Below are 60948 nucleotides of genomic sequence, written 5' to 3' on the forward strand. Positions count from 1 at the left end.
ATGAGTTCAGAAGGTGTTCTTCCAGTAGGGTATAGTTTGTGTAACTATATGTTCCACTGTCCTAAATGGAATAATGTTTCTGGAATTTTTGTTGACAATGTCCACTGTAATAATGTCACAATCCAACAAAATTGCTGTCAATCAATAAGAAATGGTTTGAATTTTGGAACAACATGTATTTTATGTGTGGAAGTGGAGCTTATATCTCTCTTCCACATAATTGGTTGGAATCCTGTTATTTGGGTTATGTCTTCCCTGCTATGAGGCACACGCAAACCTTATCTTACTAACCTGAACCCACATATAAATGGGATATCTCAGAAGGAAGTTGTTTTGCAGCAATCCTATTCCCAACGTATGGTGTTGCAAGATCTATAAGGGAAATTAAAAATGTTGCTGCAGCTCTAGAAAGAGTAAGCAATGACACTGCTGGTGTCTTACAGAAAGTAACAGCAGAAATGGTTGCAATGTGTAAAATGATTCTCCAAAATCAAATGGCATTAGAGCTTCTCTTAGCCGTTAAGGGGGGAACATGCTCAGTTATAGGCAAAGAGTGTTGTACCTACATACCTGATGAGTCTGAAGACATATCTGATTTGGCTGATCATATTCGTAAAGAAGCAGCCAAGATACATCAATCCGATCAGTGGGATTTCTTTGAATGGATCAAATCAGCCCTAGGGAGCTGGGTTTACTTGATGTTACAAGTTATAATGTTTGTTCTGGTGTGCCTTATTGTAGTTTACATCTTAATTACTTATATAAGGGCCATCATCAATAGAGCTGTTCAAACTCCTGTGAGTATCCCTACCCATAAGGACAATCCACCTGATTATGACATAGCTGTATAAGTACTCCTGTATGTTTTTATAACTCCGGGTTGATTAATTCTTATATTCGACGTTGGTACTGCAAGTTTTTCTACCTCTGAATTTTCAGATGTAATGATTTAAAATGTTGTATTTAAAATCAAAGTGGGGACTGTTGGATTAGGGTCTAAATTGCTATTTGAATTGTTTTTTTTTAAATTTAACTTTCTTTATGCTTGCTAATATGTTTGTAGAATTACCTGTTTGTCTGTACATTTTTAGTAGATTTTTAAGTTTCTTTGTCTGCAGGCCTGAGATGTCATGGCAGCGTAAATCAAGACTATTCTTGTTGTTCACAGACTGTCCTTATGAGAGAAGACTCCCTCATCTAACCAGCTTAAACTAGTTTGCAGTATAAAGAGAGAGCACAAGGACAGGTTCTTTGTTACTCGCTGTTCCTGACTGCTACTTACTGTTACTTCCTTTTTATCTGCATTACTTGCCTGCTTTTACTTCGTGTTACTTGCTGTTTCAAGCTGACACTACTTGACCTGTACTTTGATGAACATCTAATAAGACAGCTGTAACCATAAGATCTGCACCTCATTCTTGACTTCTGAAGAACCTTCTGGACAATATCATCTCCAGATCCAACAGCAGGTCAAGTGAATAGACAAAGATCTGGCAAATGGAGTACAATGTGTGAAAATGTGTAATTGTCCATTTTGGCAGAAAGAATAAAAAGGAAAGCTATTATCTGAATGAGTTGCAAAGGGATCTGGATATCCAAATGCATGATTCACTAAAGGCTGATGGGCAAATGCAGCAAATAATTAAGAAAGCTGACATAATATTAGTATTTATTGCTATGGGAAATGAATACAAAAATAGAGACGTTATACTTCAATTACATATGGCATTGGTGAGGCCAGATCTGGAGTACTGTGTACAGTACTGGCCTCCTCATTTAAAGAAGCGTGTAAATGTATTGCAGGCAGTTCAGAAAAGGATGACCTGGCACAAGATGCTGCAGATGCTGGGATCTGGAGCACAAACAAACTGCTGGAGGAACTCAGCGGGTCAAGCAGTATCTGTGGAGGCAAAGGATTAGCCAACATTTCAGGTCAAGACCCTGCATTAGGATTGAGACTGTAGGGGGTGAACAGCCAGTATAAAGTGAGAGAGCTGGAAGAGGCAAGGACATGCAGATGATAGGTGGAATCAGGTAGGATGGAAGATGGTGGGCAGATAGACCCAGATGGGGCAGGGAAGGGGGGAGGTAGAGACAGAGGCGGGAAGGTAATAAGTGGAACCAGATAAGGAAGGGATGATGGGCAGACGGAGCCTCGTGATTTACTGGACCAATACCTGGAAAGGGATAGGGTGTCAAATGAACACAGATTAGGTTTATATCCGTTGGCGTTTAGAAGAGTGAATGAACACTTAATTGAAATATATAAGGTCTTAAGGGTCTTGACAAGGTGGGAGTAAAGAACGTGTCCACCCCGCCGCCGCTCAGTGGGAAAATGTAGAACTAGGGGTCACTGTCACTGTTTTTAAAAGAGGGGTTGCTCAATTAACAGAATGAGATGACGGCATAGTTTTTTTTCCTCTGAGAATCTTCATGGCTGAGGAAAAGTACCTTCCAAACGATGAGCGAGTTTACACAGGTGGGTCGCAGTGTGGAATTAGGGATACAATCTGATCAGTCATGATCTTATTTCACGACGGAGCTGACTTGAGGGAATGAGGAGCCTACTCCTGTTCCAAGTTTGTGTAGTCAAAGAGGCTGGCAACTCAGCCTTGATGTGACAGGATTGCCGTGCGTGGTGATATCTGGAACTCCCACTTCCAAGTGACATTAAAGTGACTTACACTTTGGCCCAACCTAATAGCGAGTGAAACTGACGCTGTTGAAATCCCTTATATAAACGATTATCCATAATTTGAATCAGGTTTCGGAGGAAGTGAAAACAAAAACCTTTAAGTTACTTCTAAAAATAAAACGATTGATTCGAGTCAGAAACAAAGAACAAAGGTGTATCAACAGCGCTGTTTCATCTGAAGTGAAAACAGAAACTGCTGGGAACACTCACAGGTCAGACACAGAGGGAAGGTTTGTGTCGGAGAACCCGCGCATCTCTGGTCTCCATTTCTCGTTCCATCTGTCATCCTGTCACCTTGGGACTAAAACTACTCCAACCAATCAGAGCCGCAGCTGATGTGCCGCTACATCGAACGGTCCAATCAATGGAAAGGACATCATTCTCTCCGGTCAGAACCGTGTCAAATAAAGTTAAGGGAATCGGAGAAATACCATCATCGCTCAGCAATATCTTACATCCCTGACAGATATTAATAACGAGAAGGACATCGATTAAGAAAGACAACCCGTGGAATTCCCAGGAAAGGTAACTGTTTCCATTGCATCAAAAATTAGAGATGAGACGCCTCTCTTGTGGTGGCCAGAGGGGCAGTCTAAAGTTGCTGCTAATCTCATGAAGCACGAAAGGATGTTAGACATGGCACACGGCATCAAGGAGTCCCGGTTTTGTTTCCAGTTGCCCGTAACGTCCTCTTACATCATCGGAGCCAGATGAGGGCGTCATTGGGTGACAGTTCATTAATGCACCGTGTTTCTCGGTCCAGGCGGCAGAGGCTCTCCCCGCATTGTGTTTAACGTGATGAAAGGCCGGAACATTATATTCTCCATTTATACTTTACTTTTAAATGAGCTGGAGCAAAAAGTTTTTTTTGCTTTTTGTTAGCGAGTTGTTGTTAAATGGACTAACTCCGTTTTCTGCAATTTTCTTTAGCCCATCTGAAAGTATAAACATGTATCCATATCTTAGGTAGTCCCTCTGGATCAAGGATGACTTACGTGGATCCGAAGATAGTTGATGAGACAAATGTGGGATCAGCAGACAATACCACAGGTTGGCAGGAGGCAGCTGAGCGAGCGGGTGGGTAGGTTGCGATGAGGAATATACGTGCTGCTCTATAAGATGGGGTCTGTGTGCAACAATGGCTCAACGGACAGGAGTCTCAATACCATCCCACATCTTCCTTCACCATCAAGATTTTAAAATGCCATTTTGGAACCTTTCCATTCATTCATATTGTTTGGAACCCTGGCATTTTGTTTGCTGATCCCAGTTTCAGGGTGTTCTAATGCTTCCTTTCCAGAATAAATTGCAACATTACCCACCTTTGCTCCTTTAAAACTGCTAAACATGTTGTACTGCACTTGGTCTCAACAGCATCAGCACTTGCATGGGCTTCCCCTCCCTCCTAGACTAAACTCTGCTTTCAGTCACTCCTGTTCGCACAAACATATATATTAGTTCCCTGTTTTCTCTAACAAATTCAATGTAAGATTCCGGTCTCTCTCTTTAAATCTTTCCCTGGCTTTTTCCCAATACACCACATTGTCCTCCTTGGCCTTTGCAACATCTTGAAAACCATTCCCTCCCACCACCCCGGCACACACACGTATATTGTGTCCCACCATTGATTGAAGTACCTTCAATATCTAGGCCCCATCTTCTGCAATACCCTCCTTTTAACTTTGTCTGTCTAAAAGTCTTTGGAGGAACATCTTGTTAATTGGTTTTTTGGTTCACTCCAATAAGGTCTCCTTTCCTGGCCCAAGATTGACTTTCTTCCACCTTGATACCATCAATTGTAGTATCGAAAAGTAAGCTGTTGTTTGCAGTACAGTTTAAGGTGGAGTGGACTTCAAAGAGGTGGTAAATGCCAGTGAATAGCAAAAAGGTGATCTGGGTTGGTGTCAAAAGGAGCAAATTAATAAAATCTGAAATTACCAGTAGAGTGGGGATGGAGGGACTGAAAGTTGGAAATGAGAGGTGCAAGACTGGAATTGTTGATTTCAGAATTGAGCAAACAAGGCTGAAATGTGCTCAGACAGAAGATGAGGTGCTGTGCCTCGAGTGCATATTAAGCTTTGCTGGAACAATGTAGGAAGTTCAGTAGTCTTATCACAGTGGGATAGAAGCTGTCCTTAAGCCTGGTGGTATGTGCCCTCAGGCTCCTGTATCTTCTACCTGATGGAAGAGGAGAGAAGAGAGAATGACCGAGGTGGGTGGGGTCTTTGATTATGCTGGCTGCTACACCAAGGCAGCGAGAGGTAAAGACAGAGTCCAAGGAGGGGAGGCTGGTTTTTGTGATGCGCTGGGCTGTGTCCACAGCTCTCTGCAGTTTCTTGCAGTCCTGGGCAGAGCAGTCTGAGGTCAGAGTAGTCTGAGGTCGGAGTAGGAGAAATGAGGAATTAAAGTTACAGGTAACTGGAAGCTCAGAGTCACTCTTGGATAATAAATTGGCAGCTAATGAGGACTGGGCATATAATATATTGGAAGTACAAGCAAATTGCTGGTTCACCTGGAAAGAAAGTTTGGGACTCTGGACAGATGGAAGAGGGGGACCTGGAAGGCAAGTTTTAAATCTGTGGTTCCATGAAAAGAGTAGGGTAATGGATTTTGGTGGAGATGGGACAGTGAGCCATAGTATCCCAGAGGGAACAGATCCTTCTTAATGTTGAAAGGGGAGGAGAAGGTATATCTGGTAGTAGTATCACGTTGGAGACTTCATAAATGGTTGTTTGAATGTGGAAGTTGATGGGGTGGAAGGAGACGGTAAAGGAAATCTTACCATATTCTGGATCAGAGGACAGAAAAAGAGGAAGCAGAAACACAGGAAATGGAACAGACATGGTTGAGAACCCATCAACTATTGTGCAGAGGAAACCATTGTTGAGGATAAAGAACCTATCAGAAGCACTGGTGAAAAAGATGCCACTGTCAGAGCAGATACAAGATGGAGATGGAGGAACGGGGAGAATGGAATATCCTTGCAGGAAGCAGGATGAGAGGAAACATAGCAAGGGAAGGAGGCCTTGTACTCGATACTGGTTGTTATCATATTCCCATGAAATGAAAATCAAGCAGTTAGCAAAGGGAAGAGTATGTTGCATTTGGTGCTGACGATGTGGTTTGCTCTACAATGGAGAAATGCAGATTGGATGACTACTTTACTGAACACTCATATTCAATCTGTGAGCACGACCACAAACTTCTAACTCTTGTCACTTCAGTTCCCAATTCTACTCCCGCTGCAACCTCTGTTTCCGGCCTCATATACTGTTCCAACTGAGAACACAAAAAGACAAGAAATAGGAGGATTAGGTCCTTTGGACGCACATGTCAGCTGCCATGCTGATCTTCTAACTCCGTAAAACTTTCTTCCACTAACCTCATATCCCTTGATTCCTAAAATATCTCAAAATCTATTGATCTCTATCTTAATAGGTAGAGATAATAATCTCGCTCCAACTAATAATAGGGGCAAGTCTCTGTGCGTGTGCTTGTGAGCTTCACCTTCAAGAGTCTAAATGAGGCACATTTGCACATTGTTACCAGTTGATCAGCTTATTAACAGCAACAAATAAAGGGAAGGTAGGTACATGCAGAGCAGCCATTGTGATAGTGAGCCAGTGTTAGAATGTAGTATTGAGGCTTTGGCTCAAGTGGCTTCGGTGAAAAGAGGTGAAGGTAAGTCTCTGCTCAGTTCCTTTCTTTCTTGCTTTGGTGTTTCCTTTAGTGCCAGGCCAGAGTAGTGAGAATGGCTCCAGGGTCAGTGGTGTGTTCAGATATTGAAATGTGGGAGTTCTGGGAGACATCCAGCCTCCCTGATAACTACACCTGCATGAGGTGCATCCAGCTGCAGCTCCTTACAGACCGTGTTAGGGAACTGGAGCTGCAGCTGGATGACCTTTGGCTCCTATGGGAGAATGAGGAGTACATAGACAAGAGCTATAGGGAGGCATTCACTCCGAAGCTGCCGGAGGCAGATAGCTGGGTGACTGTCAGGAGAAGGACGGAGAATAGGCAGGTAGCCCTATGGCTGTTCCCCTCAATAACAGGTATACTGCTTTGGATACTGTTGGGGGGACGACCTCCCGGGGAAAGCCACAGTAACTGGGTCTCTGGCACTGAGCCTGGTCATGTAGTGCAGAAGGGAAGGTGGGAGAAGGGGAGAGTGGTAGTGATAGGGGATTCCATAGTAAGGGAGGGCAGACAGGAGATTCTGCGGATGTGAAAGAAACTCCCGGATAGTACGTTGCCTACCAGATGCCAGGGTCAGGGATGTCTCGGATTGGGTCCACAGCATTCTAAAGGGGGAGGGTGAACAGCCAGAGGTCATGGTATATATTGGTACCAATGACATAGGTAGGAAAAGAGATGAGGTCCTAAAGAGGGAATAAAGGGAGCTAGGTAGGAAGCTGAAAAGCAGGACCTCAAGGGTAGTAATCTCTGGATTGCTGCCTGTGCCACATGCCAGTGAGGGTAAGACTAGGATGATTTGGCAGATGAATGCATGGCTGAGGAGTTGGTGCAGGGGGCAGGGTTTCAGATTTGTTGATCATTGGGGTTTCTTCTGGGGAAGGTATGACCAGTACAAAAGGGACAGGTTACAGCTGAACTGGAGGAGGGACCAATATTCTTGCAGGCAGGTTTGCTAGAACTGTTGGGGAGAGTTTAAACTAGTTTGACAGGGGGATGGGAACCAGAGTGATAGATTAGAGGTTGGTGCATTTAGTGTACAAGTAGATGCAGAGTGTAGGAAGACTGAGGAAGGATAGACAGTTGAAAGGGCAAAATTGCAGTCAGTTGGATGGGCTGAAGGGTGTCTACTTTAATGCGAAAAGTATCAGGAACAATGGCGATGAACTTAGAGCATGGGTAAGTACGTGGAACTATGATGTGGTGGCCATTACAGAGACTTGGCTGTCACAAGGACAGGAATGGCTGCTGGAGATTCTGGGATTTAGATGTTTCAAATGGGACCGGGACAGAGGTAAAAGGTGGGGGGGTGGCTTTGCTGATCAGGGACAGTGTCACAGCTGTAGGAAGGGAGGATGTCCTGGAGGGATCATTCACTGAATCAGTGTGGGTGGAAGTCAGAAACAGGAGGGGAGTGATCACTCTATTGGGAGTATTCTACAGACCCCCCAATAGCAGCAGAGACACAGAGGAGCAGATCAGGAGGCAGATTTTGGAGAGGTGTGAAAATAACAGGGTTGTTGTCACGGGTGATTTCTATTTCCCTAATATTGGATTCAGAATCGGCTTGCCCATAGAAGACAGAGGGTGGTGGTAGATGGAGCGTATTCCACCTGGAGGTCGGTGACCAGTGGTGTTCCACAGGGATCTGTTCTGGGACCCCTGCTCTTTGTGATATTTATAAATGACTTGGATGAGGATGTGGAAGTGAGAGTTAGTAAGTTTGCTGATGATACAAAAGGTTGGTGGTGTTGTGGATAGTGTAGAAGGTTGCTGTAGATTACAACAGGACATTGATAGAATGCAGAGCTGGTCTGAGAAGTGGCAGATGGTGTTCAACCCGGAAAAGTGTGAAGTGATACACTCCGGGAAATCAAATTTGAAGGCAGAATACAAGGTTAATGACAGGACTCTTAGCATTGTGGAGGGACAGAGGGATCTTGGGGTCCATGTCCATAGATCCCTCAAGGTTGCCATGCAGGTCAATAGGGTTGTTAAGAAGGCATATCATGTGTTGGCCTTCATTAGTCAGGGTATTGAGTTCAAGAGCTGTGAGGTGATGTTGCAGCTCTATAGAACTCTGGTTAGACCACACTTGGAGTATCGTGTTCAGTTCTAGTTGCCTCATTATAGGAAGGACATGGAAGCTTTAGAGAGGGTGCAGAGGAGATTTACCAGGATGTTGCCTGGATTGGAGAGCATGTTTTATGAGGATAGGTTGAGTGAGCTAGGGCTTTTCTCTTTGAAGACAAGGAGGATGAGAGGTCACTTGATAGAGGTTACAAGATGGTAAGAAGCATAGATCGAGTGGACAGTCAGAGACTTTTTCCCAGGGTGAAAATTGCTAACACAAGGGGGCATAATTGTAAGGTGATTAGAGGAAGATATAAGGGGGATGTCAGAGGTAAGTGGTTTTTTTACACAGAGAGTGGTGGGTGCGTGGAATGCACTACTGGCAGAGGTTGTGGAGGCAGATACGTTAGGGACATTTAAGAGACTCTTAGCCACATGAATGATCGAGAAATGTAGGGCTATGTAGGAGGGAAGGGTTAGATAGATCTTAGAGCAGGATAAAATGTCGGCACAACATTGTGGGCCAAAGGGCCTGTACTGTTCTATGTTAAATATACATAGTTACTGAGTATGTGAGCAGAGAATTCTAGAGATTCACTACTCTTTGGATGATGAAATTTCTTCTCATCTCATCTGACCAGAAAGTTAATTGGACTGCCCACATACATATTGCGGACCAAGAGCAAGTACTCTGTGTTGAATAACTCACCATTTAATTCCCCATAAAGCCTCTCCATTGTTGGGTTTGTGTACAATGGAATAGTGTCCCCATGCCTGGATGAGTACAGCTCCAAAAACACCCAAAGCTTGAAAAAATCCAGGATATAAAACCCATTTGACTAACCTTGACTTTCCCAAAGATCACAGGTGAAAGAATAGAGCAGTTTAACAAGTTCACAAAGAACTAGCAATATAATTGTGCCGAATGATGATAGGTCTGGTAGTAGGCAGTGAAGAGAACACAAGGACCGTGGGGTATAAGGTAGACTAAGTGAGTTGACAAAAAGTTGGCAGGTGGAGTGCAATGTGGAAAAATATAAGGTTATCAACTTTGGAAGAAAGGATGAAAAATAAAATTATACTTACTGCCAAATATCGTGGTACACAGGGATTGGAGGGGTCCTAGTACATGAAATACAAAAGGTTAGCAAGCAGGTGCAACAAGTAGTTAGGAAGGTTAATGGAATGTGGGCCTTTATTGTAAGGACTATGGAGTACAAAAATAAAGAAGCTTTGATGCAACTTTACAAGGTACTTGTGAGAATGCACCCAAGGTACTTTTGATTACTTTTGATCCACATTGTTAAGGTGTAATTCCATTGGAGGCAGTGCAGAGAAGATTCCTGTAACTTAATTCTGGATGAAGGGGTTGGTGTACAAGAAAAGGTTGAGAAAGTTTGGCCTATACTCTTTGAAGTACAGAAGAATGAGAGGTGATTTAATTGAAACACGCAAGATTCAGAGGGGGATTGACAGTGGTTGCTGAGAGGATTTATCCTCTAGGGGGAGCCTAATTTCAGAATAAGTTACCCATTTCAGACAGAGGAGGAGGAATTTCTTCTCTGAGTCACAAATCATTGGAAATCTGTACCCCAGACAGCTGTAGAAGTGGAGTTGCTGAATATTTAAATAACAGGGAAGTCGAGGAGTATGGGTAGAGAGCAGGAAAGTGGTGTTGAATCAGCCATGACCTTATTGAATGGTGGAGCAGTCTCAAGGGGCTGACTGGTCTATTCCTGCATCTGCCTTTATGTAAATGTGACTAGCCCTGCATCAGATGTGATAATTCCCTCAAGCTGGATCAGTCATTCAAACAGTAATCCGCAAGGTATCTCAGTATCATCTGTGGACAACAATAGTCCTTTTGGTCTTCTGCTCAAGCTATCACATGAAGGATCCATCTCAAAGAGCTCTTGGTTAGCTGCCTGGTTTTTATCCTTCATGCCAAGTACCCTATAACAAGAGGTCAAAAATCCCCTCTGTACATCATCACCCTAAACCAATTGCAAATGAATAAGTACCCCCAACTAATTCCTCCTTGACTGAGTAGAGTAGGAGTAAGTCTTCCTTATCACTGGCTCTACTCTGGTGGTCTTGGTGTGTTCTGTTAAACAACACTTTCTGCTAAGCCACTGTAATGGCACCAACTTAAATAATTTGACTGTTTTACCTGAAGGAGGCACTTATAACAGAGTTTCCCTTTCCCTTATCTGTATACCAGTCATCATGGTGTATTTATTTATTTCTCGAGAAAATGTAGCACCAAGACCGGAAGCTGCGCCTTTTGGAAGCTGCGCCTTTTGGAAGCTGCTTCAACATCCTTGTTTACTCTTTATGATTTTCTCCTTATCTCAATACCCTGACCACTACTATTATATAGTTAATATTTACCTCAACCTTTCAAAGTCTACTTATACCAACTAATCCACAAACCAATTTTCAACCTGTTAATGATGATATACCCAAAATTCTGCACCATTTACCACAGTGGAGGCAGTCCAGTGAAGGTTCACTGGGTTGATTTGTGGAATGAAGTGGTTGACATATGAAGGTTGAGGCTTGTACTCATTGGAATTTAGAAGAATAAGAGATGATTGTATTGAAACATTTCTGAGGAGAATTGACAGGGTAGATGCTGAGAAGATATTTCCCCTAGCGGGGGTATCTAGAACTAAGAAGCATAGTTATGGAAGAGGTCCCCCATTTGAGATGGCAATGAGGGCAAATTTCTTCTGGGAGGTTTGTGAATCTTTGGGATTCTCTATCTCAGACAGCTGTGGATGTGGAGATTGGCAGACATTAGCACTACAAGGGAGTCGAGGGGTATGGGGGAGAGTAGGAAAGTGATGGATGATCCAATTTTGCTCTCAATGTTATCTTATTGACTGGCTGAGCAGGTTTGAGGAACAAATTGGCCTATTCTTGCTCCAGTTTCTTGTTAAACATTCATTTCCTCCACCATTCGCGTTCCAGGCTTCCAGTGTCTACCACCTACATGATTCACAGTAACAAGTCCCAAGGCTACAATCCATGCCACCTAGTAGGTAAAGGCAACAGCAGCATGGGAAGACTGCCATCTGCAGTTTACAATTCACATGTCATCCTGACTTAAAAATATATCACAACTTACTCTATTCCAGCTGAAGGTATGCAATAGTGCCAACCAGCTTACTGGACCTTAGTCACAATTAAACATGACAATGGTGCCTGGGCTGTGGTTGCTTGGAATGTAGTAATTATAAATACAATAGAGCTGAGACTATAGTGGCAGACAAAATGAGTGCTGCTTTGACATTAGAGAAATGCTGAGAGGGATACACCAAAGGAGAGTTTTGAGGTCAAATTCAAATAGCTGATAGAATCCCAAACAGAGAGGGCATTGATCTAGTGGCTTGTCCGCTGTTCCCATAGTGGCTTCAGCAATCCCCTGAGAGCCCACAAAACCAAAGGGGAAGTAAATCATCTTCGAACCCAATGGATTGCCTAAGAAGAAGATAAAGACCTTTTAAGGTGGCTTTGGGAAGCAGGCATCCAGTCTAAGTATGAACAGTGAAAAGAAATAAAAATGTGGCTCAAGTGATATCCTGTTTTTGCCATAAATTTGTGCATTGTCTCTAGACCAATGCATTTGTGAATTTTATTTTTTTATTACATTTGTTTAGTGCAAATTTTGTGATTTTCATATGACCCAAGCTGCAAGAAATTTGGTTACGGGAACAAATTTCTATAGGAAGATACCAATTAACAGAAAATGTGTCTTGATGGATGTACAACAAATGTAGCATTTTTATATTCTTGCTTTTTTTTTCTATTCTTGAGCACATCATACATGAACTAAAGCTGGTATGTTGTAACTATCTGCATCAAAAAATTATTTTTGTTCGTTTGTTACAGAAGTAAAAATGCAGCAGAACCCTGAAGACTCAGTCAGCAGTTCAGTGGCAACCTCACTAAAGAACTGCGGAATCGGAGCAACCTCTAGTTGCCTTGCTACAGTTCTGACATTCCCAATCCACAAGACAATTTTTCGGCAGCAAATTCATGGTTTCATCATCCGAAAAGCCTTTGCTCAACTCTGTCAGGAAGGTCTCCTCAGGTTTTACAGAGGAATTCTCCCTCCACTCCTAGCTAAAACAATCCAAGGCACATTATTGTTTGGCACCTATGATAGCATCATTGGGATCATGATGCCTAAGAATATAAATTTGTACCATCGCTCCATTGCAGGATCATTATCTGGAGCTATGGAAGCCTTAGTGTTGACCCCATTTGAACGTGTCCAAAATATCCTTCAAGACCACAGGAAAGATGCAAAACTTCCCAGTATCCAAAGTATCCTAAAGCTGTTCAATTCCTATAGATTTAAGGATAAGTTACAACTTGGGTACTACCAAGGCTTCATCCCCATTTTATTGAGGAATGGAATAGGCAGTGCACTTTATTTCTCTTTCAAAGACCCAATTAAGAATGTACTCTTGGATAAAGACATTCCCAATGGGATTTCTGCATTTGTTTCTGGGAGCCTCAATGGAATGATAGTGTGTTTCATTTTATATCCGCTCAGTGCAGTGATTGCAAACATGCAGTCTCAGATTGGAGATGAGAAGATAAACCTTTGGAAGTTCATCAAAAACTTCTGGGCATCTCGTGCCCAAAGTTTCTCCTATGTTTACAGGGGCAGTTCCCTGATTATGCTGAGGTCCTGCATAACATGGGGGTTAACCACTGTTATTCATGATCTTTTAAAGGCAATGCAGAGTCCTAAAAAGTAGTGAATTGTATACTCACATTTGCAGATGATACCAAGTTAGGAGGCACAGAAGCACGACTAAATGAAAATAGGAAATTACAATCATCATACAAGTGATGACAAAACTACATGAACAAAAAAATGGTTCTCTTTTACCTGTAATATAAAACTGTAAAACAGGTTAACAGCAGCACCAGAATAACAAGTACCTGAAAACGTGCACACTGAGATACCAGTTGACGTTAGGAAATATTTCATCCAAAATTTTAATAGACAAAAAAATATGGCCTGTGTGTCTGCGATTTCCTGATGCATGTAGGAAGATGCCCCTTTGCATTTTCTACATAGAGTCAACTCCATTGGGCTTAACAGCTCTCCTGTAGTTACCAGTACTCCTGTATGTAAAACTATCTCCTGTCCGGTCACAATGTTAATATCTGGTATTAATTTCACTTTCTCTTGCTGCATAACTGTGCAAATTAACAATGTGCAAACTGTTGCAATTAACTGTAAGAGCTGTATGTTTAAGCTACAGGTACTACAGTTCTACTATTTCTCTTCTTTAGGTAGTCCTTTGAGATCATGAATGACTTGCATTCACCCCTGGTTTGTGGGTCCTAGGGTGACCAATTTGGGAACTGCAGACTCATCCACAATGGAACTGGAATTGTCTGACAGGGTGAACGGGTGGGTAGTTTATGGTGCTCTCCTTCTGCCGTTTACACAGGGCTTGTGTGTGCTCCCAAGGCATGAACTTAAGGTTCCCAGTACTATCCAGAATGCTCCTCCTCTACGGTATATGATCATAGGCCAAGGAGCTCCAAGTGTTAGTGGAAATGTTAGATTATTTCAAGGAGACTTTAAGCACTTTCTTGAATCTTTTCCTTTGTCTACCCAGTAATCTCTTCATGTGACAGAACTCAGAATAGAGTGAGGAAACTGGGGTCAGCCATTGAATGTGGCCTACCCAACCTTGCTGACCAAGTGTAATGAGGTCCTCAACACTGGGGAACTGGTATGGGAGAGAACATGGATGTTGTTCCACTTATTCTTCAAGTTGGAGGGTTTTGCAGAAAGCTTTGATAGCATCTTTCCAGTACCTTGGAGGTTCCTGTTGTAGGCAGATCAAGTCTCAGAAGCGTAGAAGGGAGGGATTACTGCTGCCTGACATACCATGACTTTTGTGCCAGATCTGAGGCCTTGTCTTCAGATATCCTTTTCCTCCATTGACTAATGGCTGTGCTGGCATATTGAAGGCAATAATGAATTTCATCACTGATGTTTGCCTTCAGAGAGGTAGCTGTCAACTTTTTCCAGAGTATTGCTGAGAATCCTTATTGTTGGAGAGCGATGTTGTACAGATTGGTAGATGATCAAAATATTTACAAAATTTACATCAAATTAAAATATTGCCATCCTTGTCCAGGATGCACTTCAGCCCCTGCAGCTTGAATATTGAGGTTTGCGTGACCTTGGTTCTGGAGTGTAGAGGCTGTAAGTTGACTGGTTTCCCATTTGCTCTGAACATCAGCTCCACTCCTGCCTTGTTGAAGGCAAGGAGCAGAATTATGGTGAGAAAGATTGAAAGAAGGGTCAGGGTAGTGATGCGGCTTTGTTTGCCATAGTCTTCACTGAGATTAGCTCTGTGTAAACCTGTTGGTTAGGAATATAATTTGCAAGCCATCATGAAACAAATGTAAGATGGAGATGAATTTCTCTGGGCAGCCAGATGTGAGGATAGTATTGCATAATCTGTCCCTGTTGGTGGAGTCAAAGGTTTTTAGGAGGTTGTAAAAGACCAGACACAGTGGTGTATACTGCTCCCTACATTTCTCTTGGAATCATTGCATGGTGAACATCATCTCCACTGTGCTTCTATATGGGTGGAATCCACAATGCTACTTTGGGAGCAGGTTGTTAGCTAATAGGAGGAGGTGGCTGAGGAGGATTTTGGCTTCAACTTTCCCGTGGCCAAAAACAGGGAGACGCCTCTGTAGTTCAAACTGGTCTCCTCTCTTGAAGGTGGTCACAATTATACCATCTCTGAGGTCCCTAGATATCCTCCTCTTCCCAGATGTGGACAATGAGATCACTACTGTTTTATTACTGTTAAGTTTTAAAACTTCATCGGAATATCAATTACTCCAGAGACCCAGTTGCTTTCTAATACACGCCATTTGGTAACAACATCAAAACCAAGATGGGCCTACCTCTCCAATTCTCACTTCCAATAAAAACAAAAGAAGAAATGGACTTGTAAACAAGCGAACACAAGAGGAGAGACAGAAGGTTACACACCTTGACTGGGTTGCAAAAGCTGCCATTCGAGTTAAACATCTACAAATAAATGGCACAGTATGTTTATGCTATGGTAAGGAAAATAGTAATAAAGCTTTTAGGCTGTTACCCCACTTAGCACTACCTCGCAGAGTGCTGATTTGTAATAGAAATGTTAGTTCTCCAGACCAAACACTCAGCAGTGTAAGGTCTGAGCTGAGTTACTAGTCACGGAGAAGCCAGCTTCTTCCCAATTCCTGTAGCCAAGGTTTATGGCTTACTTAGTTAACCTTCCATTCACTGTAGATCTCCCTCAAGATATTGATGGTGCATATTAAAGGACTCAAGGGATAGTGAGTTACTGCAGGATGATGGTACTGAGGTAAAAGATCAGCCATGATCTCATTGAATGGTGGAGTGGATACGAACTGTTTCTTTATCTTACACAGCTCAGCATGGTGGCAGTGTTGAAATCAAAAGCAACCAGTAACTTCTCATATTTCCTTACTCAGGGTCTCAGAATACCCCCCCCCCCCCCACCCCCCATCTGTCACATTCCCACAATTATCTCCCTACAACTTGTTCTCTCTTGCATACTCTTCTGATTCTCCTGCCACCCACCTAGATGAAGGAGAATTACAGCAGCCAGTGAACCTACATTCACATCTTTGGGATGTGGGAGGAAGCCAGAGTACCCACAGGGAAACCCATTCAGTCCATTGGAGAATGGGCAAGCTCCTCACTGACACCACCTGAAATTAGGATCAAACCCAGGGCACCAACACTGCGCAGCAAGCAGCAGCACTAAATGTCGTGTGATTGCATTGCAGTTGGTGAGGCTTCTTCATGTTGGAGGGGCTCATTCTTTAGCATTTGTCTGTCCTATGTCTGCAACAATTTCATGGAGTGCTACAGACTGACAGACCTGTACACCATCACAAGCAGCACAACCTAGTGTAAATTATGTGAATGCATTATTACCATTTTCCACATCACAGCATAGGCACACTGGATCAGCTACTTGTAGATCCTTAAAGCTAATGGCAGGTTTTATCTCTATGCAACCCAATCAGGGTAGAGTCTGATCTCCACATAAAAGGGCTTCTGCACGGCCGCTGCCAGTTTTATACCGGACCAGAAAGTGTGGATGACCCCTTCCAATGATACCCTACAGAATCGATATTGCAAGACTTTTAAGAAATCATATAGTTGCTTGGATTTTACCTTGTGTTTGAACTTTGGCAATATCATCGTGAGCATGCTGTTAACAATCCAGCCAATGGAACTTGGGGCAAAAAGAAAAATCGCACCACGTTCACTTTACTTCATCAGCCTGGAATTTTCTCACCATAGTAAAGCAAATACTTAGGTGCCTTTTGCAAGATCAGACATGAAGATCAGCAGGAGGAAAGAAGCAGTCTTATCACTTCCTGTGGTTCTGTTGATTTGTGCCTGAGTATCTACTTAATTGGGTCCACCCATACAATATTGGCATTATAAGTTAGGAGAAACTGAAATAAACGAAAAATATCAGTAGCTTCAAGGAAAATACTTTAAAGTGCCTTTTCTAATGCATGTGTAACTTCTCTGAATGTCTAACTGAATAAATATTTCACCTATTGCTCTGTTATACTTCAGTGTTGTGACTCCCTTCTACCTACAGTCGAAATGCACATAAACACAAGCACAATGCCAGCTTGGTTAATGTGACATGCTACCAAGGTCCCTCAAAGAAAAACAGCTTTTAAATAAAAACAAATTCTGAAAAATACTCTGCAGATCATATCAGTATTGCCCTGTGAAGTACAGATACCCAGGTCTTTAGCCTGTGATTTCAGCCGGCAAGCCATGTTCAGAATGATCTGGCCCAATAATAAAAACAAGGGTGGGTACAACTCAGTGAAAAGACACAACCAGGTAGAAATGGCCTCCTTCTGCATTATTGTTCTATCAACAACTGAAAACATTGCAACAGTTTAGGAAAAAAAGCCCTTAAGTTCAGAAAATCTGAAATAATTGGCCTCCCATCAATCCACGTTAGTAACTAACCCTCTTACTGGCTACAACTTTTCCACTCAATAACATCTCAATTTTAAAACTTTGTCCTTTTGGTTCTGTATCGGAATTGCAAAGGAAAAGGTGGCAACAAAGAACAACACGTACAGCATTAGTGGTGGAAAAGGTAAAGCATCAGGGGCAGGATATAGCCCTACAGACTGCAATATAGAAGTGTACAGGAAATGTCCTACAAATCTTCCCTGCTAAAGAATAGAGTTCATTAGACCCAGTGTGTAAAAGTTTCATAAAGTTGATAATCTATGTTAAAGCAGGCCCAAAGTAAAGGCATGTCTAATCTCTGCAAGTCTATATTAGTTGTGGTGCAGTTGATAACACTCTTGCCTCAGAATCTAGAGAGCACAGAAATCAAGGGTGATGCTCTAATGGAGCACTGAGCAAATGCTACAATGAAGGTGTAATCTTTCAGATGAGGTGTTAAAACATCATAGACATCTCTTAAGTGGACGCAAATTAGCAGTGCTACAGGATCAGAAGGATTGCTCTTGCAAAGAGACAGCACATTAATATTGCAGGTCAACGATCTGAAACATCAACTTTAGTTTTCCCCTTCTATAGATGCTGCCTAAGCTGCTGAGCATTTCTAGCATTTTGTTTAAGATTTTTAACATCTACAGTATATATACTTTTTTCTTGTGAATAGTCTCCTCTCAAGTTACTGTTCAGTAACCTCTACTGCAAGAAACTGTTTTAATAGGATTGGTTCAATTGTAGAACCACCATAATAACCTTGCTGACAGTCCTTGTCAAAGTACACAAGATAAACACTTAGCAGTGGAAATTGTCTAAGGGATCATAGTCAACAAGCAATTAACACCTTTCAAAAGGGAACAGATGAAAACAGTTTTCATCTGTTCCCTTTTGAAAGATCTTCAACACTTGATGTCAAACCTGTCCTCAATCAGGAAACAATTCCAAAATTAGTCACTAGACAACATTGAGAAAATGGATTTATGCAAATTTTCACTCCTAATCTGAGGGATGCGAGGACAATTCTAACTTTTCTAAACTTGTTGTTGATCAAGATCTTTTAACTCAGTATATACTACAAATTGAACACAGACTTTTTTATTCAAAGTGGATTGTTTTAGCTCTTATTTCTCCCACCTCAGTGACTTTTACTAATGTAATTAGAGTTGGAGCTCGCACCAAGTTTCCATCCAGGCCTGCACCACTTATTGTTAAATAAGGAAATTGCAGATAGTATTAGATTAAAGTAAGCAGTTTAAAATATTGCCAAGTTTAGTAATAAACCAAAGGATTAGGAGAGTATTAGGAAGCAGCAATGGATGACAAATTAGTGATAAGGAGAAGATACATCATGTAAAGAAAGAATTGCAAAAACTACAACTATGTAAGAAAAGTGACAAGAGAATATATTATGGAGAATAAAATCTTTGACATATTGATTATTTAGTAGGTGTCTTTGAAATAACCCAAATGTGGCAGAAACATATGGTAACTATGAGTCTAGTAAGTCATGAATTTAAAGTAATTATATTACTAAAGATAAAGTATTAGAGTAATTAAGCAGATTAAAAGCCAACAAATCCCTTGATAACCTGCATCCAAATACTGTTAAAATATGACTGCAGGGAAAGTGGGTTCACACATGATTTTCTAAAAAAGTCCCAAATTATGGAACAGTCCTATCAGATTGGAAGATAGCAAATGTAACACTACTATTCAAAGAGGGAGAGAATAAATAGGAAACCATGGACCAGTTACCATGGGCCAGAGGCATCTCAGGGGTCAGTACTGGTCCCTCAAGTATTCACAATTTACATTAAAAGGTGTATAATATCAAAGTTTGCTGATGATATGCTCGGTAGGAAAGGGCAGAGGGCACCAAGTGATAAGAGACTAAAAGTGTGTTAGGCAGGTAAGGGACAGAGTAATAACGTGGGAAAATACAAGGTTAACCATTTTGGTTAGAACAATACAAGAATATTCTTCTTGAACCCTGAAAACTAGCAAATGGTATTGGGAGAAGTGATAAGCAAAAAAAAAATCTGCAGAGGCACCCCTCTCCCACTCTACAACTGAATACATGCTTATTTCTCACTTTTCCAGTTCTGATGAAAGATCACAAACCTGAAATGCTTCTCTCTCCACATATGCTGCCTGACCTTCTGACCAGCCTAATCATGTGTGTTTTTACTTCAGGTGTATGGTGAAATATTGGGAAGCTGATTCCCAGGCACAAAAATAAACAATAAATTAATAAGGCAAATAGTCATGTTGGCCTTGACTCAAGAGGGATTGGAGAATGAAAGTAAGGAAATCAATCTTGCTGGAATTGAAAGAGGCCTTAGTTATATTACTTGTGGAATATGGTGTGCCGTTTTGATCTCCAAATCCAAGAATATACTTGCTTTGATGTTGGTGCAGCACAATTTCGTTAAACTTTTTTCTTCAGACGCATGGGTTGTCCCATCAGGGGATACTGAGCAAGATTGGCTGATATTCATTAGAGCTTCAAAAAGAAAACCAAAGGTGATTTCATTGAAGGATTCAATATTCCAAAACAGATTGACAATGTAGATGCTAAAAGGATGTTTCCTGAGGCTGGAGATACAGAACTTGGAGCAGCATCTCACAAGGACTGTAAACCCTTGGAATTCCCTAACTCGGGTTATTTTTTAGGCTGAGCAAATGAATCAAAGGATTTGGGAATCAGGCATGAAAATCGATGCGAGATACATATCGATCTTGCTGGTGTCAAGGCAGGCTGAAGTTTAATAAATTCAAGAAAGGGTCTAAGAGAATTATTGACTATCATGTGATATCCATAATAGTTCCTCCTCTATCATTTATGAGATTAAAAATGTTGCAAATTCTGACACTGATCATTTGATGATTGCTACTAGAAACAATAAACCTGTCTTTTACAGAAGTCAGATCCTCAGTCAATTTTAAACAGCAAATGTTAGTGCAATAAAAAGCAAGTTTAAGTTTTGTTTTCAATGAATTTTTAATAAATAAGATGATATCCACACTGAATAATTTTGAGCAAATGCTTGTGCAAAAGCCAGTGAGAATACATGTGTTGGATTCATTTCCAAATTTAATATCCATGTTAACACAAATGAGATGGAAGCATTTTTATGATCTGGAAAATTTTCTGTAGGTTAGGAGGTAGACATTCATGATCTGTAATAAAATTCATTTGGCCTCAACAACCCTGGGTTAACTGATTAGACTATATTTTATTTAGTCTACTATATTTTATTTAGGATTAATCCTTAGAGTCCTACCAGAAAATGGGAGATAATGGACCACAGTATGATTGAACCCTGGTGGGTCAACTCCACCAACAATGCTCACATAAAGCCAGGTCATTGGATAAGGTACCTGCAGACCAAAGGTGCTCATTCAATTGTAATACAGCATGAGGGTATTTTAAAGAATGGAAGATAAAAACCGGCAACAAAAAAGACAGAATAAATAAATAAAAATATAAACTGCTTTTACAATCAAAAATAATTTACTTTCAAACATATTTTCAAAAGAAGTTTTACTATTGGGAAAAAATTCAGTCAATGGCACTCCAAAGCTGGTGTATAGACTGCCTTGTACAAATGGGCTCAGAGGAAAAGCTCACCGCCTTATGCTTTAAACTTAATCACAATGTTTAATTCAACACACATGATCCATACAATTCAGCCCAGATATCCCCAAATATATGAAGTTGTGTGTCTTTTTTTAAAAATATATAAAAGGATTTGTTTGTAGACCTGGACATTCTTCGACCTGATTGAGAGAATGGCTCCCAAAATAACTCTTGGTCTTCTTGGAAAAGGTGACTTGGAAACAGTCTTTTTCTTCTTTGCTTAATTGTGCACATTGAAAAGCAACATTAGAGCACAATTACGGTTTGTACAGTAGCATGCACTTCTCAAGCATTAAACTGACCCGTCACTAAGCATTGTGAAATTCACCAGCTTGTTTGCAATTCACATATTTTCATCTTTACCAAGGAGAGGCAATAATGAAAGAAGAAACAAAATTGCATATTTACCACACCTACCTGTAGGTACAATGAAAAACTGAATTATGGATTCGGAAGTGCAGGCTCAAAATGAGGTCCCCTCCAACAGGTGCATACAAGACAATCTGCAATATTATGGGTGAAAAGCTGCCTGCATGGATGACAATACTGATAAAAAAGGAGCATGAAGATGATGGCCAGGCTGTAGGAAATGATTAGTTGGACCACTAGCAACGGGGAGCAGAAGTACTCATACACTTCGGTCTTGTAAAAATACCATAAAACTAGGAGCACCGCATTTTCCATAAACCGCAGAGTATAATAGATAGATAGCCTGACCCAGTTCTGTTTCTTGCTGATTAAGTCACGACTGCTGAGCAATAGTTGGACCGCTGACCAACAGAACACATTAATTCCGGCATAGAGCATGGAAACAAGTAACAGTGTTACAGTTGTGCCAAACCGTTTGTAGTTCTTTTCAATGTTTTCAGGGAAGGGTGAGTGGCCACACCAGAATTCCACCCAAGGAAGAAAGAAGAGGACTAGGAAATCAAAAGAGAGCACTGCAAAGACCCACTCCTTCAAAGCAGTGCTGAAAAGCACCAACACTGTGATTCTTGTAGCAATTTCCAAGGTGCGCCAGAGGATGATGCAAATATAAGCAATTGGTCTGAGCTGGATCTTGTAGTCATCATACTTGATCTGAATGGCGAGGATGTTACACACCAGGGCTCCATAAGTGATTGACATCAATGACAACACCATCAGAGCAGCTGAACAAAACACAAAAATTAGTGGAAACACAAATGTACAACTTGGTTTAACAATGAAAGATCCCTACTAGCTCATCAGATTTTGTCCACCAGGAAGGTCCCAAATTCTTTGTTCTGTTAGGTTATCCAATTTCAGTTGCCAAGAATTTGACTGAGAAGTTTGTCTCAAATTCCAACTGCACCCCAACCCCTTCCCCAAATAAAATATGCACTTCCACTCCTGATTCTATAGTTCAACACCTATTGAAAAAATGCAATTTGCAGAGATTGCCTTGGGAGTGAATGACTGGGGTCAGATTCAGCTCTGATGCAACCCATACTTCAACAGCCTTACAATCTCACTCTCCAAACTCACACATGAAGGCCAGGCAGCCAGGCTAAGCACTAGTGGACACCATGGAAGGCAACTTAAGTTTGGGATCATCACCATGGGAACAACAGTGAAGAAGGTAAAATACAGCAAACATGAGACAAAATAAAACAAAATAAGCACAATGTATGGATGTTGCTGTGCTGTCTGCTACAGAACAGTAGAAGATGATTAAAAGCATAATTCATTGTTGTGCAGAGTCCTGGTATGGGAAGGCACTGAAGAGAGGTGTTCTAGTTCCCAACAGCGAGGCTATCTAAACCACACAAATATTACTTTGGTTCAATAAGGTACTTCTATGGTTAGGAATACCATCTTTTGGTAGCTTTTCCTTCTCTGGTATTATCTTGCAGACCACCTAATGGCCTGAAGACTTTAACATCATAATTGGTGCCAATAGGTGACTAGTCACATTGTTATCTAGATCAGGTTTCCTCAATTGCAAACTGCATTTTGCAAGGGGCCTAGTATTGACTTCAGAAACAAATGAGCTGACAATTAGAAACACTGACTGCCACTTTATATGGGTTGGAAACAGCAATTTGGTGCAAATCAGTTAGGAAATTGTACGGGTATGTGTGAAGACACTGAGCAACAAGGAAATAGGACTTGGCAAAATTGTCCACTTTCTGCTGAGCAGAATGCTAACATGCCATGTTTAATTCATATACTATGACACCTACTCATGTGACAAGCTACTGAAAAGCTGTTTTGTAGCTGTGCTCTGGAATGACCACTAGGAGGAAATGCAACATTTATAATAAAGTGAGTATGTGGCGACTCACCGTTTAGTCGGGCGAACCGGCTCGGCAGTCGGGTCGCGCGGCGTCGGAGTGACGAGGCCCAAGATGGCGGCGGGCCTCGTCTTTCCCGAGCGACGGGGAGAACCCGCGCGCGGGAAAGTCTTGATGACGTAGTACTTGCGTCATTGCTGGTTGCTTTGGGCGGGAACAGTCTCCCTTAAAGGGCCCGCACAAGGCGGGAAAATAAACCACTTCTTGTTCGACAATCCTCCAACTAGCGTCTTGTTTTATTTCGCGGTAGCAACTGCTACATTGGTGACCCTGACGGTCCAAACGGATTTTGGACCCGCGCAATGGCCGACAGCACAGCAGCCAACGCAGTGGCCCTCAAGCTGCCCACCTTTTGGTCACTTCGGCCCAGCATCTGGTTTGACCAGGCCGAAGTGCAATTCCACCTTCAGCAGATCACCTCCGACTCCACGAAGTACTACCATGTGGTTAGCTCTCTGGACCCAGAGACAGCTGCCCAGGTTGGAGACTTCATCCAGTCGCCTCCGGAGGAAGATAAGTACCCGGCTTTCAAAGACCTTTTGATTCGGACCTTCGGCCTCTCCCGTTGTGAGCGCGCTGCCCGCCTGCTTCATCTGGACGGCCTGGGGGACAGATCCCCATCTGCCCTAATGAATGAGATGCTGGCATTGGCCGAGGGACACAAGCCATGCCTGATGTTCGAACAGGCCTTCCTCGAACAGCTCCCCGATGACATCCACTTGTTGTTAGCTGACGCCGACTTCAGCAACCCCCGTGAAGTGGCTGCCCGGGCAGATGTCCTGTGGAGGGCCAAGCGCGAGAGCGGTTCGTCCGTCTGTCAAATTACCAGGCCGCGAGCCCAACGCCCGCCTCGCCCGGCCCCAGCAACTGAGCAACCACACCCCAGGAACACAGACGACAACACGGGTGACCAGCTGTGCTTCTACCATCAGAGGTGGGGTGCAGAGGCCTGTCGATGCCGCCCACCCTGCAAGTTTCAGGGAAACGCCAGGGCCAGCCGCCGCTGATGGCTACGACAGCTGGCCGCCGACAGAGCCTCCTCTTCGTTCAGGACAAGAAATCTGGACGGCGTTTCCTCGTTGATACTGGAGCGGAGGTCAGTATTTTGCCCCCGACCGGCCGCGACACTCGTAACAGGCCACCCGGTCCTCTACTCAATGCCGCCAACGGTACAACGATACGGTCTTTTGGCACCCATACACTTCAATTACAATTCGGCGGCAGTCGTTTTACCTGGACCTTTACCCTTGCCACCGTCGCCCGACCACTCCTAGGAGCTGATTTCCTTCGGGCCCACAACCTGTTAGTCGACCTGCGAGGGAAGCAGTTAGTCCACTCTGGCACCTTCCAGACCTATCCCCTGGGAGAAATCAGCACATCAGCCCCGCGCCTGGACTCCATTTCCCTTCCTGGCGACGATTTTGCCAAGCTCCTAGCCGAATTCCCATCAATTTTGGCACCTTCGTTTACGAATTCTAGGCCCAAACACGGGGTACGACACCACATCATTACCACAGGGCCACCCCTTCATGCCCGAGCATGACGATTACCTCCAGACAAGCTCCGCCTGACAAAGGAAGAGTTCCGTCACATGGAGGAGCTGGGGATTGTTCGCAGGTCAGACAGCTCCTGGGCCTCCCCCCTACACATGGTCCCCAAAGCCACCGGAGGGTGGAGGCCCTGCAGCGACTACCTGCAGCAGGCTGAATGACGCTACCACCCCAGACCGCTATCCCATCCCTCACATCCAGGACTTCGCAGCGAACTTACACGGGGCCTGAATCTTTTCCAAAGTGGACCTCGTTCGGGGATACCACCAAATCCCAGTCCATCTGGATGACGTCCCCAAGACTGCGATTATCACCCCATTGGGCCTGTTTGAATTCCTTCGGATGCCGTTCGGCCTTAAGAACGCCGTGCAGACCTTCCAGCGGCTGATGGACGCAGTAGGCCGAGACCTGGACTTGGTGTTCATTTACTTAGATGACATACTAATCGCCAGCCGTAACCGCCAGGAACACCTTTCCCACCTCCGCCAGCTGTATTCCCGCCTCCGCGATTTCGGCCTCACAATCAACCCGTCCAAGTGCCAATTCGGACTTGACTCTATCGATTTCCTCGGCCACAAAATCACCAGCGACGGGGCAACACCCCTACCCGCCAAGGTGGACGCTATCCGCCATTTTGCCCGCCCCGACACAGTCAAAGGCCTACAGGAATTCCTTGGGATGGTCAACTTTTACCATCGGTTCATCCCTGCAGCAGCCCGTATCATGCGCCCTCTGTTCTCGCTGCTGGCTGGTAAGGGCAAGGACATCACCTGGACTGAAGAGGCTGCGGCTGCTTTCGTTAAGGCCAAAGACGCCCTGGCAGACACCACGATGCTTGTGCACCCTAGGACTGACGTCCCAACTGCCCTCACGGTGGACGCGTCCAACACTGCGGTGGGTGGGGTACTGGAACAGCTACTCGAAGGCCGCTGGCAACCCTTGGCATTTTTCAGCAAGCACCTTAGACCACCCGAACTGAAGTACAGCGCTTTTGATCGGGAACTTCTAGCACTGTATCTGGCAGTCCGGCATTTCCGATACATTCTAGAAGGCAGGCCTTTCACCACTTTCACCGATCATAAGCCTCTGTCCTTTGCCTTCTCCAAAGTCTCCGATCCCTGGTCAGCTCGTCAGCAGAGACATTTATCCTACATTTCCAAATTCACAACTGACATCCAACATGTCTCCGGAAAGGATAATGTCGTTGCTGATGCACTTTCCAGACCAACCATCCACAACCTATCCTTGGGTGTCGACTACGCGGCCCTAGCTGACGCACAGCAAGCCGACGACGAACTGCCCAGCTACAGAACCGCAGTCTCGGGCCTGCAGCTCCGAGATTTCTTGGTTGGTCCAGGTCAGCGGACCCTACTTTGCGACGTTGCGACTGGTCAGCCCCGCCCTATAGTCCCTGCAGCCTGGCGGAGACACGTTTTTGACTCGGTACATGGGTTGGCGCACCCGTCCATCAGATCTACTGTCCGACTGGTCGCCCGCAAGTTTGTCTGGCATGGCCTGCGCAAACAGGTCAGTGAGTGGGCCAGGACTTGTCCGCACTGCCAGACGTCAAAAATCCAGCGACACACCAAGGTCCCACCACAGCAGTTCGAGCCTACCCGTAGGAGGTTCGACCACATACACGTCGACCTCGTGGGCCCTCTGCCGGTTTCAAGAGGAGCCCGGTACCTCCTTACCATTGTGGACCGGTTCACGAGGTGGCCTGAGGCAAACCCCCTGACTGACATCACAACTGATTCCTGCGCCCGGGCGCTGCTCACAACTTGGGTCTCACGTTTTGGCGTTCCGGCCCACATCACTTCAGACAGAGGCACCCAATTCACTTCCAGTCTCTGGGCTGCATTAGCGAACCTGCTAGGGACGCAGCTGCACACCACCACGGCCTACCATCCTCAATCAAACGGGTTGGTGGAACGTTTTCACCGCCATCTGAAATCAGCCTTGATGGCCCGCCTGAAGGGTCCTAACTGGGTTGACGAGCTGCCTTGGGTCCTGCTCGGCATACGCACTGCCCCCAAAGAAGACCTCTGCGCTTCGTCAGCTGAGCTTATGTACGGGGCGCCCCTAGTTGTCCCCGGGGATTTCATACCTGCCCTTCGGGACCAAGGGGAACAACCCCCAGCAGTCCTACAAAGACTGCGCGAGAAGCTTGGCAACTTGGCCCCGATTCCCACCTCACGGCACGGTCAAGCCCCATCCTGCCAGCCCAAGGAACTACGGGACTGTAAGTTTGTTTTCGTTCGCAGGGGCACACCTCGGGCGCCATTGCAACGACCATGAGGGACTGTTCCGAGTCATACGGAATAATGGATCCACCTTTATTTTGGACATTGGAGGCAGGGAACAGGTTTTCACGGCGGACCGCCTCAAACTGGCCCACTTGGATCTGCAACAACCTGTCAAGGTTGCAACGCAGAGGCCGGCCCCCTAAGCGGCAGCTGGCACAGCCCACGGACCTTGGGGACTGTATCGCCGGTTCTGGGGGGGGGGTTTGTGTGGCGACTCACCGTTTAGTCGGGCGAACCGGCCCTGCAGTCGGGTCGCGCGGTGTCGGAGCGATGAGACCCAAGATGGCAGCGGGCCTCGTCTTTCCCGAGCAACGGGGAGAACCCGCGCGCGGGAAAGTCTTGATGACGTAGTACTTACGTCATTGCCGGTTGCTTTGGGCGGGAACAGTCTCCCTTAAAGGGCCCGCGCAAGGTGGGAAAATAAACCACTTCTTGTTTGACAATCCTCCGACTAGCGTCCTGTTTTATTTCGCGGTAGCAACCGCTACAAGTAAAAGTATAGAAAAAAAGCTGATTTGAGACCCCGAGATTTCTCTAAAACTCATGTAAAATATACCCTCCTTTAGCTCAATGATTTAATTTCCTTAGGGCAATCTCTGCAATATAAACTTAAAATTTCTCTTATGAAAAAGAATTAAGCAAATCTTAAGAATATTCATCAAATCTTTAGATGTCAATTACTTAACTGCCCAAAAGGACATTTTTCTGGCAGTAACATAGAAACCATGATGCATGCATTTCAATATTTGCTTTCACTGCTATATGCTGCAGATAATATCACAGACAACAAAGTGAAACCACTGACCCATCTGAAGCACTAGAAAGAGAGGCGGACACATTACCTCGTGCAGGTGGAATGTATTTCTGCATCACGCTAATATACAGCTGAAGGATAAGCTGGGGTGTGGAACCCATGAAGGCTTGAATGACAGATGTCCGATGAAAGGCATTGCGATGGATATGCAACTTCCTTGTTGAGTGATCCACTTCTTTTTCAAATTCATTTGACTGGCCATGGTGGAGTCTTTTTTTCTTTGTAATGCTTACATATGGCTCTTCATGTTTTCCAGATTTGCAAAGTACAACAATGGCTTCTAGACACCTATCAGAAATTAGGACACAGTTTTAAAAAGTACAAATGGATTTTGTTTTAATCATAACATTGGGGTTGAGGTGGGGGTAGTGGAGATGGAGGTATGATTACATGCTTTCAACAAAAAGGATTGAAAATTGTTTCTCTTTTCATCATTCTTCCTTCTTGGTTCCATCGACCATGTTTAACAAATTTCAGTGAACTCACCTATTTCTGTAAAAGGTTTTCATAAGTATCTTAAATTTTAAAAGCCTATAATCAATTCTGAATATAATAGTTTCTATATTCAACACACTATTTAAATTGAGCTTAATAAAAATTGAGTGCCACAGGGTTGAAGGGCGAGGTAGAGGGAGCAAGGGAATATGGTCATGTCCATCTTGTACTGGATGGGTGATCCTTCCAGTTGGTTGGTGATCCTAGCAGTCCTGTGGCAGAACATTAAGGCCCAACTTGGGGCTTATGTTCATTCTAGTGTTTGGACCACTTTGTTCTGTCGCAACCTAATAAGGTAATACAGGTCCTCCTTACCAGTGCCCAACTTATGTACTGCCTGTAAATACAAACAAGCATTTGGGAAACCAGCAGTGTGGATATGCTGGCTGCTGCAAGGCTGAAGGCATCTTCTGCCATGTGGAAACTAGGATTGCAGCTGCATTTCCAACTTGCAAATTGTTCCCTTTATAACTGTGTCGTCCCCTGTCGTAACTTGGGACGACCTGTACAAATAAAAGCAAAATATTGAAGATCCTAAGAAATCTAGAACTTGATGAGAAGTGATCAAGCTGAAACATTAACCATCTTTCTTCACAGATGCTGCCTGACCAGAGTTACTTTCATCATGTTGTATTTTTATTCCAGTAAGATAACTACTGAATGAAGTGGTAGGGTATTTGTTAGTATGCTAACAGTGCACTGCAACATTTGTCTATTAACTTGTTTTGTTAAATGGATTTTATAACTAAAAGATTTGTTTATAAATCAAAGGGTACATTCATGTGGACATACATATTGGCCACAGCTGCATTTTCCCATATTATTAAATTCAAAAGTCCAACATATGTACATACATTCATTCCTGGAAAAGGCAGAACTTGTTTCCTCTCGCTCCACACTTTTAGTAATTATTCTCTCTTATTAGTCTGATGGGCTTTTAATGCCATTCATTGCAATACTGTGGCAGTATGATTACCATATTGAGTGATTTGTGTATTTTTTGTCACAAGTCAGAATCAACTCATTGATGTCTGTAAAAACGGAACTTGTTCACCTACCCATGGAATGGCCTGTACTTGCTTATTTGACTTGGAAAGACAAACTTTGAATTTCATTCATTGTTCATAACTTAGTTCAGAGGTACAGTTTTGTAATCTTCACTACACTGCTTTCTGCAATGACTTAATGAAAGAGGCGAGTATCCAACCTAGCAAGATAAGTAGTACAAGATTACCACTGGGGATGACTATGCACAAACAAGAGTGGACTTTGGCATATAGCACAATAAAAATGACTAGTTAAAGCCTATAAATTTAGTGCTTTCTTCATTTTCATGCTGCTGTCAGATAGCTTTCCATGACTCCTTTGGTTTTTCTGCTTTACTAGCATTACTAATTGATGGATAAATTGTCAATATCATTGATCTTAAATTGCAAGCAAAGCATCTTTTGCAATTATCTTGAATAGGGATTAGATGTCTTATGGCTGGAGATGGGGAAGGGTGTTGTGATTTAAATGCTGCAGGACAATTTCATCATATTAATACAATTTCCAATGGGAAATACTTTAATGTCCTGAATTCCAATGGTACACTAACAAAAATTATATTTTAAAACAAATTAACAGATTAATACCAGAGTAAGGGACCAGTTTTCATTCAGACTAGTTTCCCAATCAGATATTTGCACTAATATTTTGATTCCAAAAAAAGTGTATTTAAAAGCTATAACAAGTATGTAAAAATAATTCAGTTCCAACTAATAGGAACGAATAGATTTAGATAGAAACTGCATTGTTAAGGTTAAGATTAAGTGCAAACAAAATGGAATTCTCCAGCTAAGTTGGATTTTGACCTACCACACCACTATGCTCTCTGGAAGTATAACAACAATTGCATTCCACCACCCATTTCCTGTTGCAATTTCCCCCCCCCCCTCAAAAAAATAGAATATTAATTTGTATCAGATAACATGAAGTAAATTGTGTGGATGTAGCAGATATAACAATACGAGAGCTACAAGTGTAACCCACAATGGCAAGTAGGTTAAGAACCATTGACTTGCTGCATGATCAGTGTGGGAAACGGAAATCTCACACTAACTTTGTTGGATATATCTTTTCTGATGTTAAATCTGAATGCATTTTTGAAACAAATGATGGAAGGAGCTTGGCATTGTAATTAATTGTGTTGCATCTAACCCGTTTGTGTTGACAATGTAATCCTGAATGGAGGGAGTTTCATTCACCATCTTCATTAAGCCTTACTTCATCAGGCACACCAAAAACAGACATGATATTACTAACAAACTATGTACATTATATCCAATCTCCATTGATTATGAATGTTTGACACCAACAATCATAGTTAACCTGATGATATGTCCCATCTGCAGTAGATGAAGCAGTAGTACAAATGGCCTCCTTGTCCCCAGTTCCCGATGGATTAAGATGAATGCAAATTGAACCAGCACAGATGGCACCAACATGAAGGTGATTGTTAGCCCCAACCAATATGAATCACCCCAGCGGCTGTATAAGGCACAAAGTACACCAGCAGCTACAGCTTCAGCTACGAACAGGACTGTAGAGATGATGATACTGGCTGGCATCTTCGCCCGGTGTAAAACAAGAGTTGCCGGCACATGATCAGCTTCTGTTCCATCAATGCCACCTATCGTCTCCATTCCAGGTTCTGGTTGCAAGCTCACCTAGAAACAAAAACATATCTTAGATTATACACAAATTTAAAATGATAATGAATGTAGAGATACTCGATGCTATGCTCCACCACAGTGGATCAGGGATTTAGAATGCTCTGCACCTCAAAATCTTTTGATCAACAAAAGTCTTCCGATTTATCTTGCCTCTTCAATTCATTTTGGTAGTGTGGGAAAAGATGAAGAAAGGTGCACACATTCATGGACATCAAAGCAAATTCTCTCGGTATTAACAAATTTAACTCTTTTAGGCACAGTATCATTCTATGCTGCACCCCCTCCAGTTATTTAAGATCTAAAAAAAGACCAATTTGTACCAGCGACTAGGCCTGTCTATTTTTCCTAGGCAACTATTAAAGAACTCCTTTTAAGTACATCTGTTTGCCTAATATGTCATCACCAAGTAGGGGAATTCATCCCAAAAGGCTCTCTCCACCTTCTCTACCACCTCCACTATTTTTTTCCTTTTTCTTCATTCTGACAAAGGATCCCAGTCCCAAAACATTGACTGCCTGACCACCTGAGTTTTTCTAGCATTTTCTGCTTTTATTAGGCTACCTTTATCCACCCATCCCCTTGTCTACCAATTTTATAAAGGCTCAGTGTAATTTATTCTTTTTATGCATTCCATTCCTTCAGCAAGTCCAAGGAACAATGCATTTAAAAAACAAACAGCCTTTTCTTATTTGCATGCCACCTTCAGAAATTACCTACACCCCCAGAACATTTTGTTCCTGAATCCCCTTTAAAATTGCTCCATTTAGTTCATATTTTCTTCCCATCAAAATGAATCACATTGTACTTCTCTGCATTAAATTTCATTTGTCTGTTTCACCAGTATATACCCTCCTAAAGCTTGTCACTATTCTTTTGCATAGTCCATTTTACATCTTCTGCAAACTTTGAAATTGGGCTCTATGCAGCCTCATGCTGGTCAGCAAATAAATATTGAAAAGGAGTGATTTTGTATCAAGCCCCGAGGTATATTTGCATCCCATCTGAAAAAGTTCACTTCTACTCTGCTTTCTGTTGGTTAGTCAGTTTGAATACATTCTGCCACACTCTGCCCTTAATCAAAATTAAAGCCCATGGGATTAACAGATAATTATGTGATACTTTGCTAAATAACTTTTGAAGGACTATTATGTTCTATATAATTGGATTTCAATGAAAAACAAACTAAAAGGAAAAATGTAAAAGGGGAAAAACAAAATCAGCAACTTGCAGCACATTGCATATTCATGATTTTCTGTGTCTCTGTACAATTGTACTAACATATGGAGGAGCTTTGACATGTACTACGGCATTCAATGGATTTGGAATTTTCACTCACAGATACCTAAACAGGCCTCAGCCCATATAATGAGGAATCATTTCAGAGGAGTTCCATTCTTCCTCAATAACCCTGCTAGGCTCCTGTCCCTCCACCAACCAATCTCCTAATTACAACCTCCAAACTGGTGATGCAACTCCCCACCTGACCATTGATCTATTGACTTGACCATGCATCCAACCTCATACACTTCCTTTTAGCACCCTTTTCCTGGGTTTATAAAGGACTGAGGTTCTTGGTAATGTTAGCCACTACCTAGTTTCAAACATTCTCTTTGCTCCTCATTCCTTTGAGGAGTATTCAGCCTGGTAAGCCACCGCATTATGAATCCTACAATTATCATAAGCCCTCTTCATGTGTCTCATTTTTGTTTCTTCATCACTGATTGTCATTGGAGGTCAAGTCATGGATGCTCTTCCTTTTCCCAATTATGGGAAAATGTTTGTTCTGTACCTGAAACATTTCCTTTTTGAAGGCCTGCCCCTATTTAAGTACTATTTTGTCCATTTTTTAGCCCAATCCCTTTCAATTCATTGAAGTTGGTCCATTTCCAGTTAAGTACTTTTAAACATTTAACTGTACCTACTTAGTTCCCCATCACTAATCCAATTCAGATGATACTGCGAGTACCATTCCTCAAATGTTCTTCCACTTTCTCCATTTTGTCCCTGAAGTAGATTCAGCACTGTTTCCTTCCTAGGGAGCTGGAAATCTTCTTGTTTATATTTCAAAACTTCCTTCCCTCTTTGCACCCTGTATAGCTGATATTCGGTTAACTCATATTGCCTATTAGTTCAGTAGTTCTTCCATCTTTCTGCAACTTGGTTGAAAATTGGCTCCTCCATCTCTATCCTATAATTCAGCATCCTATAGTATACACACAGAAGGGAAAAAAACTGTTCTATTTTAACTAAATAGTTAACCTCTCTGATCACTCAGTCACACTATCCCTTCTCCAATGCCATTACCATTTCTATAATCAATACACTCACAGCCCCCCATCACACCTGCATGTACATTCTTACTCATTTTTCCTGTAGATTAGTTCTCAATTCTCCTTTTGTGCTAGTTCTCCGTTATCTATTTTATACAAGAGCCTCATAATGAAACCTGGACCTCCTCATTAGCAACTTCATGCACCATCATGTGTATTTTCATACATATTACATACATTCATCATTACGAGGATAGCTGTAATAGTCTTACTATCTAGACAAGCTTTTAAAAACAATTCTCAGAACAAATAATTATTTTAGCCTTCAGAATTAATTTTGCCTCTTCCACATTCAACTAGCAATATGGTTTCACAGCAATATACTTCATCTGTGGTTTAAACTACAATGCAAACATATTGTGGAAAAAAAATAAAGCAGCTGATAAATAAGTAATTAAACAGACATGAAATTATGTAATTCAGCTCCACTGAAAGCAAATATTTGCTCACAATGTCTAAACTAAACTGCAATCTTTTGGATTAGCATTTTTATATTTTTTACCCATTGTAGTAAATTATAAACCTGTAGCCAAATGCAGCGCGTGGCAGGAAAGAAAACGCAGGAACACAGAGGCTGGACTGGAGCACACTTTACTGACTCAAACAATGCGTGCGCGCTCGCTAAAGTAACCGAGAGCCTCTCCGATGGACGTGACATGTGGTCCCCACCGGAAGGCCCGCCCCGCGGTTAGTCCGCATTGCGCTCAGTCCGCAACGTGCTCCCGCACATGCGCCCACCGATGGCGGTTCGAGTCCTGCGGGTCTGGGCCGCTACACCCCCCGCCCCAGGATCGCCCATTGGGGGGCATTGCATCCCCAGTCTGTGTGTCCACCTTGGGTGGCCTGACCCGCCAGCGCGGTGAAGGCACCTTCACTGGCTGTCCGATGTCCAAATGCGCCGGTTTCAGGCAGTCCACTGTGAAGGTCTCTTGGCGGCCCCCCACCTCCACGACATACGTAGATCCATTGTGCCAGATCACCTCGAAGGGTCCTTCGTACGGCCTCTGCAGAGGGGACTTGTGCATGCCCCTGTGAATGAAAACGTACTCACGGTCCGAGATCCCTAGGAACATAAGTTGGTGTAGTGCATGCTGGAGGTTGGAACTGGTGCCAGGCTCCCCACCTTGTCCCGCAGCTTCGTCAGCACTTCTGCTGGTGTCCCTGCTGGACCTTGGGCCTCTGGCATGCACTCGCCTGGGACCACCGCAAACCAACTCCGCTGAGGAGGTGCCCAGGTCCTCCTTGGGGGCCGTGTGGATGCCCAGTAGAACCCGGGGAAGTTCATCTGCCCAATTGGGCCCTCTGAGGCGTGCCATTAGGGCTGACGAGGTGCCTGTGGAAACGCTCAATCAAACCGTTGGCCTGTGGGTGGTACGCTGTGGTGTGGTGTAAATGGGTGCCCAAGAGCTGTGCCAGTGCTGTCCACAACCCTGACGTGAAGTGCCCCTGTCGGAGGTGATGTCCGCTGAAAGTCCAAACCTGGCGATCCAGTTCGCGATAAGCGTCCTGGCGCAGGACTCCATGGATGTCTCTGCTAGCAGCATGGCCTCCGGCCATCTGGTGAACCTGTCAACCATGGTGAAGATATACCTGGCGTCCCGGGAGACGGACAGGGGGCCGACGACGTCCACGTGGATGTGCTGAAACCTGCCGAGTGTCGGTTGGAACTGCTGGAGGGGAGCCTTCACGTGCCACTGGACTTTGGTGGTCTGGCAGTGTACGCAGGTCCTGGCCCGGCAGTGTACGCAGGTCCTGGCCCAGTGTCCGACCTGCTGCGCAGACCGTGCCAGATGAATTTGATGGATGCCCGGATAGACCAGGCCGTGTAGCATGTTGAACACCCGCCGCCGTGCTGTTGGTACCACGGGCCAAGGTCTGCCAGTCGACCTGTCGCACAGGAGCCGAACCGCTGTAGGGCCGACGAGGACGTCCTCCAGCCGGAGTCACGAAACGGCAATGTGATAGGCCGGGATCTCGGTGTCCGCTTGTTGTGCCTGCGCCAGCGCTGTGTAGTCGACCCCTGGGGCTGAGGTGATCAGAGTGGATGTGGGGACGAGACAGCGTGTCGATGACCACGTTGTTCTTCCCCGCGATGTGGTGGATGTCGGTGGTAAACTCCGAGATAAACGAGAGCTGCCTCTGCTGCCAAGCTGACCATGAGTCCAATACCTTTGCGGGGGCGAAGGTGAGGGGCTTGTGGTCCGTATATGCGGTGAAATCCCGTCCTTCGAGGAAATACCAGAAGTGCCAGATGGCTAGGTAGAGCGCTAGCAACTCCCTGTCGAAAGCACTGTACTTCACCTCCAGCGGTCACAGGTGTCGGCTGAAAAAAGCGAGCGGTTGCCACTGGCCCTCGACGAGCTGCTCCAGGACTCTGCCAACTGCCGTGTCGGAAGCATCGACTCTCGGGTGTACTAGGAGGGCCACCTTCACCAATGCCTCTTTGGCCTGCTCGAAGGCTTCCGTGGACTCCGCGTCCCATTCCACCTCCTTGGCCTTGTCGGCCATCAGACCGAACAGGGGTTTCATCATGCGCGCCACCGCCAGCACGAACCGGTAGTAGAAATTCACCATCCCCACAAACTCTTGCAAGCCCTTGACCGTGCTGGGTTTGGGAAACTGGTGGATGGCCTGAACTTTGTCTGGCAGAGGGGCGGCTCCATGCTGGTTGACCCGGTGGCCCAAGAAGTCGATTTCCGGAAGCTCGAACTAGCACTTCGCCGGGTTGATTGCCAGTCCGTGGTTGCTCAGGTGCTGGCAGAGCTGGCGCAAATGTGCCACGTGCTCCTTGCGTGACTTGCTGGCCACCAGGATGTCGTCTAGGTAGATGAAAATGGAATCCAGGCCTCGCCCAACTGAGTCCATTAGCCTCTGGAAAGTCTGAGCGGCGTTCTTGAGGCCGAAGGGCATCCTCAGGAATTCAAACAGCCCAAAAAGGGGTGATGAGGGCTGTCTTGGGCACATCATCGGGGTGCATGAGGATCTGATGATAACCTCAGACCAGGTTGATTTTTGAAAAGATGGTCACCCCGTGGAGGTTGGCCATGAAGTCCTGGATGTGGGGCACCGGATATCTGTTGGTGGTTGTGGCGTGGTTAAGTCTCCTGTAGTCCCCCGCAGGGCCTCCAATCTCCTGTGGACTTGGGCACCATGTGCAGCGGCGATGCCCAAGGACTGTCCGAGCAGCGGATGATCCCTAACTCCTCCATTTTCTGGAACTCCTCCTTGGCGAGGTGAAGCTTGTCGGGTGGCAGCCTATGGGCCTGGGCGTGCAGCGGTGGTCCTTGTGTGGGGATGTGGTGCTGCATGCTGTGCTTGGGGCCGGTAGTGGAGAACTGTGGGGTGATGATGGAGGGGAAATCCGCCAGCACCCTGGTGAACTCGTCACCCGAGAGCGTGACGGAGTCCAGGTGAAGGGCCGGGAACTGGGCTTCCCCGAGCTGGAAGGTTTGGCAAGTCTCGGCGTGGACCAAATGCCGGCCTTTCAGGTCGACCAGAAGGCGGTTGGCCCGTAGGAAATCCGCCCCAGTATTGGCTGTAACACAACTACTGTGAAGGTTCAGGTAAAACAGCTGGAGCCAAAACACAGCAGGATGGTACGCGAGCTGTACGTCCGGATGGTGGTGCCATTCGCGGCAGTGAGGTCGGGGCCTAGGGCCGCGGTACGGGTGTCCATGTTTGGGTGGGGGGGGGGGGGGTGGTGGAAGGACGCTGATCTCGGCCCCAGTGTCCACCAGGAAATGTCGCCCGGAGTGTTGGTCCCAGAGGAACAGGAGGCTGTCGCAATGGCCAGCCGTCAAAGCCACAAGCGATGGCCGGCCCTGGCGTTTCCCGGGAAGGCACATGGTGGACGGCAGCGGCGCACGTTTGACCCCCACCTCTGATGGTAAAAACACCATTGGTCCGAACCCTCGTCTTTGTCCCCCATGGGTCTCAGCAGTTTCGGTTGTGGGGTCTTGGCCTTAGGCTGCACGGTCGTGGTTAGGCAGATGGAAGCTGCTCCCCACTGCTTACTCTGCCACAAAATGTCCGCCCTGGCCGCAAGGCTGCGCGGGGTCGCTGAAATCTTCACCTGCAAGGAGGAGGCGAATGTCCTCTGACAGTTGCTCGAGGAACAGCTGCTCGAAAAGGAGGCAGGGTTTATGACCATCCATGAGCGCCAGCATGTCGTCCATCAGCTCGGATGGCTTGCGGTCGCCCAGACCATCCATGCCCAGGAACCACGCAGCTCATTCGCGGCGGGAGAGTCCAAAAGTGCAGAGGAGGAGTGCCTTGATTTTAATGTACCTGTCCTCCGTAGGTGGATGGTGCAGGAAGTCGATGATCCGCGCTGCCATGTCCTGGTCAAGCGCACTGACCACGTAGTAGTACCATGTGGCGTCGGTTATAATGCCTCTGATGCTGAACTGGGCCTCAGCCTGCTCGAACCAAACATGGGGCTGAGCAGCCCAGAAAGTCGGGAGCTTGAGCGAGACTGCGTTGTGCAAGTCGTTGGAATTCATATCGCGGGTTCCAGATGCCGTCTGGGAGCGTCGGGGTCACCAAATGTAGCCGAACGCAGCACGTGGCAGGAAAGAAAATGCAGAAACACAGAGGTTGGACTGGAGCACACTTTACTGACTCAAACAAAGTGCACACGCTCACTAAAGTAACCGAGAGCCTCTCCTGCAGACGTGACGTGCAGTCCCCGCCGGAAGGTCTGCCCCGCGGTTAGTCCACGTCACGCTTCCGCACATGCGCCCACCGATGGCAGTTCGAGTCCTGCGGGTCCGGGCCGCTACAAACCCATTCGAGGCTTTTAGCAAATTCTCTTAATCCAGTCCTAATTAGAGTTCAGATGCACACATATTGTAAACGTAAATAAATAACAGCCAAGTTCCAAGGAAACAATTACACAAATCATACGACCTGTGTTTAACTGTGGCTTGGTTTCCCCATAAAGCTCTTCAGTTATTTCATAACTACATTGACAATTGTTGCAAGGAAATGTCCAGTATGGAAGTTAACACCAGCTAACTTTTAAATCAACTTGCATTGTGCCTGACTTTGGAAAAAGGACAGATACCCAACTAGAACAAAATTATTTCCTTTTCAAAACATTTCTGCCACCACAATTATATGTGGATGTTGACAATGTGGTATTCATATGGGTTGAAACTGTAGTACCTGATGTAAAAGTGTCTTAATTTTCCAAACTGGGACACAACAGTGTTGTATAGAGATGCACTGTAGCAAAATATGTGTTTAATAATGATGAGTTGTCTCTAATCTTAAAGGATAGTAGTCAAAATACACAGTAGATTAAGTCCATTTAAAATGATTATAGCTGGTACATGAGAAACACGAAAACTTATTTTAAACTGTGGATTAAATCAGCTCTCATTGCCAATGTTTGCAACAACTTGGGCAAGAAGTGGATTTTCCCCCCTTCAATACTTATCTCAATTAAGCATCAATGCCTTTGTGTGGAATATGAATGAATTGCCTTGCCATTTAAATATTATAATTATCACATCGCTCTTCATTAAAATCAACCACCATCTTTTAGCTACCAAAGCTGCTTTTCCTCTTCAAAATCTTTGAAAATGTTATCTCCCAAGTTGATGCCAAATTTTATTCCATAACTCCACATTTAAAATCTTTCCATTCATCCTCACCACAGCCACCCTTCAATCAAAAGTTACAAGGAGCATTCTGTGAATGCAGTCATATAGTACCATGCCCCCTTGTCTTCTAAACCTTTGTCTTCCACCACTTTTTTCATTTGCAAGATGGTTAGTGTAGACTCAGTGGGCTGAAGGGCCTGTTTCCTTGCTGCATCTCTCTATGGATGCATGATTCCAAGGTCCACCTTAAAAATTAACTCTTAGACCAAAGGGTTGATCCATCTTCTTTAGTGTGGTTTGCTTATACTTCTGAGAGACACCTTGTGATGTTTTTCTATATTAAAAAGACACCATCTAAATGCAAGGTACAGAGAACATAAAATCTTATAGTAAGGGAGGAGACCATTTTTCCCCAATTACATCTTTACTGTTCTTTGGAAAAGTTATCCTAATTGTCCCAATGCTCTGCTTTACTGTTCCCTTTTCAATTAAATGCTCACTTCAGTTGTGAAAATTAGTGAACCAGTTTCCACCACTCTTTATAGTTGTGTATTTAAGATGATAATAACTCCATGCAAAAGGAAATAGTTTCATCTCCGCCCCAATTCTCAATCACCCTATGCAAGTGTCTGCTGGTTATCCTCCTGATTGTGACAACAATTCCAATATACTATATTAAAGCTTACATTCATTTTAGAAACCCCTATTAAATCTCCTTAACTTTCTAGGTTCTAAAGAGAAATGTCAGCTTTTCCACATAACCAGTCACTCATTCCTGCCACTATTCTTGCACATCTCTGCACTATTTCCACAGACTGGACATCCTTCTAAGCTGTTGTGTCCATAAATAGACAAAACTTTGGCTGAGGCTTTGCTAGTGATTTGTAAAAGGTTCAGCATCATCCGTTGGGTATACACAATCTTATTTTCATACATAATAAAAAGTCTTATCAGTTTGTGCTACTAGTTTCAAAGATCTGTATATGTTAATTTCCAGTTTCTTTGCTCTTGCAAAAGCTTTAATATTGTATCATTTAATTTTGCTCTTCTTTGAAAAATGTGTGACATCACACTCATCTACACTAGAATTCACCTGCCAAATGTCAACTCAACAGTCTGCAACCGTACTCCCCACTATTGTTGTTTGGCCATGAAGGATCAAGGAAAATTAGCAAAAAGCTGTTACAGGATATGTTTATATGGCATTTTGGGCCATTTAAAAAGGTGGGGTTGCTCTGCTGTGTTGAAGTAAATAAACATTTCATTGGTTAATTGTGAAACAGTTGTTAAACAATTCCATTCATAAAATTTCCAAACAACAATAGCACAAAATCATGATTACTCAAAAGTTTTTAAAATGCAACTGTAATAAGAAGTCAAATAATATGAAACTGCAACTGGAAAAGTTCACCAACTTAGCAATTCAAAAACTCTGAACAAACAACCTACAAAGCTGCATCACTTAAAAGCACCTGCACTCTGCATTTGCCATTTATATCCCCAATCGAAATACATTTGGTCTGAAAAATCACAATAAGGATTGAACCATAAACACAGAATCCTGCTGTTCAAATCCGAGTACTATTCTAAACGAGGTATAAGTTACAATTTGGATAATCTCTGGTACTGTCTGTATGGAGATTGCACTCTCTCAAACCCCCACCCCTCAGCCCCCAGAGTGGCCTTATTTCCTTTGACATACCAAAGATGTGCTGGTTGGCAAGTTATAATTGGCTACTGCAAATTACTTCTAATGTAGATGGTTGGTAGGGGGATTCATGGAATGGTAATAGGCATACAAGGGAGAATGGGTTACAGAGGAATAAATGAGGAAGTTGGGATCACTCAGAGTCAGCATACATTCAACAAGAAGCACCAAATCTACAAACCTTTGACCTCCTCCTTCTTCAGCATTCATCTGGATCAATGGGCCAATGCTCCTTTTCCACTCTGAGCAATTGTGGGCAAGAGATTCCTAAGAGTTGGTTGGGTTGCATTCCCACCACCACCTCCCCCACTCCCAATGAGATTTAAGCAAATCGTTGAATCTTTTCCTGTCTTCCCAGTAACCTCTTTCAATGACAGAGCTTAGAACAGTACGTTTCAGGAGTACAGTGTCAGGCATACAAATGACTTGGCCTACCCAGCAGAACTAACTGAGTGTAACCAGTGCCTAGGTACTTCGGATATCGATCTAGGCAAGGATATCGACATTGGAAGGACAAGCAAACCAATGCAATTGGAGGATTTTGCAGAGACAGAGATGGTAGTCCCTAAAGTGCCTACTGCAAGATATTATCTGGCCCACTGTCATGTAGTCAGAACCTACACTTCAGTGTTCAGCTTGGGCTCCATTAGGTTCATTCACTGATGGACCTCATCATTTGTCTTGGCCCAAACATGGACACAGGAACTGAATTCTGGAAGTGAGATAAGAGGCACATTCTCAGATATCAAAACAACACTCAACATACTTGCCTAGCAACAGCACTGAAGTAGTACCATCCACCAGCTTAAACACCCACTGCCTTTGCCCTTAACATACCCTAACTGCAGTATGTATTATCTACAGGATGTATTGTTTAAGCCAGCTGTGTTTCATCAGCAGTATTTTACAACTTCCCCCATCTAAAAAGGCAAGTCTTTAGTATAAAAGTCAGGAAGACATGTTGCAGCTGTACAAAACTTTGGCAAGGCCACATTTGCAGTATTGTGTGCAATTCTGGTTGTCACATTACGGGAAGCAAGCTTTGGAGAGGATGCAGAAGAGGTTTACCAGGATGTTGCTTGGATTAGAGAGCATAAGCAAAGGGGAGAGGTTGGACAAACTTGGATTGTTTTCTCTGTAGCAGAGGCCAAGGGTGACCTGACAAAAACATAAGATTATGAGAGGCATAGATAGGGTACATAGTCAGAGTCTTTTTCCTAGGGTGGTAATGCCAAATACCAGAAGGCACAGCTTTAAGATGAGAGAAGGAAAGTTTAAAGGCAAGTTTTTTTTTTTAATTTAAAAAAAACCCAAGGTGGTAGGTGCCTGGAACATGCTGCTTGGGGAAGTGATGGAAGCAGATACAACAATATTTAGGCAGGCACATGAACAGGCAAAGAATGGAGGGATACAGATCATGTGCAGGCAGATATGCAGTTTAAATTGGCATCATAGTAAGCACAGACATCATGGGCCGAAGGGCCTGTTCCTGTGCTGTACTGTTCTATGTTCTATATAATTAGACAAATATCAACAGCAAGCCAAAGGAATTGTTACAACAAATGCCCAAAAGCTTAGTCAAAGGAATGTCTTAAAGATGAAAAAAATTGGAGAAGGATTTCTGAAGCTTATGGGGCTACAGTACATGGTTAAACACAGTGGGACTAAGGGCGCAGGGGGAATATACAAGAATATTAGTGGAATGCAGAGTTCACGTAGGGGCCAGTGGTGGTCACAGTGTGATGCATATGATTCACATAATTACATTTAATAGACAGTCTTTGTGATGAATGAGATAGAATTCTTGCCTTATTTGGTGTGTCCAACAACTTATTGTTTACTTCAAGGATATAATAAAACAAGGACTGTGCTCAACCATTTAACATCCACCCAATTGAGAATGCAATCATGTTTCATACAGGGAAATGGTTTTTTCCCCCTCAAACAATTCAATGTAATACTGCAGGCTATAACATTTTCAACTGCCCTGCCTGCTGACTTTTATACCAATGTTAAAATGAAGCAGGCCAATACAGCTCCAGATAAAAATTTGCCAGTGCTAAAGTAGCTGATACATTGAACAGTGATGCTAGAAGTTGGACTCGTGACTATAGTCCTTTACTTTTATTGCAAGTAAACAAAATAAACTACTTGCAAACTCAAAAAACAAAGGCACAAATCTTTCAGCTATCACCAGCTGCGAATGTCCATTAAAAAAATTGGGAGTTTTACTGACATTTGCGCCTCTTAAAGTCAAATTACATTTAAACTTTTTTTTATATATACAGTATATACTGCTTTACATGAGCCTATAAATCTGACCTCCCACCATCCATGTGTTAAAGTCAAGCAGTAATCTCAAATTCATGTGGTGAGAATAATATGGGTGCTTAGTGGTCAGCCTGGACTTGTGGGTCAACTTGTGTTTCTACGCTGCATCGCTCTGTGACTCTATAACATCCCAGTGCTAAATACCTGCATTCCAGAACTAACCAAACACCTATCTAGCCATGCTCTGGAATACTTGACATCTTCCCGAGAAAGTAGAAAATTATGCCCAGGTACATTCTGTCCAAAAAACGACTAATCCAATCCAGATATTCACCCTCCTATTAGTACACTCAGGACCATCAACGAAGTGATGCAATGTTCAAAAACTAGTCACACAAGCGGTATGAGACAGGATTTGACCATATACAGACAGATGCGATTAGTTTAAATTTGCATCATGGTCGGTGCAGACATTGTAGGCTGAAGGGCCAGTTCCTGTACTAAACTGTTCTATGTTCTATTTCCATCAGGTCCACCTGGTTCCAGACTTCATTACAGCCTTGATCCAAAAATGGATAGAAGAGATAAAGTGAGAGTGACACAAGAGAGAATGCAGATGCTGGAAATCTAAAGGAACACACACAAAACACTGGAGGAACTCAGCAGGTCAGGCAGCATCTATGGAGGGAAATGAACAGTTGGCAATTTTGAGCAGAGACCCTTCATCAGGACCGGAAAGAAAGAGGGCAGATGCCAGAATAGAAGGATGGGGTGGGAGGGGGAGGAGAGTGAGATGGCCCTTAAAATCACATGACCAAGTCTGGAAGCAAGGAGCCTTGATAAAAGGACAGTTTCTTCTGAGACCCCTGATACACCATTCCATCTCCACCAACCACCTCACTTCTTACTGCACTTTCCCTTGCAACAAGTGATGCATCACCTGTCCTTTCAGCTTTTCCAAGCCCATCATCCAGGGAACATTGCAATTTAGGAAGTCACATTGCAGCTGTACATAGCTTTGCTTGGGCCACACTTGGAGTATTGTGTGCAGTTCTGATCGCCCCATTGCAGGAAGGGTGTGGAGACTTTGGGGAGGCTGCAGAGGAGGTTCACCAGTGTTTTGCCTTGGTTGGAGAGCATTGGTGTTACGGACTCAGTGAAAGTCCCTTTAAGATAGAGAGTGTGTGTGTATGTGTGTGTGGGGCGTGCTTACGTCAATAGAAGATAAAGGACGTAATGACGTTGTTGAAGAAGTTAGAAGAGGAAGAAAAGAGAGAGAGAGAGAGAGAGAGAGAGAGAGAGAGAGAGAGAGAGAGAGGAGAGAGAGAGAGAGAGAGAGAGAGAGAGAGGACACACCAGCCTGCTTGTTTTCTCTACCGATGGATGAGAAACAATAACTGTGTTTGCTACTGAAATCCATGTATGGAAGTTGGAAGTAATCCGGTGGAGTTCACTTGTTGCTGACCTGTAGAAGGAAACAGGTATATTTGTGTGGACGACCACGATTCGGATGCTTTTCGGGGTGAGGAAGTCACTACCGAGTAAACACTGGAGTGTCGTTTGGGTTCCATCGTGGAACATTTGGATTTCGTATTTACTCTCTCTATGCTTCTCTACGTCTTATCTTCAGACAACGGTGGTTGTTGAAGAAGCCCTTGCTCATGTTTCACCTTATGGCTTGCGGAACTGAACTTTAAGAACCATTCCGGAACTGGGAGTTTTGGACTTTGTCACACACACACACGACGAGTTTAGTTTTGGGGTTAACGTTCGAGGTTTAACATTTTTGAATTCTAACATACTAGCATTTTTACTTTTATTTTATGTATTATCATAAGTAGTGATTAATAAAATAGTTTTTAAACACTAAATCATGCTCAGTGTGTTTCTTTTGTTGCTGGTTCGTGACAGTTGGCTACATAGAGAGGTTGGACAAACTTGAATTGTTTTCTCTGGAGCATTAGATGCTAAGAAGCAACTTGGTCAAGGGGTAAAGAGTTGGGAGGGGCAAAGATAAGGCTGATGGCAAGTATTTTTTTTCCTGGGTGGAAATGTCAGATACTGGAGGGCATGGGTTTGGGGTGTGTGGTGAGTGCCTGGGGTGCACTGCTGGGCAGGGGAGTTGGTGGGGGTGGGGTTGGTCAGATAGCAACATTTAAGAGGCATTTAGACAGACTCATGAATAGGCAGGGAATGGAGGGATATGTGCAGGCAGATGTGAAGTTTAAATTGGCGCAATGGTTGGTGGAGACATTGTGGGCCAGAGGACCTGTTCCTATGTTATGTTATTCCATGTTCTATATTCTATTACCAGCATAATAGAAGATGGCTGAAGTTGTTCATGGTCAATCATCTCAAGTCCAGGACACATGTGCAGGAGTTCCTCAAAACAGTGTCCTTGACCAAAACTTCTTCAGCTCTTTCATCAATACTCTATCACAAGACCAGACGAGAGGATATTCACAAGTGATTGCACAATCTTCAGCGCATTTACAACTTCTCAAAGTAATGAAACAATCCATGCTGGTATGTACCAGAGCAAACCTTGGCACCTCACAGTTACAAACAAAAGTGATATTGAGTCAAATATTAGGATAGATGACTGAGAGCTTGGTCAAAAAAGGCAGGTTTACAGGAGTGTCTTACAGCAGGAAAATGAGTTGAGGTGGGGTGGTTTTAAATGATGAGGTTTTAGATGAGGTGGGGAGGTTTTAAAAAGGAATTCCAATAACTGGGTGCTAAAGAGGCAAAGCCACAGACAATTAATTTCATGTGCAATGTCCAAGTGTGAAGGAGCGTAGGTACTCTGGCAATGAGGGTTTGAGCGAGACTACAGAGATAGGGCGGGGTGAAACTGAAGGAATTGAAAACAAGAATGACCAACAAACACCCACTTCATTTTCACCACATTCCCGTCAACTCCCTCCAGATTTCACCACTCATCTACACACTTGGGGTAACTTACAGTGGCCAAAATATGAATTAATGCGTTGCCTAAATCAAGAGCTATTTTGGGTCAGCGCCATAGCGATGAAAGGTGCACCATCCTGTGATGTGCACAGCCATGTTCGGGCAGAAGTCAGACAACCCTCAGGTCAAATTTCACTGTACAGAGCTCCAGTCTAGATCGCATTTCAAGTTCGTACACTGACAACGCCAGCTGATTTATGAATTTTGTTGCCATATGAACAGAGAGTGAACACACCCAATGCTTACGCAACACGGTGGTCAGACTCGATCCAAATTTAGTCGCCAACTTCTGACTGCACTCCAACTTGCAAATATACGTCAGTAAAAAAAAGTCTACCCGTTATTCGCACCTTGTTTGTAGGAGTTTATGACTACCGCGTTCCTAAAGTGCCACAGTGACGACACTTTAAAAAAAAGTTTATCATTTGGAATGTCCCGAGTTGGTGAAAGGAGGCAATTCATGCAAAGATCCTGTCACAGGTTCGCTGGGCAAACGTGCGACTGGGCTGCAACGGCCAGGCCACCAGACACAACCCAGGCTGAAGGTGATTTATAAACACACTGTAGCACAGGCCACTTGCCTATTGACAAAACACATCTTTCCATCCCATTAAATGTACAACATTACCACGCTGCTCTAGAGACAGACAAATAAAAAAACACTCATCTGTAAAGCCACCAAACCGCCTTACCCACCCGCAGCGACGAGCAAGAACTGCCATCGGCGCGCCGAAAACTCCACAAATGTCTCCTTGCCTTCCTGCCCGGGTCGGGGAGTCCACCGCGGGGGGCAAAACAGCGCCAAATTCTACCTGAAGGAAAAGTAGACTCCCAGCGGAGGGTTTTTTTTCCGCTTCTAGTTTGAGTAGCAAATTTTGTTAAACCCCGCCTCTTTATTTAACTGGGAAAGTTCAAAGTACCGGAAAAAACGCCCTCAAGTTTTTTTTTCTCTTCAAACCTGTAGTGTTGCGTCAATGTGGCAAGGACTCGGTAATCAACAGTTCACACTCTTACTTCAGCTGTTTGGCTCCGGGCCAAGATATTCTTTGCTTCGTCTCTGCAAGCGCCACATTTAACACTAGCCATTTTAGACCATAGGTCTGGTGAGTCAACAATTAGTAAACACGATTCAAGTGTGTATTAGTCTGCACGAATATGTGTCCTTTTCATCAACATCCCTTAGGCTGAGGACTTGACATGAGGTTTCCCTGCTAGTTAAAGGTAATTGAGTGGTAACCAACCAGTTAAATTCTGGAGTGGCTGAAGTGCTGGCAATGATAAAGACTTCCAAGATTATCTATTGTCCACTCTTTATGGCAACTGGTAAGCAAACATCGAAATATTAAGGGAAGTTGATCATATTAAATTTATTGAAGAGTTGGCAATTTATGTGGTATCTTTTCTGATATCAGGATGTCCCAAATTAGCTACTAGCCACTTCTTAGGCAGCTCTTCTGAATCGAGGATGACTTACTTCCACTGTGGTTTTATGGGTTTTGAGGTGGCTAATGAGGCCAATGTTGGAACTGCAGACTCTTGCAATAGATGGGGCAGGTAGGAGTAAGTGGGTAATGTGTGAGGTGGTCTACTCCCTGTGCCACTTATGCAAGACTTCTGGTGCTCCTGATCCCATGGCCCTAAGGTTTTCAATGCTGCTTCTCCACCTTAAGCAGTAATGGGCCAGATATTCTCAGGAATCAGTCAGGATATTATATTTCTTCAAGGAAGCTTAGAGCACATCCTTGAATCTTTTCCTCTGTTTATCTGGCAATTACTTCCCATGGAAGAGCTTGGAATGGTGTATCTCTTTTAGGAGCTTGGTGTTTTTGGACTGGAAAACAAGGTGGCCTGCCCAACATAACCAACTGAGAGTCACAATACTGGGAGATATTGGCCTGTAAGGGGACAGCAATATTAGTTTATTTATCTTTCCTGTGAATTTGGATGATTTTGTGTGGTCAACATGCTTTCATTTATCTAATGCCAAATGTGGTCATTGTTGTAGTATCAGAAACATGGCAGCTAGTTTCTGCACAACAAGCTCTCTCACAAGAAGTAATGTGACAATGATGTTAGTTTAAAGAATAACCATTGTCTGGGACACCTGGTTTGAAATGATTTTTTTCATAAAATTCAAGTTTCAATTTTGCTCCTGCACCTTAAGTGTTGAAGAGGACAGATGCTGTGTCAGATGGCTGATTTGTATGAGACATACACAAGGTTAAAGTGTGCTGTCTTGTAACATGCAATGCCGGGCCGTCACTTATCCATGAGCATTGTGAGTGGTTAGCAAGTCCAAGAGGAAGATGAAAAACAAGATTCAGGAGCAGATATCAGCTGGAAAATATGTAATATGTATTTTGATCTTTTCAGAAGTTATTGGGAGATAGTGTTTATAGGTTTATGATCAACTGAGGGTGACACCCAAGTAAATAAAGTCTATGCTACAGTTAAGTTAATGATGAACTCATGAGACTGTGTGCAAGTGAAAACATGCAGAACAGTCTTTGTCTTAGTTGCTGTTATGATTTTGAATGGGCCACACAGAAACTAGAGCTGTCGATGTAACAGATCTTTATTCAGCACAACAAACAGCCATGTAGAGAAGGCATGGTAGAAGAATCTTTTGGAAGAATCTTCCTGAACTCAAAGTACATCAAAGCACAAAGATAACAGTGGGTGATTAAATATAGTTTCAATAGTTACACTTGCATAGTTTACCTCAATATTTTGGTGTTGATAAATGGTTGCATAGAATTACATACTTACAATAGGGCACATTTTAACTGACAAGACCATCAAATGCATTTGTTAGAACTAAGTAATTCACATGAATGGTCCAAAAGCTTCTGATGACAGAAACCAAGAACAAATTTGACAATGACCAAGTCTGATGTGCTAAATGGCAAGCTAACCTTCCCTGATCTCATTCTGGGATTTTTGGTGTGGGGCAATTAACATAGCTCTATTGCATGTACATTTGGCCAATGAAAACAAGACTGTCTCATGCTCATATCTGTTTCCAAAGCATATCTCCCACTGTGAGCCAGTAGCCCACTCTCTTCAGACATTGATGCCTATTCATGCACCTATCCTTTTACTTTCAAAACTGATTACTGTGTAGGCTACATTTGAAATAGAAAATTGATTCTCATTTGTATTAATGGCTACTATATCTTACAATTTATACTTTATGGTTGCTTCTCCTAAGCATTTGGTTGAAGACAGTTTCACACATTCACTTTAAGTTTTATGTCATTATTCATCACGGTTTTCAGGTTGGAATAGTATTTGAGTAGCACTGGCAGTGTCAGCAGCATTGAAGAGTTTCTGCTATCTGGTCACATGTTATAGAGATATGGAGGAGTAAGGCCATGGAGGGATCTGCAAAAGAAAGGTGTGTATTTTGATTTGAAATATTGTTTAACCAGATACTAATGGAAGCAAAGGGGTGATGGGTCAATGAACTTGTTGCCAGCTAGAAGAGACATCTTCCACATGCCAGAGATTTTTGGAATAAAGTAATGTGCATCATATTAAAAAATAAATTTTCATCTTAGCCACATGCAGACTGCGAAGATTTTAAAGATATCAAATCAACGAACAGTTTTGCATTGTTCCTTTATAATCTGTACTAAAAGAGAGTGCAGGAAACCTTTGCAGGAGATGCTATCCAAAACAGAATAGATAAGAATTGAACCAGGTAGGGAAACTGTCCTGTTTTATAACTCAAATCTCTTTTCTGGATAAAGATGGATATAGTAAAACTACATAATGTTTCGAGGATGACTGACTAAATCTCTCCTGTTTCTCAATTCCTCATTCTAAAGATCAAAACAAGGAAAAAGTGCACAGACTAACATTATAGTTAATGAAACAGTTCTTTTGTAACATCTGTCACAGCTACTTAGAGATGCATAGTAATGATAAGTTATTCTGCCCCAGTCCCCTTCCCTGACAAAATGTTTCAGCAGAAACTAGAAATTAAACCGAGGCAGTTTTCTGAATTGTCCAATTCAGCCATAACAAATCTTGTAGCAAAACAAAATATGCGCTATTACTTGTTGAAACATGCTCTGAATTCATAATCATCTCTCGGTGACTAAACTGGAATGTAATGACGTTAATAAATAGAAACCACTGAGCTATCATTAACTGTTTAATACTTTAACTAACTTTACTTTTTTAAACTAACATCAATTAACAACACACAGGGTAGATTCCTCACTACCTCAGTTGATATATTTCCCCAGAGGCCTGCAAAGTGGTTTGAATCTTATGGTCAGCAGCAAATGAACATTGCTGATCTTTCATTACAATTAAACTTTCCCAAACTTTTTTTCTGAGATTTTGCAGTATTTTTTGCATCCTCTGCAGTGGGTCTGAGAATCATGTAAAGTGGCCAAGCATCTGTGCATCTCCTTAACCAATAATAATGAAGAATCCTTACAGGGGGATGCAATTCTGAACCCAGGGTCAATCAAAATAGTCACTTCAAAACCAAACCATTTGCAGTAAGTAAAATAAAGAGAGAAATGTAGAGTTAAGAGATCGCAACTGGAAGCTGCAACAAAACAAGCAGAAAATCAGAAATGAACAAGAACTGTAGCAAGAAAATTTATGGCTCTAGTTATAGTATGTCCCCTTTATGAGTGGTCTTTCCAAGTGCCCTTCTAAACAATCATTAAACAACCTCAGCACATTCCTGGTGTTAAATTCATGAAATAAAAACAGAATGTTGGAAATGCTCAGCCAGTCAGGCTGCATCTGTGGAAAGAGAGAGTTAGAGTTTCAGGTTGAAGACCCTTCATCAGACCTCTCCCATTCCAATGAAGTTTCTTCATCACAACAGATTAACTGGTTTCGGTTTCCAAGATTTTTTTGTTTCAGATTTCCGACAAAAACCTGAAGTTTTATTTTTAAATTTTCATTAAATTCATGAAATTGTGTCAAAATTATAATTAATTAGTAAAAATCAAATAACTTTGGAGGATAAATAAAAGTTAATTCTTTGCAGTAAGTCATAGTTTGGTTACAGAAAGGTACTTGTGCAATAGCATGCAACCTCCCCTCCCCATCTAACTGGCTCAATCATAATTGATTCAAATCTATATTTACATTTTGCTAACTATAATGCACAAAACAAATGCCACTTGAGTACACATATTAAACCACAAACTAACTGAAGTTCCCAATATGATAATTACTGATATTAAGAAAAGTGTTTTCGCAGTTTTTATCTTCATTCCATTTTCTATACAGTCATTTGGACTTAAACCAATGAGTACGTAATGCAGCATCTTCCTCTGCCAAATACCTTTCATTGCATCAAATTTCAGAACTCTGAAATACACTGCAAACGAAAGTAAAACATGTAGTTTTGATTAGTTATTTCTATTACTTTTAGAGTTCCTCATGCCTGGTTGTCTGATGTAATAATGGATTTGCTCTTTTACAGCAGCTGTAATAAGATTTTTGGAAAGCGAAAGATGAAGTTATTCGCAATTCCAAGGCTATTTCTACAACATTTGATTAAAACTAATTTTCAGAAACCAAGCTACAATTTTATCTGCAAAGCTAACAGATTTACATATTTGCAACTTATCAGACTAAACAAATGGGACTTTTTTTTAAAGAATACATCAATCAACTCTTGATACCAAATTAGTCTTTGGTAACTTGAAACTGTCAAATATGGATGCATGTATGTCATGTCTTTTTATAGTTGGATAACCACAATATGCATGCCTGTAATTTGGCATAGAATTCCTGCCAAGCTGTTATACATTAGTGCACTTGTCTTTGGAGAGTAGATATGTACAGAGAAGGAAAATTCCAAGTTCGATTCCTAGCCTACACTGATGCTAGGAGAGTGAGGGGGAGATACAATTGCTTTAGTATTTCTGGACCCAAGAGGGAAAATTACATTTATGACTGCTATCCAAAGTTACCCATGTGAAGTGCATACATGTACATAGAGTGCAGTCTGGATCAGCTCAAAGTTGACACTTTCCATTGGAGGGGGGGGGGGGGGGGGAGGGGAGGGGAGGGAGGGAGGGAGGGAGGGAGGGAGGGAGGGCGGGAGGAAGAAACTTGGCAGGAAAAACAGTACCAGAGAGATAGAAATTAAAACTAAAATTAAAACCACCAGTGAACACGATCAGGTTACTGAACATAATTCCGCACAATTGTTTGAGGGAAAATTGGACACATTTAGACTGTCAGGCTTCATAAGGAGGCAACTAAGGATCAAAGGAACTTTATAAACAAACAGTGTCAGAATCTCAAAACACTCAAGGTGTAAGATTTGGCATTTTATAGCGATTTTTACTTTCAAGATTGTGTTTAACAAACTGAAGAGACTTCAGCAAACCTCCATGGTACAGTTATTCTGGTTATATGTACAACTGGTTATTAAGTTGCATCTAGTACAGAGAAGCAATAGTTACTAAAGGCGAGAGTCAGTCTTCTCTTGGAATCTAGAGGTTTGCCTTCTTATTGAATGTGACATGGTGTCTTTTCCTCCTGATGCATCCTGTTGACTGCAGGTTCTCCTCATTCTGGTCATGTTTGCTTTCTCTCTCAGATTTCATTTTTTTTATTAGATATTTTTCTCTTTGATCTTACATGGTAATTAAAAATCTCAAGTTATCTCACCCCTTGTCATTTCTCATCCTGAATTATTCAATCCTATTTTCCTGGTTTTCACACCATCAGTCATGAACCAGGTGCCTAAGTGTTTCTTCCTCCAGTGCCATGTGCTTGCCGACATTTTCCTTTGTTCCATAATTATTATTCTACCACTAAATCCACTTTGTTTGACAACCATCCCTCATTAGCACATTTGTAGCGGAGCTGATTAGTGTCCTATTTCTAGACCTAAACCTCATTAATACATTCCTTGCAGACTTGATTGATATTTTTGCTCTAGTTATCTGTCTGTTCCATATTTATTGCTGCTCCAGTTTATCCCATACCAGACCTACTGACCCTTAGTCTGCAGGTTGTAATCAGACTTCTGCTTCAGAATATTCTATGAAGTTAAGATCATTTTTGACTTAATTATGCTCTCTTTCTTGACCTTACTGCATGTTAATACTGAGTTCCTACAGATTATATGATTACATTCTTAATTAGATTGCATATATAGATATACTATTACATTCTTAATTAATTTGCATATGTAGATAAAGAAAATCACAATGCCTTAGTCAAAGTATGCATGTGATTTTTCAGACTTTTTAAATGTTTCCACCTCATATGTGCATCATTGCAAAGTATTATCACTCCATTGCCTTCAACTGTCAGTCTAATATCTATATTCCTCTTTTCTCTCAATTTTGATTTGTCCAAATAATACTATATTTTTTTCTCTACTTCTTTCAAAATCAGTTTTACACGGTTTATGTGTTTTCTTTCAATAGTTAAACAATCATCTCTCTCTCTCTCTCCCTGAACCACTAATTCTTTACATGATATACTGTTGTTAAGCAACTGTGCATGTGAGAGACCCATTTCTCAGTGTCAAATCACTATTATTTCCACAGGTTTTTTGCCTCATTTGCAGCCAATCACGTCTGCACATTCACTGTGTCCTCCTAGTAATAATGTCACAAGAAGAGTCTGGGCTTGTCTCTCCATTTCTCAGATAGTGGTAAGGTTATCAAATGCAGTTCCCAACAAAATGTTCATAGACTGGGACACACACTTCTCCATGAGAAAATTATTTATTGAATATTCCTAACAACAGTGAAACTCTTACAATCTATATCCAGTTATTCAGAAAGCCCAATGACTTGGCAACTAGCCCACTCGTTAGTACACTAAGTCCTCATTAGCATGGAGCTACTATCCATGGATCCCCGTACTTGCAATGCAGGCCACGTATTACTAGGACTGTGGGCTGGTTGTACAGCTGGAGCCAGGCTCCAGAGTGCAGGATGACAAGCTGAAACTCACTCGGTTCTGTTTCCTGCACTTCCTTTAAAATCACTGGGGCACAATTCCCCTTTAAACTCACAGGTTCACCGAAAAATCTATTATACAATGGTGTATCATGTAAAAATAGTGAAACAGAAATGTGTTGGGATAATAGGAGTCAAATCCAATGGTCCAAAAATTTAGCACCACCAAAGTCCTGAGGGCACTGGATTATCAGTTTCACTGTTTCCCGTTCCTGGCTTCATAATCAAACTAATATATTTTGTAAATTATACACAGGTATATTAATCCCATTCAAAATAATTTACTATCATTCAAGACCTCTGGAAAAACTTCATTATCCAATGCAGTAGTTCCATGATGCCTTTAAAATACTTAATTACTAATAGAGTCTTCTTTGACTGTTTATATCCCAGAAATATCCTGGTAAAGTATGCTTTTGTCCATTTTCCCTATTTCTAACAAGTTTTCTCAGTTTGCTTTTTGTTTCCCCAGTTAAATCTTTATTCCTTGATGTATAGCTAAACCGTAGAATGCAATTTCCTTTTCTAAGTTGGAATCCAGATTTGACCATTCTGTTGCCTTTTACATTGTTAACTATGTTCCTGAAAATAATAAACAGCCCTGAACCTGTTTAGTCCACACCTCTGACAGGCAAAGTTTTCAGTCCAAACTGTCACCAGGCTGCACCTGACATTTGCAGACAAGTTCTTAAAGCTGCTGGATTTCTAGCTGTGTCTCTTGCAGTTCAAAAGCCATTATTGTACATTTAAAAGGAAGAGAGGAACACAATCCATTGCGGTTCTGCTTAAGAGCCAAGTGGTTTCATTCATCATTGCCAGAAAAATATCCATTTAAAATTTAAACAACTTGAACAAAAGACCTGTCAGTGGAAATAATTACCTTCTCTCCAGGACTAACTAAACTGACTGCATTTCAACCAATAGAGTGTGAGTGTGATATTACAACAAATTCATTCGCTTATGTTGCTTTCAACTTTTAAAACTCAAAGTCAATCGTAATGATCCAAAACCAAATTGAGCATTTGAAAGTATAAGTAATATCTCCACTAACCTAAGGAAGACAATATTTAAGATTACACCAATTGTTTACAAACTATTTCCCAAAATACCAAATTTGGGAATACTGTATCCAGAGTTAAAGACTCTCATATAACTTACAATGCAAGCAAAGCATGAGCATTGTGGAATTCAGGTCCTTAATCCATCTAATATTAATGTGTAGCAAAGCTTATTAACTGATGAAACAAGGCGTGAAAGAAAGAAAGAAAAAGACAGAGTGTGTGCTTGTTAACAAACCTAGTAAATTATAACATGCTGCTATGCTTCTTCAGGTGCCTTTGAGTTTCTTCAACTCATTGAAAAATATGAAATAAAACTTAAGAAAATTAATGGTCACATTCATAAAATCTTCCACATTCTTGAACAAAATATAAAAAAAAACAAGGTGGAACTTCACACAGCCTGAAAGAGCAGAAACTTTTTAAAGAAGCATGCCCTGGTATTACAAAATAAGTTTTTCAACTTAACTTTGGAAAGGACTTTTTTTTTAATTTCATTGTTTTATTCAGTCTGTCATATTGATTTAATTTTTGCAATCAAGTTTAAAGTTCCTTCTTACTTGACAAAACCACCTGTCTGAATATGGAGTTAATCCAGAAAACTAGCTCTCAAATTTGCAGAAATTGAATTAAATTTCTCTTCAATAAATGTTCAAATTAATATTAAACAATATTACTCATTTTAGACATGAAACAAAAGTAATTTCTGAAGTTTAGCCAAATTAATACTCTTTTACTGAAGCTTAGTTGATTTAAAACCAGACACTGTGACTGAATTTCAGCTTCAAGCCCTAATCTTATCTCTAATTCCTGACAGCAATTAAGAAGTCAGTTAGTTAAAAGAAACATGGCAATATCGGCAATTAAAACTTTAATCTTTAGTTCCAAACTTCTTCGAAGTGTACAGACTTAAAAGTTTTAAAAATTTAAAGAAGTTCTTCAGTTTCAAAACACTGATCTATGCAATTGGTTAGGAGCTCAAAGGTTTGTCAGCCCACACAAAAGGCTTGTACAACTTAAAAATCAGTTAAAATCCACAAACATGATAGAAGGATCTCAAATCAATTTTAAAGAATGTATGTATACAGAAATTCCAGTAATAGATAAGGCTACAAAGCATTAACTGCTTTCAGCTCTCAGCATAACTGACTGCTACTGAACATAAACAGCAAATACTTTTTTTAAAGACGTTCTTCCACAATAAACATTCAGACATACTTTCACACAAACTGAATCTAAACTTCTTTACTACATTAATAGCTTAAGTGTTATGTTACGAGTCAGGTTTTTATTTGGTGCATGTCCCTTTAAGGCACCTGGACAGTAGAGTAGTGTGTGTGTGGTGTCGTCAAGACAGCAAGATTATAACAACGTGCTGACAGTTTTGCTCAGTGAGTCAAGGAGTGAGAAGAGAGAGAGACGCTGACTGCTGGTCTCTGTAACAATGGATGAAGAACAATAGCTGTGTCTGTCACTACAATCCATGTATGGATTTTTGGAGCATACAAGTGGAGTCCACTTTGTCGTTAACCTGTAGTGGGAAACAGGTATTTCTGTGGGAGGCCACATAGCGAATGCCTTTCAGGGTGGCAGATACTTCGGAACAAAGCATTGGAGATCATCAGTGATTGAGGTGTCGTATGGGTTCCATCCTGGAACATGTGGATTTCGTAAATTCTCTCTATATTCTCTCCACATTTTCTCTTGAGTCAACGGTGGTTTTGCAAAACCCTTTGCTTGCGTTTCACCTGATGACTTGCTGAACTGAACTTTGAGAACTATTCCTGGACTTGGAGTTTGGGAATTTGCCACACACACATGACGAGTTTAGGGCTGTTTATAGGTACACCTTCTGGTCATGGATGAGATCAATACCCGTTTTATTGATGCCTGTAGTTTGCTCAAACTCTTTTGTAGATCCAAAATCAGAATTACACAGAGAATGGTTCATTTCTCAGTGGGGTTGTTGGATGGTTTAGAGTAGCACCTCGCTCATTTCCCCTAACTCTCATTTAAGGACTAGAATTTCAAACTGGCTCTTTTCTAATACATATTTCATCTCATAATTCCTGAAAAGCAGGAGAAGCCTGCAAAGCTATTGCATTTAATGTGGAGAGAACTGGGAGGGGATAAACTTTTAATTGACATAAATGTTCCCCCATGGTCACTTCATGTTTTCTTCCTAGCTACCCCCACCCCCCCGCCCCCCCACCGAACTTCCGAACTTCACTGTAATACATGACAGTGCCTTGCTTTAGGGGTCACTGTAAATTTATTCTTAAAACACCTCATTCTATTCTATAATCCTCTAATTACCAAGAATATCTTCAGTAACATTAGTCTCCCGACACCTGCTTTCTTCGAATTTGCATCACTGAGCTAGCCTGGGCCGCATTTACACAGCCTTGCTGTATAAATCACAGTGATATGGGCCACTTTGCACCCTGACTCTGCAAGTTTGAATATTTTCCCATTCTGAGTCACAGTAACCTCAAACCCTCACTATGAACAAAACAAGGTAGTGTACGTAATTAAATACATTACCCTGTCTGGCTTCCACTTCTTGTCCTTGACCTGCTCCCAGATGAATGCCATAGCATCCTGAGAAGTTACTCTAGGGTATTTATTCAGATATTCCTCTGTGTCTGTAACATGCACATCCCCACCCTTCTTACTCATTTTAACTTTAAAATCTTCCCAAGGATCCCGGTTAGCATCTTGGTGTACTCTGAAGGGACACAATTGGTCAGCATAACTAACTATCCACAGGGATCTATTAATGATCAATCAATAACCCTCATATCTATTGTCTTATATAGAATAAGGCTAATGCATTCACAACAATGTTCCAATTAAAATGGTTCCTCTCAGCAGTCTGATGGAATCATAGCTTCTTCCTGAGATCCCAATCATCAGAGAAGCCAGTTTCCAACCAATGTGATACCAAGAAACAGCTGGAAGCACTCCTTATAGCAAAGGTGCAGGGATCAGACAACACTCTGGCTGTAGTATTGAAGATCTGTACTCTACAACTAGCTCTAGTCAAACTACTCCAGTACCATTACAACGCCGGCATCTACCTGACAATGTGGAAAGTTGCCCAGGTATGTCCTTTTCACAAAAAGCATGACACATTCAATCTGGGCTAATTACCATACAAACAATCTGCTCTTAATCATCAGCAAAGTGTTGTCAACAGTGCTGTCAAGCAGTAGTTACTCACCAATTTTCATTACGATTCTTACCAGAACCACTTGGCTCCAAACCTCATAACGGCCCTGGTCCAAACATAGAACAAAGAGCTGAATTCTAGATATGAAGAGAGAGTGACTGCCCTTAACATCCGGGCAGTATTTGACCAAATGTGGCTTCAGGCACTCTGGTCAAACTGAAGTTAATGGACATCAAAGGGAAAACACCCTTTGGAGTCATATTGTGCACAAAGAAAGATGATTGTGATGGCTGGAGGTTAATCATACCAGCCACAGGACTTCACTGCAGGGGTTCCTCAGGGCAATGTCCATGGCCAAGTCATCTCTGGCTACTTCATCAATGACCTTCCTTTCATCCAGAAGCGGGCACATTCGCTGACAATTCCACTTCAGGTGCAGTCTCAGCAATTCCACTTATAATTGCAGTAACCAAAAATCTTGTATTCATTTATGAAACATTTGAGTGCTACAGTGGGTGGATAGTGGGAATTTTTTATATGGACAAATTAAAATGTCAAAATGGTCCTCCATATATATTTATTTTGGTGAGTTTGTGACACCAACCTTCATTCCTTATGCTGTAAAATGTATTTTTTAATCTGAATTTTCAATGTTCTTGTTTTCTGATCAGTTGAGTGTGAGTGTGTGAACTGCTGTATATCAGTTAATAACTGTTGTGGAATTTCAGTTCTGAATTTTACTGGCCTGCAATTTTCTATCAATTCAAATGATCAAGGAAATATTAGCAACATCACCTCCTCCCCCCCCCCCCCCCCCCAAGAGAGGTAGAAAACTCAAACCTGTATCTCTTTGGAGATAATCCAATTTTCTTGCAAAATCATGTTGTCAGATTCAGTGCATACAAGTTTGTGATGTTACCTTTTTTTTGTTTTCTGAGCTGCTTTCTTGTGATAACTGCTGCTAGACTCCACCTTCTTTAAATACTGATGGTAATGTAGCTTCCTACTGTATGTGTTTCTAAACTGTTGTGGTTTTACTAAAATTGCATTGGCCAATGCCTCTCATCAGAAAATGTCAGAAGGATCTGTTACACAATCTATGAGGAACTGAACTGAGGCCTTTTCAACAATGTTTTGCATTAATATGGTGTTTAATGTAGTGAAATATTCCAAGATGCTTCAACTTGCAATATCATTTACTCATTTTACAATACGAGGAGAATAATCCCCATATTTATCTGCAATGCTAAGTGCATCATTGCATCTGGCTACTTCAAATGTAGCCTGAAATGTTTCTGGCTGCATTTCAGATCTAATTCTTTGGTCACTTGATGTGGTGAATGGAGCCAGGGGCTGATCATGACAGGGACAAATGTATTATTCTATTCTGTGGCAGCTAGTGATTAAAAACATTAGTGGGACATGGAGTTATTGCAATTAAATCAATTCCAAACTTACCAATGGTGCTCTGTTACTAACATAGATATTGTGGGTCGATTTTCTTCTGTGCTCCTTCATAACGTCCAAGTATTATTTTTCTGTGACTGGCTGCTCCACTCCACTATATTATCTGGAATACAATACTATTGCAACACCTTTGTTCTCTACCTGGAGACAGGCAAATAAGTATTACATTTGTGGAACTTCTGTTTTCAAGGTGCTGTGAACTAAACCTTAGTGGTTGCATTTGCTGGAGATAAAGTCAAGAAAAGTCACCCATACAATTAAACATGTTTGTTGACATTGTGCTGTGCGTCAGACTTGGTGGGGCTATGCCCTGCTGGATTCATATGATCGGCTGGTACTATTCCTAGTAGATATGTTCCTGAATTTGGCTAAAAGTGCCAAACGTGTGCTCAAAATACATAGATTTTGGCTATTTCATAGGCTCGGATCATGGTACATTGGTAGACAATACTGTTCCTGGCTATAATTTCACATTTCTGGTGTAAAGAACTTCACTGCTTCTGGATCTTGGTGTCATCTCTAACTTTACTTTTTATTTTGATGCTAATATAGCAGCTGTGCACAGCCACTAGATTTTCACTCTCACAGAAATACCACCATTGTCTTCCAATATTACCTTTCAGACTATTTCTCCACTTCACTCTCCTGCCACATGGACTTAGATAACAGCTTATTAGTATTCTGTACTAATTCTTCCCCATCTTGATCACTTTTGCCAACCCTGAATTTCTGACTTTAACTCCAAACTCCCTCCAAGTGTCTTCTCTCTATACAACATTCACATACTAATTATTTTGTAATAAGAGGGAACTTGATTGCTTCCACCTCTAACATCCTGGAGGTCACCACTGATAAGAAATTCAAATGGACCAGTCACATAAATAAATGAGCAGGTGTAATAGGAGAGCACATGGCTGTCACGTGACAGTAACAACACTGACCCCTCTGGTCAGAGGACAGCATTGCTCCTCAGATCAGAAGTGACACCACTGTCAATCAAGGTGTGGCTCCACGCCACCCATCAGGTGTGG

At 42.5% G+C, this 60948-nt stretch overlaps 2 protein-coding genes across 4 annotated transcripts; one reads left to right on the forward strand and one right to left on the reverse strand.

Annotated features, from left to right (window-relative positions):
- The first annotated feature begins 6307 nt into the window (after nucleotides 1-6307).
- On the forward strand, nucleotides 6308-15571 carry LOC127573729 (solute carrier family 25 member 53-like). The gene is made up of 2 exons (XM_052022203.1): nucleotides 6308-6376; nucleotides 12356-15571. The coding sequence occupies exon 2, from the start codon at nucleotides 12364-12366 to the stop codon at nucleotides 13231-13233; it is 870 nt and encodes a 289-aa protein (XP_051878163.1). The 5' UTR covers nucleotides 6308-6376; nucleotides 12356-12363; the 3' UTR covers nucleotides 13234-15571.
- Nucleotides 15572-20531: 4960 nt separating this feature from the next.
- Nucleotides 20532-59376, reverse strand: LOC127573638 (endoplasmic reticulum membrane adapter protein XK-like). 3 transcript variants are annotated; one of them, XM_052022038.1, is made up of 4 exons: nucleotides 59291-59376; nucleotides 31028-31365; nucleotides 28191-28450; nucleotides 20532-22328 (listed from the first exon to the last, which is right to left on the reverse strand). In XM_052022038.1, the coding sequence occupies exons 1-4, from the start codon at nucleotides 59330-59332 to the stop codon at nucleotides 21619-21621; spliced, it is 1350 nt and encodes a 449-aa protein (XP_051877998.1). In that variant the 5' UTR covers nucleotides 59333-59376; the 3' UTR covers nucleotides 20532-21618. The 3 variants fall into 3 exon arrangements, with proteins under 3 accessions (XP_051877998.1, XP_051877999.1, XP_051878000.1); XM_052022039.1 differs by lacking the exon at nucleotides 59291-59376 and adding an exon at nucleotides 46949-47239; XM_052022040.1 differs by lacking the exon at nucleotides 59291-59376 and adding an exon at nucleotides 46953-47235.
- Nucleotides 59377-60948: the final 1572 nt, after the last annotated feature.

The sequence above is a fragment of the Pristis pectinata genome, chromosome 8 (genome assembly GCF_009764475.1).
Source record: "Pristis pectinata isolate sPriPec2 chromosome 8, sPriPec2.1.pri, whole genome shotgun sequence".
In the NCBI taxonomy this organism is placed as follows: Eukaryota; Metazoa; Chordata; class Chondrichthyes; order Rhinopristiformes; family Pristidae; genus Pristis; species Pristis pectinata.

Excerpts from the sequence above, each read along its gene's own strand:
- LOC127573729 (XM_052022203.1), top strand. The coding sequence starts at position 12,364 with ATGCAGCAGAACCCTGAAGACTCAGTCAGCAGTTCAGTGGCAACCTCA.
- LOC127573638 (XM_052022038.1), bottom strand. The coding sequence starts at position 59,332 with ATGATTTTGCAAGAAAATTGGATTATCTCCAAAGAGATACAG. Across the intron at positions 31,366-59,290 it reads TTATCTCCAAAGAGATACAG|GTGAGCTTGCAACCAGAACC; the intron begins GTTTGAGTTTTC and ends TTTTGTTTCTAG. Across the intron at positions 28,451-31,027 it reads CAGATGGGACATATCATCAG|GTGTCTAGAAGCCATTGTTG; the intron begins GTTAACTATGAT and ends AATTTCTGATAG.